This window comes from Chenopodium album, chromosome 9, assembly GCF_948465745.1.
Source record: "Chenopodium album chromosome 9, dcCheAlbu1.1, whole genome shotgun sequence".
NCBI lineage: Eukaryota > Viridiplantae > Streptophyta > Magnoliopsida > Caryophyllales > Amaranthaceae > Chenopodium > Chenopodium album.
Window position 1 is genome coordinate 54665352 of NC_137842.1, and position 72089 is coordinate 54737440.

At 36.1% G+C, this 72089-nt stretch overlaps 3 protein-coding genes across 3 annotated transcripts; 1 reads left to right on the forward strand and 2 right to left on the reverse strand.

The window, feature by feature from the left end:
- The first annotated feature begins 24364 nt into the window (after window positions 1-24364).
- On the forward strand, window positions 24365-24898 carry LOC145557739 (uncharacterized). The gene has a single exon (XM_081618910.1). The coding sequence runs from the start codon at window positions 24365-24367 to the stop codon at window positions 24896-24898; it is 534 nt and encodes a 177-aa protein (XP_081475036.1).
- An 8412-nt stretch (window positions 24899-33310) lies between these two features.
- On the reverse strand, window positions 33311-34382 carry LOC145559889 (uncharacterized protein At1g08160-like). The gene has a single exon (XM_081621164.1). The coding sequence runs from the start codon at window positions 34187-34189 to the stop codon at window positions 33602-33604; it is 588 nt and encodes a 195-aa protein (XP_081477290.1). The 5' UTR covers window positions 34190-34382; the 3' UTR covers window positions 33311-33601.
- A 1310-nt stretch (window positions 34383-35692) lies between these two features.
- Window positions 35693-42920, reverse strand: LOC145558581 (amine oxidase [copper-containing] alpha 2, peroxisomal-like). Its single transcript, XM_081619867.1, has 5 exons — window positions 42014-42920; window positions 38128-38512; window positions 37902-38015; window positions 36890-37431; window positions 35693-36100 (listed from the first exon to the last, which is right to left on the reverse strand). Exons 1-5 carry the CDS (start codon window positions 42820-42822, stop codon window positions 35884-35886), a joined length of 2067 nt encoding a protein of 688 aa, XP_081475993.1. The 5' UTR covers window positions 42823-42920; the 3' UTR covers window positions 35693-35883.
- Between the last annotated feature and the right edge of the window lie 29169 nt (window positions 42921-72089).

Consider the following 72089-nt stretch of genomic DNA (forward strand, 5'->3'; position numbering starts at 1 on the left):
ATAATTTTATTTTATTAATGAAATTTCAGCTTTCAATTAAATTGTTACTTTAAATTTATTTTATTAAAGCAATGAAAAAACCGAAAAAATTAATTTTCCAGAAATTCTTCGAGTACGGAAGTCGAAAATTTTCCGAAAAACACCGAAATTCACCCAGACTTTATTACTGAATTGGCATCAATAATTGCGAATTGGCGCCATTATTGAGGTCTGGCGCCAGGCGCTAATACCGTCGTCTGGCGCTAATGGCTTTTTGCTGGCGCCAGCCTCTGTTCTGTGACGCCAGTTGCCTTTCCAACTGTTGTTGTCTTTTGTTAATTATGGAACGCGGAGATGTCGAAAAGTAAAGTGGCCGCACCCATAATGGGTTGCCTACGTATCCTTTCTTAAGGAATCAGGCCGAACGTAGCTCTCTTGAGTGTCCTACTCAAGGAATTATGGGTAGTATTTTTTAAGTTGGTCAAGATTGGTCATGTTTGAGAATTCATTGCCATCCATATCAGTTAATTTTGCTGCACCACCTGACAGGATTGTTTTGACAATGTAAGGGCCAGACCAATTAGGTCTAAACTTTCCCCTTGGATCTAAAACATTTTTCCTTAGTGCCTTTAATACCAAATCTCCTACTTTGATATTTCTTGTCTTGACCTTCTTATTAAAATGTCTAGCCATACGAGTTTGGTAACACTGAGTGTGATGTAGAGCTTCTAGTCGTTTTTCGTCGAGTAGGATCAATTCTTCATATCGTGCCCTAGCCCATTCGACTTCATCGAGTTTACTCTCTAGTGCAATACGTAGGGATGGTATTTCTAGTCCGACAGGTTGTACGGCATCCATTCCATATACCAAAGAAAATGGTGTATTTCCTGTTGACGTACGGATTGACGTGCGATAACCCCACAATGCAAAGTGAAGCTTGTCAGGCCAATCCTTGTAATTTTCTGTCATTTTCTCGATGATAGTCTTTAAATTTTTATTAGCTGCCTCGACTGCTCCATTTGCTTGAGGTCTATAAGGGGACGAATGATGATGTTGGATACCATATTTATGTAGCAATTCTTCACATTCGGCTTGAAAGTGAGTTCCATTGTCACTTATCATTTCATGTGGGACTCCATATCGACAAATGATATTTCTCTCGATAAAAAGTGCTACATGTTTTGCGGTGAGTTTAGCATATGATTGTGCTTCAACCCACTTCGTAAAGTAATCAATCGCTACTAGAATAAATTCATGGCCTCCTGCCCCTAGAGGAGCGATCTTGCCAATTATGTCAATTCCCCATGTAGAGAATGGCCTTGGTGAGGTGTAGGTGTAGAGCAAAGATGGAGGAACGTGCTGTAAGTTGGCATAAATTTGACACTTAGGGCATCTTTTCACATATTGATGGCAGTCCCTATTCATGGTAGTCCAATAATACCCTTCTCGCATTATTTTCTGGACTAACATTTTGCCATTTATATGAGTTCCACAGATTCCTTCGTGGACCATTCTCATTATTCTTTGTGCATCTACCTTCCCTACACATAGGAGGGCTCGACCTTTAGGTACCCTTTTATGTAGCTCGTTGTCTATGAGTACATATTGAGAAGCCAAAAGTCTCAAGGCTCGCTTAGCTCTTTTGTCAGCATGAGGAGGGTATTCTCCATTGGTGACATAGTTGAGAATGTCTGTGTACCATGGTTTTTCTTCTCGTTCGTCATCTTCTATAGCTTGTATATATGCTGGTTTGTGCCTTTTTTCGATAGTTAGAGGCATTTGCTCGATATCCGTGGGAATCCTAACCATTGAGGCTAATCTTGCCAAGGCATCAGCAAATTGATTTTCTTCTCTAGGTAGATATGTGTATTCTACCTTCTCTAACTGATCGGTAAGAGTTTCCAGATAAGTTTGGTAAGGAGCTAGGCTTTCGCTCCTAACTTTCCACCTTTTAGATATTTGATTGATGATTAGAGAGGAATCTCCGAATATCCTTAACTTCTTTACTCCCAATGCCAGGGCTGTTTCAAGGCCTACCACACATGCTTCGTATTCAGCAGCATTGTTGGTAACGTCAAAATCAAGCTTTATTGAGATTGGGACGTGTTCTTCTTTAGGTGATACTAGTAGCACTCCGACACCACATCCCTTTTGGTTTGAGGCTCCGTCAAAATACAAGGTCCAAGTATCATCTTCGGTGACCATCAAATTTTCATCTGGAAATTCACTGTCCTGTATTGGTGTCGAGTCTTCTATTGGAAAGTCTGCCAGAAAGTCTGACACCACGGATCCTTTAATAGCTTTTTGTGGCATAAACCGTACATCGAACTGGGCTAAGTTGACTATCCATCTTGAAATACGTCCATTTAGCGTTGATTTCTCGAACAAGTATTTGAGTGGATCCAATCGAGATACCACGAAAACGGTATGCACCAACATGTAATGTCTCAACTTAGTTGTGGCCCACACCAAAGCGAGGCACAATTTCTCGAGTGGTGTATAGCGTGTTTCGTATTCGAGCATCTTCTTACTTAAGTAATAGATTGCATTCTCTTTGTTTTCTACCTCTTGTGCTAGCATGGCTACCATTGTCTCTTTGGTAACCGTCAAATATAACCTAAGAGGTATTTCGGGAAGTGCTGGCGCTAATACGGGAGGATTTGCGAGATAGGCTTTGATCCGGTCAAAGGCTTTTTGACACTCGTCATCCCATGTTACTGGTACATTCTTCTTGAGCTTTTTGAAGATTGGTTCACATATCGTTGTTTCTTTTGATATGAACCTACTTATGTATTGTAACCGGCCAATGAATCCTCGAATCTGTTTCTCGGTCTTGGGCGGTGGCATTGACATGATTGCTTTAATCTTGGTTGGATCTATCTCTATTCCTCTAGAGCTTATGACGTATCCCAAGAGCTTACCTGAGGTGACTCCAAAAGCACATTTTGAGGGATTTAACCTCATATTATATTTTCTTAGCCTTTCGAAAAATTTCCTTAAGGCTACTTGATGGCCTGGACGGTCTTTTGATTTCACAATCATGTCGTCTACATATACCTCGACTTCTTTGTGCATCATGTCATGGAGCAAGGCAGTTGCTGCACGTCGGTAAGTAGCACCTGCGTTTTTCAATCCAAATGGCATTACCGTGTAACAGTAAGTGCCCCATGGTGTGATAAAAGTTGTCTTCTCCATGTCTTCTACCGCCACGAGAATCTGATTGTACCCTGCGTATCCGTCCATGAATGAGAGGAGCGCGTGATTTGCTGTATTGTCTACCAGAATATCGATGTGTGGCAAAGGGAAGTCGTCCTTTGGACTTGCCTTATTTAGGTCTCGATATTCGACACACATCCTTACCCTTCCATCTTTCTTTGGAACTGGGACGACGTTAGCGACCCATTCGGGGTATTTGGATACCTTGATGAAACCTGCAGTTATTTGTTTTTGAACTTCTTCTTTTATTTTAAGTGCTACGTCGGGTTTCATTCGACGTAACTTTTGTTTTACAGGTTTCATTCCTGGAATTAATGGTATAGTGTGTTGAGCTATTTCTCTATTAATGCCTGGCATATCTTCATATGACCAAGCAAATACATCGATAAATTCTTTAAGCAAGTTAATTAAATCGGTTCTTTCTTGTTTATTCAATGTTAGTCCGATTTTAACTTCTCTTTTATGAGTTGAATCATTTGAGATGTCAACTGTTTCAGTCTCTTCAATTACTGGTGTTTTCTTTTCAAGTGTTTCCATTGCTTTAATAAATTCTTTATCGTTAGCTAAGCAGTGTTCGTCATCTTGGGTTAGGGAAGAACACGAGAAGTAAGGAGAATGAGCGATATTATTATACTCTGAGATCATTACATCAAAGAGTGATATGTCCTCAAGGACTGGATCACTAACTATCCTAGGAGAAGAAACAGGAAGGGAAGGCGTTATAACTAAAGACTTGGAAGATTCTAAAGGGAAAGACTCTGACTCAGACTCTGACTCTGACCCCGACGATTCTTCAAACATTGGCCCTTGTCCTGTCGTGATTGATATCTTCCTCCCACTCGGAGTAATCACCTTGATAGTCTTACGCCACCCTTGCAGTAATCCTTCAGCTGGAGTAATTAGCTTCGAGGGGTCGAAGTTTTCGCTTTGTAGGACCGTTTCAATGAGTGAGGAGTTGTCTTCCTCATAAACTGGTTCATTCTTTTCTCGCCCAAACAGTAATCCCATGACGTTAAAGTCAAAGCATGGAGGTGCTTTCTCCTTATGGACGGGAGTTGGGATTTCAGCAGTGAAATAGCAATCCAAGAAAATCTCGAATCCTGGTTGTCGTATGCCATTTACAATAAATGGTTCGGGAAATTCATAGCATGGATAGTCCTCTCCTTCTTTTATAAACTGACCATTAAGCGTAAGAGGGTACTGATCCATTGGAATCGCTTTCTTTTGAATGCGAGCGTCCCTACGTGCTTTCAATTTGTTTTGGGCTCGCTTGAGATCTTTCCGAGTCGGTTCGAAACCAAGTCCGAAAGTATCCAGTTTAGGGAGGCCAGGTGACTCTATCGATTTTGCTATCCCTTTCTTCTTTCCTAAGGTCATCCCAGGGAAGTGTCCTTGTTTTTTCAGCATAGTGTTGATAATCATGTTGGAATGGGGGTCGTGGCAAAGAGATGTCCTTTCATCCGCTTGGATTAAGGAGACTTCTTCGTTAAAGCCCCATAGGTCTTCATCATCTTCGTTGTGCTCCACGTTGATGATTGGATTCTCTATTGACTTGATCCTCATTGGCGAAGCATCAATAGTGATGGGGATTCCTCCAACTATAGCTTTCACTTGTTGGTGGAGAGATGAAGGGACGGCTTTTAGGTCATGGAGCCAAGGGCGTCCTAATAACAGATTGAATGAGGCTTTGATGTCTACCACTTGAAAAGTAGTAGCATGTTCTATTGCTCATGCCGTCACATTTAGGGTTATTTTGCCAAGAGCTTGACGTCGAGTATTATCGTAAGCTCTTATTCCTTGTGTGGACGGAGTTAAATCCTCATCCTTTATGCCGAGCATCCTCGCAGTCCTAAGTGGACAGACGTTAATAGCCGATCCATTGTCTACAAGCGTCATGGGAACATTCATTCTTTTGCAGACTACTGTGAGGTTTAACGCTTTGTAGTGCTTGTCACCTTCCGGGGGTAAATCTTTATCAGAGAAGGTGATTAGATTAATTGGACTAGGGAGATCACTCGTGAGGAAGTTAGCTAGTCTCTCAGGAGTGGTGTCAGAATCTATCCCGATTTTATCCAAGGCATTCATCACAGCCAACCTATGTTCTCGGGATGTTGCTAGAAGCTTCCATACATTCATCTCAACTTTTGTCTTCTTGAATTGTTTAACAATGTCATTGTCTTCGATGATAGGTATGGGAACTTGTTGTACAGTAGGCATGGGTTGCGTTGAAACAGGAGGTTGTATTCTCCCAGATCTCGTGAGGATGTCTATTGATGCATCTTCTTCAGCCCAAATGTCGTCCGTGGTGTATGATATGGAAGGTGAAGGTTCTAATATGTCTTTTAAATAGACATCTTCTTCATCACTGTCCCATACTCCATTAACATTTATATCCTCTTCTTGTTGAATTCGGACTAATTCCTTTCTATCAATCATTTTCTGCACCAAATCCTTGAATTTGAAGCAGTTTTCTATGGTGTGTCCTCCTGACTGATGGTATTGACAGTAATATCTATCTGTTCTTTTTAATGATTCAAATGGTCTCGGTTCGAGAGGTTTGACCTTGCCACTCTCGGAGAGCATTTTAAACATTTGTGCATACGGGATCCCAATTGGAGTATAAACTTTATTGCTCTTCTTGGGTCTTTCGGTGACTTGTAAGGGAAAGTGTTTTGCTTCATAAGTCGTTTTTACTGGTGTGAATTCTCTCTTAGGTTCTTGATCATATTCTTTGCGAAGTTCATTCAGAATTTTGAGAGTTTTATGTAACAATTGTGATGTCTCCCTCAGATATAGTGTGAGTATTCGTATCTCTACCTCATTTGCTAGTTCTGGAGGATTATCCTCGACATCGAAAAAGATCTCTTCTTCTTCTTCTTCGGTCACTTTGACAGGCTTAATGAGAGATGAGGGGTCAACTTCGCTTTCTTCATCGGAGATAACTAATGTGTGAGCTAGAGGTGCATTGTCAATACTCGGTTTCTTACTGGCAGGAGGCAACGGCGGCTTATTACTGTCAATCAGGTCTTGGATAGCTTCCTTAAGTTTCCAACAGCTTTCAGTAGAATGGCCCCTACCTTGATGATACTTGCAATGTGCATTGGGGTTCCAATTAGGCGACCTCTTCTCGACTGGTGGATCTCCGAATGGTCCAATGGGAGTTATAAGACCTTTTGCATTTAGCCGATCAAACGCGGTGTCATAACTCATGCTAATAGGAGTGAAGTTTCTCCTAAACAGTTTCTTTTGTCCTTGGTTGTTCATGGCAAGGACTTCTCCTAGATTAAAGGTGCTAACATTATTCGAGTGGGCGGTTTTGGAAGAAGAAGGATTGTCGTTCTTCTTTCCTTTCCAGCCACTGTTGGAGTTATTGTTGGCAGCTTTAGATTTAGCTAAGTCATCTTCAATATTAATCCCAATATCATAAACAGCCTTGAAGGTATGAAGGTTATTTTGATATTTAAGATGTTTTGAATATTTTTCTTGGAGATTTTTAATGAACAATCTCACGGACTCTTTTTCACTTGGTACCTCAATCATTTTAGCTGAGGTTTCTCTCCACTTGTTGAAGAAAGATGTGAAGCCTTCATTCTCCTTCTGCTTGAGAATTTCAAGTTCTCTATGATCAGTTTCGACTTGAACGTTGCACTTGTACCTATCAACGAAAGCGTTTGCTATGGATTCCCAGGTAGAGGTCTTTTCTTTTTCAAGAGAAAAGAACCATTGTTGGCAAATAGTCTCGAGAGATAGCGAGAACAGAGAAGGGAAAATTTTCTTATCGATACCCTTGATACTCATTATTGTTTCAAATGCCCTTAGATGGAAGTAGGGGTTGTCGATTGCCCTAAACTTTGGGATGTCGTTGGCACTGAACTTCTGCGGAAGAAGATCCTTATCCACCGAGACCCCTTGGGATGTGAGTTCTTGAAACTTGTAGTCGTGGGACAACTTGCTTAGGCTTTCTTGCATGAGGTCTATCTGTTGTTGCTTCGCGGGATCTTCGATCTTAAGTGCGAGAAGCTTTAGTGTCTCAGTTACAGTAGCCAGTTGGTTCTTGAGATCGTTAACTTCTTCCTGAGTTGCCATTATAACTCTTGCTTTCCTCTTGCGAGCTATAGGTTTGTCAAAAAGTTGGACTTGTACGAAGAGGTTATCTTTGATTAATCGTCCTTCCTTTCTTGACCACGCGCTGTAGATTAAGCCAGTTTGCGTTTTAATTACTTGACTCGAATCAGTTTTGACTTTATGGCTTTTGTTTAAAAAAGTATGCATATTTTTAGGGAGCAATAATGTACATGTGTTTAGGGAACTTAAGTACTATTTATTGGAGGATTAATATCCGACTTACCCCCCTAAAAAAATGACGAAAAATAACGCGCGCACACAAGACTCCCTTAATCATGGTCAAGACATGTGTAATGGTGTGTGTATTGAGTGTAAGTGACATGCTTGGACTCTTGTGTAAGACCATGGGACTTAGTGCCTAAACTCGAATATTGATTCAATTAAGAAAAATTAACCGAATTAAACAGGAAACTGAATAATTAGACATTAGGTGATGACTCGACAAATAATCCGAACTGTCGGCCAAGCGACAGGACTGGCGTCACAATATGGTGGTTGGCGCCAGACTTTTTAGTAAATGTCTGGCGCTACACACCACACAGTGGCGCTACAGCCCATATTTTGGCACCAATATCGGAGCCTCGGTCTGGGACTGTTTTCGATATTATTAGTCAACTTGGGTATGCTTAAAGTCGTACTAGGTCAATTCCGATTAAAAGAAGAAAAACTTTATTGACTCGAATTAATTAATTAATTAGGAAAATTTCTTTAAGTCATTAATTATAATCTCAACACAAATCAACAAACGGTTAGGAGGAGCATAGAATATATATGCGCAACAAATAATGCACAATTAGTCAAGTAGGCACAATATGATGCAATGAGTTCGCAACCTAACCATGGCTCTAGTTCTCTAAAGTTCGGGATATGGTTTAGTCAATAGAGGGTCCGTGGTTAATTGTCCGGATGCACCGCGCGGAAGCCTAACCGTGAAGGGTTGGCGCGAGTGGATGGGACACCGCGAGTTTTAGAAAAAACTCGCTTCCATGGTTTGGTGAATTCAACATCTCGGATGTACCCTTTGTTGCCAGGAGCGTTCAATCGGGTAGATGGAGCATGAATTCCCAAAGGGTTATGTCCATATGTAGAACACATATGGGTTTCAGAAAAGTGAGAAAAAATTCAATCAGGAAGTAGGATCGAGCAAACAATACGAAAAACCGGTCGAAATTAGAACGCATATTTCTGGCTCGGTATTGGGGGAAATTGGCGCCAGCAAACAGAGACTGGCGCCAACTTTTAACTGTAGCGCCTGGCGCCAATATTGGCGTCTGACGCTACGGCTAAAAGTGTGGCGCCAAGCTCTGGCCCCTGACGCTACTTCCCACATGCCTCAGCAGCTTTCTGTGCTCAATAAAATCATCCTGTTTCGCGCGGTCTTATTTCAGTCCTAGTTGTGAAAGACATTTCTCAAATTTCCTACGTGTAAAATCCTATGTTTTTGACTCATTACGGATGGTCTTTCCAATGAGAACCTTTTTATGCATATGCCACAATGTTAATCAAAATTACGCACATGAAATACTTAGAACTTTTCGAGTCTCATCCACTCATTCTAAATCATTGCCGAAACAAATTCAGGAATTAAAATAGAAATCCTCCCCAGCGGAGTCGCCAAAAACTGTAGGGAATAGTTTCAAGCTTTTAATCCCACTAGCTCGAACCCCACTGTGATCATACACTAAAGTACGGTGGCGTCCAAAAGGGAAGAAGATAGAGCAAAAGAGTCGCCAACAAGTTTTTTAGGAACTTGTAAACCGTTCACGAGGTGAAGGTTACACCCCTTAACGATCCAAGAGATCGTCAACTCCATAAGGTCATGAACCAAATAAGGGTTCGGGGATGATGGTACAAATCCAACCTAAAAGAGATTGAACCTGCCCTAATAATAGGCCTCTACTTTATTCTGCTCGTATTCATGTGCGCTTTCTGACTAACATACAATCAATAAGATTAACCCTAAACATGTTTAATCTATGTTGGTTGAATTTAATGCACAAATAAACTATTATTGGTGATCACTTGAATTATAATCAAAATTAGCCCTAACAAGATTATTAATTATCTTATTAAGCATGATTGCAAATACCAATTCCCTTTAACATGCAATAAAGGTGATCAAGCAATAAATAAATAAAAATAATATGCACATCAAGCAACATAATAAATAATAATCATGATAATAATAATAATCATCATAAAATTATAATCATAATCAAAACAATAATAATAATAATAATAATATTCACAATCATCATAAATTATAACAATTATAATTTTAATCATGTTCATGTTAATATTAAAGCATAATAATAATAGCAAGATCCTAGGCATGATACTAACAAGATTAATAACAAACCCTAGCATGTCACTAAACAATAAAAATCAAATCTTTAACCCTAACATGATACTAACAATCATAAATATTAGGAAGAGAATAAAAGGCATCGTAACAATCATATTTAATATTAAAATTACCCTAGACATTATACTAGGAATATCATAATAACAATATAAACATGATATCTACATCATTAAAATCAATAAAACCATTAAAGTACTTACTTGGATGCCTCGTACCTCTTTCTAATTACAAAATACACACGTTAGTAACTTCAAGGAAAATAAACAAACAATTAAATTAAATAATGGAAAGAGAGATTTGGGACCAAACCCTCAGAAATTAAAACCTTTCACGTCTAGGGCGAAGGCAACTTCGAATATGGCTAGGTGTATCTAGATCTTGTGTATGCGGAATTTTGTATTAAAAAGCAAAATAGAAAAGAATACTGAAGAATCAATGTTATTGATGATTGATGAACGAAAGATGACGAATGAAGAGAATTGATGGGAATTGATGGTGTATTCGTGTTGACAATCCGTGTATGAAAACGGAGTTTTGATACGATATTTATAGAGAAAATCATTAACCCAAAGATAATTTATCAAAACAGAGTCTGAAGACCACAGAACCACCTTGGCGCCAGCCCTGGCTCATTGGCGCCAGGACCAGTGGCTAGCGCCAGGCGCCAATGGCTGGCGTCTGGCGCCAATCCTGGTTCCAGGCGCCAAGGCCTGGGGTTGGACGCCAAACCGGCTTTTAACGCGTTTTCGAAATTCTGACAAAATTCCCGTACTGGAAGATAAAATAATATAATTTCAGTCGAAAATGCTATTTGATCTAATTAAAACTCTAAAGAATCCTAATTGAATTAAGAATGATGAGAACCTTCTAGAATGTTCTAGAAGACCGAAACCATTCCTAATTACATTAGGAATGATAAATCATATTAGGCTCTCCCCTAGATCATTGGGCCGTACTTAAAACTCAAACCGGGCCCAGTTTAGTAAGTTGGCCATAAATTCCTCAATATTCATCGGAATTGGGCTTATAATATATCGTTGGAAAGGTCTTTGCAAGCCCCATCCAACTACACCACTATTGGACCCATATCATGGACCAACCAAACTGGATTGGCTGTTTTCTTAAAATAAAGTTTTCAAAAACAGAGAGAAGAGAAAAGAAAAGAAAAGAAAATAAAACTTTCCGCAACACTAGACCTTTCCACACTTTCGTTTCATTCGATTATGATTCGACGTGAAAGGTACTCATCACTGGGTTTGGTTTTGGGGAGACACAAATGGGTGTCTACATGAGGTCTTGAATGAGATTTTGAAACCTGTAGCATTCATCAGTGGTATGACCGTTTCCTCGATGGTACTTGCAATAGGAATTTGGATTCCATCTCGAAGATCGATTTTCTGGTGTTGGATCCTCGGTAGGGCCAATAGGTTTGATTAATCCTCGATCATAGAGACGATCGAAAGCAGCATTGTAGGTCATTCCAATGGGTGTGAACTCTCGCCTGGTTTTCCTTTTAGATCCTTGATTATCTATGGCTAAGACACCATTATGGTCAAAGGTACTAACATTATTACTAGAGTGGGCGTTTTCTGAAGAAGAAGGATTGTCGTTCTTCTTTCCTTTCCAGCCACCGTGGTTACTATTGTTAGTAGCTTTTTGCTTTGCGAGGTCGTCTTCGATTTCAATTCTGATGTCATAAACGGCCTTGAAAGTATTCAAGTTGTGTTGATATTTTAAGTGCTTTGAATACTTTTCTTGGAGATTCTTGACAAACATCCTTATAGACTCCTTTTTGGTGGGGACCTAAATCATCTTGGCGGAAGTTTCCCTCCATTTATTAAAGAAAGAAGTAAAGCCTTCATTCTCTTTTTGTCTTAGCATCTCAAGTTGTCTATAGTCAGTTTCAACTTGAATATTGCACTTGTACCTATCAACGAAAGCATTTACTATCGATTCCCAGGTAGAGGTTTTCTCCTTGTCAAGGGAGAAGAACCATTGTTGGCAAACGGTTTCAAGAGATAGTGGGAACAGAGAGGGGAAAACCTTCTTATCGATACCCTTAATACTCATTATGGTTTCAAAAGCTCTTAGATGAAAGTAAGGGTTATCTGTTGCCTTGAATTTAGGGATGTCAGTGGCGTTGAAGTTATGCGGAAGAAGTTCCTTGTCCAGCGAGACCCCTTGCGAACTCATGCCCTGAAATTTATAGTCACTAGATAGCTTGCTTAGACTCTCTTGCATGAGATCCATCTGTTGTTGCTTCACGGGATCATCGACCTTGACTGTGAGTATCTTCAGTGTCTCAGTCACGTTAGTCAATTGACTCCTAAGTTCATTAACTTCCTCTTGAGTTGCCATTATCTTCTTAGCCTTCCTCTTTTGACGAATCGGTTTATCAAAAAGTAAGACTTGAACAAAGGTGTTGTCCTTGATTAATCGCCCTTCTCTCCTCGACCAAGTACTGTGGAAAAGGAGTTTGGGGATATTCATTGTTAATCATTTGACTCAAACTTTATTCAACATGCAATGGATGGAGGAAGTGAATAAAGATTGGAATAGAGCGTGAAGGAAAATGATGTAGATGGAGGTGGAGGGATATGAAGAACTAGGAATAGAATGTACCCCCAACTCAAATGACGGAAAAAGACCGACTCATGCATGAACCTAAGACATGGTCATGGTGACATATACTCAAAGTGTGTGCTAAGACTAGTGAGTGTAGATGGTACGTTAAGACTCGTGTCATGACCATGTGGCTAGACTATGTGACTAGACTCAAGCAAAGACTAAGTTAAGACTTCACGTATATGCATTAAACTGGACAGACTGTGGTATTTCAGTCATACCTTTTGATCTGCGACTCTGATTGGGATGAAACCAACGCCAAATTAAAGAAACAACTCGGGGCTACAGATCCATAGGTTTTACGACTCGTAACTCTTCCTAGAACTCCGGCTATGACCAAAAAAAGTTGACGCTTGTGCAGTATACGGGAATAAAAATCCGGGTTGACTTAAAGGAACTATGACTCGATTTTATATTTATTTATTAGCTCAAATTAATTAATTAATTAATTAAACAAAGTCCTTTAGTCATTAATCAGTTTATTTAGTCTTAACACAAGTCAAACAAACGGTTAGGAAAAATCACATAGAGAATGCACAACAAATAATGCACAATTAGTCAAGTAGGCACAATATGATGCAATGAGTTTGCAACCTAACCATGGCTCTAGTTCTCTAAAGTTCGGGATATGGTTTAGTCAATAGAGGGTCCATGGTTAATTGTCCGGATGCACCGCGCGGAAGCCTAATCGTGAAGGGTTGGCGCGAGTGGATGGGACACCGCGAGTTTTAGAAAAAAAACTCGCTTCCATGGTTTGGTGAATTCAACAATCTCGGATGTACCCATTGTTGCACGGAGCGTTCAATCGGGTAAATGGAGCATGAATTCCCAGAGGGTTATGTCCATATGTAGAACACATATGGGTTTCAGAAAAGTGAGAAAAAATTCAATCAGGAAGTAGGATCGAGCAAACAATACGAAAAACCAGTCGAAATTAGAACGCGTATTTCTGGCTCGGTATTGAGGGAAATTGGCGCCAGCAATCAGAGACTGGCGCCAACTTTTAACTGTAGCGCCTGGCGCCAATACTGGCGTCTGGCGCTACGGCTAAAAGTGTGGCGCCAAGCTCTGGCCCCTGACGCTACTTCCCACATGCCTCATCAGCTTTCTGTGCTCGATAAAATCTTCCAGTTTCGAGCGGTGTTATTTCAGTCCTAGTTGTGAAAGACATTCCTCAAATTTCCTACGTGCAAAATCCTATGTTTTTGACTCATTACGGATGGTCTTTCCAATGAGATCCTTTTTATGCATATGACAATAATGTTAATCAAAATTACGCACATGAAATACTTAGAACTTTTTGAGTCTCATCCACTCATTCTAAATCATTGCCGAAACAAATTCAGGAATTAAAATAGAAATCCTCCCCAGTGGAGTCGCCAAAAACTGTGGGGAATAATTTCAAGCCTTTAAATCCCACTAGCTTGAACCCCACTGTGATCATACACTAAAGTACGGTGGCGTCCAAAAGGGAAGAAGATAGAGCAAAAGAGTCGCCAACAAGTTTTTAAGGAACTTGTAAACCATCACGAGGTGAAGGTTACACTCCTTAACGATCCAAGAGATCGTCAACTCCATAAGGTCATGAACCAAATAAGGGTTCGGGGATGATGGTACAAATCCAACCTAAAAGAGATTGAACCTACCCTAATAATAGGCCTCTACTTTATTCTGATCGTATTCATGTGCGCTTTCAGATTAACATACAATCAATAGGATTACCCTAAACCTGTTTATCTATGTTGGTTGAATTTAATGCACAAATAAACTATTATTGGCGATCACTTGAAATTATAATCATAGGTAACCTAACAAGATTATTAATTATCTTATTAAGCGTGATTACAAGTACAAATTCCCTTTAACATGCATAAAAGGTGTGATCAAGCAATAAAGAATAAATAATGTAGCAACACAATAAATAATCAATATTATGAATAATAATTATAATAATAATATCATCATAAATAAAATAATTATCATCAAAATAATAATAATAATAATAATAATAATAATAATAATAATAATAATAATAATAATAATAATAATAATATTCATAATCATAAATTATAACGATTATAATCATAATCATGTTCATGTTAATATTAAAGCATAATAATTACAAGATCCTAGGCATGATACTAACAAGATTAATAACAAACCCTAGCATGTCACTAAACAATAAAAATCAAATCTTTAGCCCTAACATGATACTAACAATCATAAATATTAGGAAGAACATAGGAAGCATCGCAGGAATCATAATAAACATATTTGATATTATAACCTTTTCCCTAAACATGATATTAGGAATCATAATAACAATTTAAACATGATTTCTACATCATAATATCAATAAATCAATAAAGTACTTACTTTGATGCCTCGTACCTCTTTCTAATAACAAAATACACACGTTAGTAACTTCAAGGAAAACAATTAACAAACAATTAAATTAAATAATTGAAATAGAGATTTGGGACCAAACCCTCAGAAATTAAAACCTTTCACGTCTAGGGCGAAGGCAACTTCGAATATGGCTAGGTGTATCTAGATCTTGCGAATGCGGAATTTTGTATTTGAGAAAAGTAAGAAAGAATTGAAAGAATACTAAAGAATTAATGAGAACCCGTGAATGAAAAATGATGAATGATGAGAATTGGTGTATGAAAACGGAGTTTTTGATACGATATTTATAGAGAAAATTAGCCAAAAAAAGATAATTTAACAAAACAGAGTCTGACGCACTCAAAACAAGGTTGGCGCCAACCCTGGCTAACTGGCGTCAGGCACCAGTGGCTAGCACCAGACGCCAATGGCTAGCGTCAGGCGCCAAGGCCTGGGGTTGGACGCCAGTCTTGATTTCAACGCGTTTTCGAAAATCTGATAGATTTACCGTACTGGAAGATAAAATAATATAATTTCTTCGAAAATGTTATTTGATTTTGATTAAAAACTCTGAAAAGTCAACTTATCAATGCTAATTGAATTAGGAATGAAAAGAACTTTCTAGAAGATTCTAGAAGACTAAAACCATTCCTAATCACATTAGGAATGATAAATCACATTAGGCCCTCCCCTAGATCATTGGGCCGCACATAAAGCTCAAATCGGGCCCAGTTTAGTAAATTGACCATAATTTCCTCAATATTCATCGGAATTGGGCTTATAATATATCGTTGGAAAGGTCTTTGCAAGCCCCATCCAACTACACTACTATTGGACCCATAACATGGACCAACCAAACTGGATTGGCTGTTTTCTTAAAATAAAGTTTTCAAAAACAGAGAGAAGAGAAAAGAAATAAAAATTTTCCGCAACACTAGACCTTTCCACACTTTCGTTTCATTCGATTATGATTCGACGTGAAATGTACTCATTACTGGGTTTGGTTTTGGGGAGACACAAATGGGTGTCTACAATATGACAATAATGTTAATCAAAATTACGCACATGAAATACTTAGAACGTTTTGAGTCTCATCCACTCATTCTAAATCATTGCCGAAACAAATTCAGGAATTAAAATAGAAATCCTCCCCAGTGGAGTCGCCAAAAACTGTAGGGAATATATTTCAAGCTTTAATCCCAGTAGCTTGAACCCCACTGTGATCATACACTAAAGTATGGTGACGTCCAAAAGGGAAGAAGATAGAGCAAAAGAGTCGCCAACAAGTTTTTAAGGAACTTGTAAACCGTTCACGAGGTGAAGGTTACACCCCTTAACGATCCAAGAGATCGTCAACTCCATAAGGTCATGAACCAAATAAGGGTTCGGGGATAAAGGTACAAATCCAACCTAAAAGAGATTGAACCTGCCCTAATAATAGGCCTCTACTTTATTCTGATCGTATTCATGTGCGCTTTCTGATTAACATACAATCAATAGGATTACCCTAAACCTGTTTATCTATGTTGGTTGAATTTAATGCACAAATAAACTATTATTGGCGATCACTTGAAATTATAATCATAGGTAACCTAACAAGATTATTAATTATCTTATTAAGCGTGATTACAAGTACAAATTCCCTTTAACATGCATAAAAGGTGTGATCAAGCAATAAAGAATAAATAATGTAGCAACACAATAAATAATCAATATTATGAATAATAATTATAATAATAATATCATCATAAATAAAATAATTATCATCAAAATAATAATAATAATAATAATAATAATAATAATAATAATAATAATAATATTCATAATCATAAATTATAACGATTATAATCATAATCATGTTCATGTTAATATTAAAGCATAATAATTACAAGATCCTAGGCATGATACTAACAAGATTAATAACAAACCCTAGCATGTCACTAAACAATAAAAATCAAATCTTTAGCCCTAACATGATACTAACAATCATAAATATTAGGAAGAACATAGGAAGCATCGCAGGAATCATAATAAACATATTTGATATTATAACCTTTTCCCTAAACATGATATTAGGAATCATAATAACAATTTAAACATGATTTCTACATCATAATATCAATAAATCAATAAAGTACTTACTTTGATGCCTCGTACCTCTTTCTAATAACAAAATACACACGTTAGTAACTTCAAGGAAAACAATTAACAAACAATTAAATTAAATAATTGAAATAGAGATTTGGGACCAAACCCTCAGAAATTAAAACCTTTCACGTCTAGGGCGAAGGCAACTTCGAATATGGCTAGGTGTATCTAGATCTTGCGAATGCGGAATTTTGTATTTGAGAAAAGTAAGAAAGAATTGAAAGAATACTAAAGAATTAATGAGAACCCGTGAATGAAAAATGATGAATGATGAGAATTGGTGTATGAAAACGGAGTTTTTGATACGATATTTATAGAGAAAATTAGCCAAAAAAAGATAATTTAACAAAACAGAGTCTGACGCACTCAAAACAAGGTTGGCGCCAACCCTGGCTAACTGGCGTCAGGCACCAGTGGCTAGCACCAGACGCCAATGGCTAGCGTCAGGCGCCAAGGCCTGGGGTTGGACGCCAGTCTTGATTTCAACGCGTTTTCGAAAATCTGATAGATTTACCGTACTGGAAGATAAAATAATATAATTTCTTCGAAAATGTTATTTGATTTTGATTAAAAACTCTGAAAAGTCAACTTATCAATGCTAATTGAATTAGGAATGAAAAGAACTTTCCAGAAGATTCTAGAAGACTAAAACCATTCCTAATCACATTAGGAATGATAAATCACATTAGGCCCTCCCCTAGATCATTGGGCCGCACATAAAGCTCAAATCGGGCCCAGTTTAGTAAATTGACCATAATTTCCTCAATATTCATCGGAATTGGGCTTATAATATATCGTTGGAAAGGTCTTTGCAAGCCCCATCCAACTACACTACTATTGGACCCATATCATGGACCAACAAAACTGGATTGGCTGTTTTCTTAAAATAAAGTTTTCAAAAACAGAGAGAAGAGAAAAGAAATAAAAAATTTCCGCAACACTAGACCTTTCCACACTTTCGTTTCATTCGATTATGATTCGACGTGAAATGTACTCATCACTGGGTTTGGTTTTGGGAAGACACAAATGGGTGTCTACAATATGACAATAATGTTAATCAAAATTATGCACATGAAATACTTAGAACGTTTCGAGTCTCATCCACTCATTCTAAATCATTGCCGAAACAAATTCAGGAATTAAAATAGAAATCCTCCCCAGTGGAGTCGCCAAAAACTGTAGGGAATATATTTCAAGCTTTAATCCCACTAGCTTGAACCCCACTGTGATCATACACTAAAGTACGGTGGCGTCCAAAAGGGAAGAAGATAGAGCAAAAGAGTCGCCAACAAGTTTTAGGAACTTGTAAACCGTTCACGAGGTGAAGGTTACTCCCCTTAACGATCCAAGAGATCGTCAACTCCATAAGGTCTAGAACCAAATAAGGGTTCGGGGATGAAGGTACAAATCCAACCTAAAAGAGATTGAACCTGCCCTAGTAATAGGCCTCTACTTTATTCTGATCGTATTCATGTGCGCTTTTTAATTAACATGCAATCAATAGGTTTAACCCTAAACCTGTTTATCTATGTTGGTTGAATATAATGCACAAACAAACTATTATTGGCGATCACTTGAAATTATAATCATATTAACCCTAAATAAGATTATTAATTATCTTATTAAGCGTGATTACAAGTACCAATTCCCTTTAAACATGCATAAAGGCGTGATCAAGCAATAAATATAAATATCAAGCAACATAATAAATAATAAATAATGATCATGACAATAAAATTATAATCATAATTAAAATAATAATAATCATAAAAATAATAATCATCATAAATAAAATAATCATCAAAATAATAATATTCATAATCATCATAAATTATCATAATCATAATCATGTTAATATTAAAACATAATAATAGCAAGATCCTAGGCATGATACTAACAAGATTAATAACAAACCCTAGCATGTCACTAAGCAATAAAAATCAAATCTTTAACCCTAACATGATACTAACAATCATAAATATTAGGAAGAAAATAGGAAGCATCGCAGGAATCATATTTAATATTAAAATTACCCTAGACATGATACTAGGAATATCATAATAACAATATAAACATGATTTCTACATCATAAATCAATTAAAACCATTAAAGTACTTACTTTGATGCCTCGTACCTCTTTCTAATTACAAAATACACACGTTAGTAACTTCAAGGAAAATAATAAACAAACAATCAAATTAAATAATTGAAAGAGAGATTTGGGACCAAACCCTTAAACCTTTCACGTCTAGGGCGAAGGCAACTTCGAATATGGCTAGGTTTTTCTAAGTCTTGCGAATGCGGAATTTTGTATGTGAAAACAAAGTTTAGAATTAAGAGAAAAAGAGAGAGAGATGAAAGAATTAGAAAACTGATTGTAGGTGAATGATCGTGAGAATTGGTGAATGTAGATGATTGAAAACGGAGTTTTTAATACGTTATTTATAGAGAAAATCAACCAAAAAGATAAAATAAACAAAACAGAGTCTGACGCACAAAAAACAGAGTTGGCGCAAACCCTGGCTAACTGGCGCCAGGCACCAACACTAGCGCCAGGCGCCAATGGCTAGCGCTAGGCGCCAGGCCTGGTTCCAAGCGCCAAAGCCTGGGGTCAGGCACCAACACTAGCGCCAGGCGCCAATGGCTAGCGCCAGTCCTGGTTCCAGGCGCCAAAGCCTGGGTCAGGCGCCAAGCCTGGGGTCAGACGCCAAGCCTGTTTCCACCGCGTTTTCGAAAATCAGATAAGTTTGCCGTACTGGAGAATAAAATCATATAATTTCCTCGAAAATGCTATTTGATTTTGATTAAAACTTTGAAAAGTCAAAATTCAATTTATCAATGCTAATTGAATTAGGAATGATAAATCATATTAGGCCCTCCCCTAGATCATTGGGCCGTACATAAAGCTCAAACCGGGCCTAGTTTAATTTGGTAAATTGGCCATAACATCCTCAATATTCATCGGAATCGGGCTTATAATATATCGTTGGAAAGGTCTTTGCAAACCCCATCCAACTACACTACTATTGGACCCATATCATGGACCAACCAAACTGGATTGGCTATTTTCTTAAAATAAGTTTTCAAAAACAGAGAGGAGAGAAAAGAAATTAAAACTATCCGCAACACTAGACTTTCCACGCTTTCAGTTCATTCGATTATGATTCTACGTGAAAGGCACTCATCACTAGGTTTGGTTTTGGGGAGACACAAATGGGTGTCTACATCGAGTAACCCCTAACTGAATAATTCGGGTAACTTCTAATAAAATAACTCGGGTAATCTCTGCCACAGGTGTGGCCTGCTGCACCAAAAAGTTATTGTTATATCAATTCAATTAAAGGGGATTTTTTTTAGCATAAGTATATTGTAGTATGATTATATCAATGCAATTAATAATAGGAGATTTGTTAGCATATATGTAGATATGGGCATTAGATAGCCTGCAACTATGTTCTTGATAGGAGTATTGTACAGGTTTTATATTGCACATTTATCTTTATCAAAAAAATATTGTACATTTATCACTTGTGTTAAATGGGCCTGGATCCTACCCGTCACAAATGTCTATTTTACAAGTCCAAGAAGGTTTTAACTCATAACCATATAAAGTGGATACGAGTTGGTTTTTTTTTTTCCTTTAATATGGGATCGGATATACATCTTCATACCACGAGTATTCACTTTTATAACATTTTAATATGGGATGATATTATCACATGTGGGTTTAGAACAATACAACGTTAAATAGAACAAAAATCATGTTCCGAACATAAAATAAAATAATATATATATATAAAGACAAGTAGATGTGACTTTTTGCAATAATGATAAGACTACATAATTGCATATTTGCATTACCATTTCCTGGAACTTGATACAGTTGACAAAGAATTTCTATACGGTATAAATCAGCTTACGTGATCAACCAATATTATTACTCAATTACACACCAAACTATCTTCTAATTTCACAAACTCTAACCAAAAATCTTGTATATAGAATCAAGATTCATTTGATGTCTTGTTATTCTTGCATGAATTACACAGCATCCCCACTCTTTTGCTTCATCTTCTTATTCAGCATAATAGGCATACCCCTTATTGTCTTATCACATAACAAAGTGTCCAAGCCTAGCAACCCAACAATCACCTTTACCCTCGAGCACGCCTCCGTCACCGGCTTCAATTTAACATCGGAGGATCATCTGACCTCATTTTTCGACGTTGTGATCCGAGCAAATAACCAAAGACACAAGCAAAAGCCAAATCAAGCTTACTATATAATGGCCGGGTTTCGATATTTAAAAACAAGCAGAAACTAGCCGTGGACACCTTTGATAGCTTCACTCAAATTACAAGGAATATGACCGTGTTAAGGTCTGAAGTTGTAGCTCTTAACATTTTACTGAAAGAATCAACTGCATTTGATTTTCGGGTTGAGAGTGGTGTTGGATACCTTGATTTCGATGTGTCTATAACGGCGTCTATTGGTACAGATAATTTAGAGGTATATTGTAAAAATGTCATTGTTAATGTAACATCTTCTGCTTATGTTGGTTTTTCTAGTGTTAATAACAATGATATTAAAAGTATTAATAACAACAATAGCTTTCGTAGCGTAGGATGCAGTGTTGATGTCCGAAGCAAAATTCCGGATCATTTCTAACACACTTGTATTTCTTTCTACGAATCCTAGCTTATGAGAGTTGACAGGAAGGTTAACAAAGTCTTAACTTGGTCTACATTATAATTTGTACGCTTTGTTGTCATTTTAAGGGTTTTTTTTTCCTAATATTTGCGAGTAAGACACTTAGGAATAGATGAGAGGCTAAGGGAATTCCTACCCCTCAAGTACCCTCACTTGTTAGGATTTGAATCCAAAACCTTTAGGATATAAGGTATAAACCTTATCAAATGAGAGAACAGTTTGTTGGTATTGGCGCCTTGGCGGGGTGTAATGGCTTCGTTGCATTTATGCACCACCAAACTTATATACGTAGTATATACACTCAATTTATTGACAATAATAAAAAATAAATTATTAATAACAACGAATTGATAATCATCTTATATAATCCAACAAGCCACTCATGTTAGTATATACGAGTAATAAAGATAACTGAATACAATTAACATAGGCTATAGCTAGAACGAAGGAGTTAAGGTGATGATGAAATATTCAGGCAATTGGCTCTATGTTTAGTTTTAATTATTATAAAAGACAACTCAAGTACTAATTTACATTTGACTCCATTACTTAATTGTAGTGCTGTCAAATTTTAAACCGAAACCGTTTAACTGCCCGAAACCGACCGACCCAAATGAGAACCGAATCGATTAAAAACCGATTTTTTTAAACCGAAAATTGACCCGAACCGTATTTTAGTAAACCCGAAACCGAATCGACCCGAATAATGTTAAACCGCATAAGAACCGAACCCGTTTACAAACGGAACCGAATATAAATCGAACTGAAAGAAAACCGAACCGAAAAAGAACCGAACCGTATCTAACCCGAAACCGTTTAAACTGGCAAAAAAACCGCTTACACCGAACCGTTAGCAAACTGATACCCGTTTGCACCGAACCATTTAAAAACCGAACTGATTGTAAACCGAACTGGTTATAAACCGAACCGTTTATGAACCAAACCGCTTCTAAATCGAACCGTTTACAAACTTTTTTATATAATTAAATGGATTTTTTTTTTTTTTTTTTGACGGGGATATAATTAAATGGATTAAATATTAGAAATCTTAGAATATTTTTTTAAAAATAGCAAGGCAAATCATTCATTAAGGTCTTAAGGATAATCAGTGTTCACAAACAAGAGCAAAACAAGCAGGCTCAGGCCCTGCCTCAAAGCAACACTACTGCCTCTAGTCATGTATACATTTGAGGTGATGAAACCAAATGAACAAAAAGCTTGTAATATTAAGTACCAAGGCTTGGCTGAAGGCGTAATAAATAAAATTAATTCATAGAGACTATTAAGCATATGATTACATTGATTCTGTGAGTAATAATGAAATAAAGATGGGAGTGTGCTAGTGACATGAATATACTATTAGGCTATGTTTTAATTCAGATTCAACTATAATTTAGTAAACTTGAAATGGAACCGATATGAATAACGTTAAAGTGGTTAAACAATCGAAGAACCGAACCAGTTATAAACTGAACCAAAAAAGAACCGAACCAGTTAAAACTGAACCGAAAAAGAACCGAACCAGTTATAAACTGAACCAAAAAAGAACCGAACTGTTTCTAACCCGAAACCGTTTCCAACCCGAAACTGTTTGAACCGGGATAAAAACCGTTTACACCGCGCCGTTAACAAACCGCAACCCGTCTGCACCGAACCATTTACTACCCGGACTGTTTACAACCCGAACCGAATTAAAACCGCTTAAGAATAAACCGAAACCGAATCGAACCGATAACTATTTAAACCGAACCAAAACCGACCCGTGAAACAATTAAACCGATTCCAAACCGACCCGATTAAATACCGAACCGATTTCAAACCGAACCGAAACTGAACTGTCAAACCGTTTTGACAGTGATACTTAATTGTGATTTCGTGGTTTTTTATAACTTGTTACATTTTCATTAAAGATTGAGTACACTAGAGCCGATAATACCAAATTTAATTATGAAACTTATTATAATTAAATTGAATGTGTCAGATAACTTGATCGATTAATGAGTGATTTCATAAGTAGTCCATGTGAAAGCAATGAGTATTTTGGCGCGATAAATTAAATCGAATTGGGTTGTATACTTAATTCATTGAACTAAATCCCGTCAAAAAAAAAAAATTAATTAAACTAAACTAAAAGTAACTCGACTCGACAACTATAGTGAAACAAAATAATGAAAAATAAGTCAAAAAGAAAATTGGATTCTAATGGTTATATTATACTCTATTACAAAAAGAATAGAGCATAAATCAGACTAGATAAACTCTACAAAAATAATGAAATTTGAAATTTGAAGGCATTGTGTAATTGTGAACGTTAGATATGAACCAAAAACAAACACAATACTCCTAGAATGAGAATTGCACAAAACTTCTTAATCGTTTTCGATTATTCAATCATAATATAGCAGCTACTCGTCTCCAATCCTCCAATTGGATCCAAATGCACCACCACAAGAAAGCACATAACCTTAAACTGTAGGAAATACATGCTGTATAGGATGCTGTATAGTATGGGGTAGTTATTTTTGTCTGTTTCTTGTATAGCTGCTATGTCAGGACATAATGTTTTAGCTGTCTTTTTCTTTGATGTGCTGTCTCTTTTTGAATGGTGTAATGCTGATATAAATACAAGGAATTGCATCTTTCTAGGGCAGAGCCCTCAAATTATTTTGGCTGCGCCGTTTTTCTTTTACAAAATGAATTAAAGCTTGAATCTTTCTTCATGGTATCAGAGCTCACCAGGTTGTGGGACTCAAAAATCTGAAAAATTTAATCTTTTAAACAAAATCAATCAAAAACCTTTAAAACAAAATGGGTGAAAATCCAATAGTGCCTTATGCTGATCCCTACTACTTAGGTAGTTCTGATCATTCAACAAATTCATTGGGAAGCATCGTTTTCAATGGAAGCAATTATCTGAACTGGAGTAGAAGCGTGAGGATGGATCTAGGAGCAAAGAACAAGCTTGGCTTCATTGATGGTAAGGTAAAAAAACCCACTGTTAACTCTGATGATTTGAGCAAATGGGTTAGAAATGATTATATGATAAGATGTTGGTTGTCTGCCTCTGTTTCACCTAAAATTGCTGAACAAATGCTCATATGTGAATCTGCTAGAGATTTTTGGAATGAACTTCTGGAAAGATATGGTGAAACTAATGCACCTCAACTATACTTGTTAAAAAAGGAAGTAAATGGGTTGCAACAAAATGAAATGAGTGTAGGAGATTACTATGGAAAACTTAGAAGTTATTGGGATGAAATAAGTAGTCTTGAAGGATACCCTGAGTGTAGTTGTGGAGCCATGACAAAATGCACTTGCAATGTCATAAAGAAACTGGTATAGAGAGATGCTAAGAACAAAGTCATTGATTTCTTGATGGGATTAAATGGGATTTATGATAATATGAAAGGGAATATTTTGGGAATGGATCCTTTGCCAACAGTGAACAAGGCATATCACATGATACAACAGGTAGAAAAGCAGAAGGAGGTCTGTAGTACAATGGAGTCAGCAGTTGAATCGAGTGCTATGGCAGTAAGTAAACACAACAATGGAGGGATTCAGCAGAGCAATAGCAACCCTAAAGGAAAGGTTTTTCAGAAGAGAGAAACCAAAGAAGAGAAGCAGAGAAAATACTTCTGTGAGCACTGTAAGATGAGGGGACATGTGAAAGAGGGATGTTTCAAGCTATATGGATACCCAGACTGGTTTAAAAATCCTTCAAAAGGAAAGGGACAGGTGAGTCATGCTGCAAACGTGGGTGCTGGAAAGGAAGATGAGCTGCAGGAAACACCTCTGGATAATAGGGGGACTTCGAAAGAAATGGTGAATGCAGTAGTTCAACAGGTCTTAAGGGCCATGAATGGAAAGCAACAAGATGGAGCAAGTTCTTCAGGAGCTAAGTCACACTTGAGCAACTTTGCAGGTATAATTTCCTCCTACAATGCATGCTCTTATTATGAAACTTTTGGCAATAAATCCTGGATCATAGATTCAGGAGCATCAGACCACATGGCAAGCAGTAGTGATGTCTTTCTCGAGATGAGAACTTTAAAGAAACCTATTTCTGTAGGGCTTCCTGATGGGACTATGAGACTTGTGAAAGAAATGGGAAGTGTCTCACTGAGCCCAGATATAAGACTCAGAAATGTTTTATACATACCTGAGTTTAAACATAATCTACTATCTGTGAGCAGACTAATGGAGCAAGCAAAATTGAAGGTGATTTTCACTGATAGTGAATGTGTGTTTCAGGACCCTTCTAATGGAAGAACAGTGGGAGCAGGAAGGAAGGTAGATGGGATCTACAAGCTAGAAGAGAAGGGAGAGCAGAATAAGAAGTATCAAGGAAGTAATGGAGTAGAATGTAATAGTTCAGTTTTAAAATGTAATAATGAGCAACAGTTGAACTTGATGCACCAAAGATTGGGACATGGGTCCTTATCCAAAATGAAACATTTATCCTTTTGTGAATGTAAGGGTTTGAATGAATTTTTCTGTGATACATGTTGTTTAGCCAAACATCATAAGTTACCCTTCCCTGTCAGTCACTCTATGGCAGAAAATGTATTTGACTTGCTGCACATAAATCTTTGGGGAGCATACAGGACTCCTGCATTAACAGGTGGAAGATATTTTTTAACAATTCTGGATGATCATTCCAGAGTGACTTGGACTCATTTGCTTTACAGTAAGGAGCAAGTGAGAGATATTCTAGTTGCCTTCTTTGCTTATGTTGAGAATCACTTCAAAACAACTGTAAAGGTTGTTAGAAGTGATAATGGAACAGAAATATTTCAGGAAGAATGCACTGCTATTTTTGCAAAAAAGGGAATTATTCACCAGAGAAGTGTAGCAGGGAACCCCCAGCAAAATGGAAGGGTGGAGAGAAAGCACAGGCATCTTGTAGAAACAGCTAGAGCAATTAAAATTCATGCTGGTTTGCCAAGCAAGTTTTGGGCAGAATGTATTCTGGCAGCAACTCATATAATAAATATGCTTCCTAGTGCTATTTTGAACTGGGAAACTCCTTTTGAAAAACTGATGAGAAGAAAACCAGATTACAATCATCTAAGGGTGATTGGATGTCTATGCTATGCAAGCAACACACACAGAAAAGGAGATAAATTTGCCTATAAGGGTACTAGATGTATCCTGTTGGGATACCCTAGTAACCAAAAGGGATACAGAGTCTATGATTTGCAAGCTAACAAAATATTTGTTTGTAGAAATGTTGTGTTCAAGGAAGGAATTTTTCCTTTCAAACAGAGCATTAGTGAGTTTGAAGAAAATCCTATCAATGTGACTGTTCCAATCAGTCATGAAGAAGATGAGCTTGTTAGAACTGAGAGGGATATGAATAATGCAAGTAATACTCTCAATCCTAACAGAATTAATGAATCTGAAGATCAGCAAGAAGACAATGGAGAGAATTCAATTCAACAGCAGCAAGATGGTCCAGATCCTGTTGAGGTTGAGCTACCTGAAGTGATTCAGGTGGAGACACAAGAAGAATTGAAAAGGTCAGAAAGAAATAGAAGAATTCCAGCAAAGTTCAAGGAGTTCATAATGGAAGATAGAAGAGCAAGAAACACTCATGAAAAAGAAAGTACTAATTGTGCTGGAAACTTGGTTATGAGGAGTCTAGAGAATCAAGAATATTATGATGAGGCATATGTAGCATCTCTCAACAATGTGATGAGTGTAAGAGAACCAACAACTTACAATGAAGCCTCTAAAGATCCTAGTTGGATGAAGGCAATGCAAGAAGAGATAAGTGCTCTTGAAAAGAATGATACATGGGAAGTAACTTTTCTTCCAGAAGGAAGGAAAGCAATAGATAGCAAATGGGTTTACAAGATAAAGTTTAATCCAGATGGGAGTATTGAAAGGCTCAAAGCAAGACTGGTAGCCAGAGGAGATAAGCAGATAAAGGGTAAAGACTACAAGGCTACTTTCTCTCCAGTAGCGAAGTTTGCTACTGTTAGAATGCTGATTGCTCTTGCCACTTTGAGAGGGTGGGATTTGCATCAACTGGATATTAATAATGCCTTTCTTCATGGGCACTTAGAAGAAGAAGTATACTTGAGGATACTTGCAGGATATGAAACATCTCAGGAAGGGAATGTTTGCAGGCTCAAGAAAAGCTTATATGGATTGAAGCAAGCCTCGAGGCAATGGAATTTAGAGCTGAAAAAGTTTCTTTTACAGCATAAGTTCAAGCAATGCGTGAGAGACAATTTTGTCTTTTACAGGAAACAAAATGAAAGAATTTGCATAATTTTGGTATATGTAGATGATCTTCTGATCACTGGAGATGATGACTCAATGATTGAGCATATGAAGAAAAGGCTGAATGAAGAATTCACCACAAAGGACCTCGGACATCTCAGGTATTTTCTGGGAATAGAGGTAGCAAGAAGTGCACATGGAACTATGATAAACCAGAGAAAGTATGCTACAGACATTGTGAATGATTGTGGAATGAGTAATTGTAAAACATCAAATTTTCCTTTCCCTAAGGGAGTCAAACTCTCAACAGAAGATGGAGAGTTAATGGAAGATCCAGAAGTATTTCGAAGACTGATTGGAAGGCTGCTTTATTTAAACCTTTCAAGACCTGACTTATCTTATTATGTTCAACAACTTAGTCAATATCTAAGTTGTCCTAGAAAGCCTCACATGGAAGCTGCTTTCATGTGATAAAATATTTGAAAGGAACTCTTGACCTTGGATTGTTCTATCCAAGCACAGGGGGCGAATCCTTAACAACTTTTTCTGATGCGGATTGGGGAAGTTGTGCTCATAGTGGACGATCCTTGACAGGTTATTGTGTTTTCTTAGGAACTTGTCTAGTCTCCTGGAAAACAAAGAAGCAAAAGGTGGTGTCAAAATCCTCATGTGAAGCTGAGCTCAGAAGCATGTCTCAGACCACAAGTGAAGTGGCTTGGGTTACTGGGATCCTTGAGGATCTAGAGCAACAAGGTCAACTTCCTGTCACATTATTCTGTGATAACAAGTCTGCAGAGTACATTGCTCATAACTCTGCCTTTCATGAGCGCACAAAACATTTAAAGGTGGACTGCTACTATATTCGAGAAAACATTGAAAGTGGACTAATTACTACTGCTCATGTCAAATCTTCTCTTCAACTTGCAGATATCATGACAAAATCCTTACCTTGTCATCAACACTGGTTTCTAAGTTCCAAGTTGGGACTTGGTAATCTGTCCCAAGTCCAACTTGAAGGGGGAGTGTAGGAAATACATGCTGTATAGGATGTTGTATAGTATGGGGTAGTTATTTTTGTCTGTTTCTGGTATAGCTGCTATGTCAGGACATAATGTTTTAGCTGTCTTTTTCTTTGATGTGCAGTCTCTTTTTGAATGGTGTAATGCTGATATAAATACAAGGAATTGCATCTTTCTAGGGCAGAGCCCTCAAATTATTTTGGTTGCGCCGTTTTTCTTTTACAAAATGAATTAAAGCTTGAATATTTCTTCATAAACTTATACCGGTACAAAGTCAAAGAACCAACCTTGAACCACAACCTCCCTTTCAACTCCAAGATGAGGTCAACCTCCCCCGGGGACTCAAAAAGGGGCATATCAATGGCAACACCCCGAAAATTCAACAAATTCAAACTCTCATTAGGCTGTTGAAAGGGTTCTACACCATCATACGCCACGAGTTGACCACCATGATATGCCTTAAACTCAAGGTGATCATAGAATAAAGATAGCTTAGTGTTAGGGTTATGGATTCGTAACATGAAATTGAAGGCCGCGTTGAGGTGGTTGTGGCCGGTCAATGAGTACCCGTCGATCAATGCTTCTTTCACGGTGATGATTGGACTCTTTGGTAGGAGGATCACCCAAAAGAGAATGGCTAGACTAGTGATGAGAAGAATGGTGAAAGATAATATTGAAGTGCATGAACAACATTTCTTGTTTTTAACATCATCTACTTTGTTAATTAGTGGGAGTTTGGTAGAATTCATGTTGAGGGTTGTATTAATCTTGGATTTACTATTTGATATATTGCATTATACATAAATGATATTAATACATTGCTAAGATATAGTTAATGGCCTAAAAAATCTTTTGTCCAACTAAGATGGTGTAGTTAGTTGACGACCACGACTATCTTCTTAATTAATTGATCTTGTCTATCTTCAATTCCCTCTTGATAATATAGTATATATTATGAAATCGGCTTCATCAAAATTAGCAATAAGTTAATTACTTTATCAAATCTAGGCCTCATTTAGTTTGATGTAAAATGTTTTCATGAATTTTCCGATTATTTTTCACTTTCCTTTGTTTGGTTGGTGAAAGGCCGACTAGAAAATTGTATCCATAAGGGAGGAAAACATTTTCCTTTAGAAAACAAGGAAAATCACATGTTTACTCCCTTCTCTTTATCTCCTTTTAACTTTCTTCCTTCCATCTCCATATTTTCACTTCTAGATACTAATATACTATGTACTTTGTATCTAATTTCACTTTAACTTTCCTTATAAAAACCAAACAAAGGAAAATTATTTTGTAACTGTGATTTAATTTTTCTTCAATATGTTTTCTATAAATTCTAAACATTGAAAATGTTTTACGTCAAATATAACATAGTAATAATAGGTCGATTTGAATTACCTTAAAATCATGGAATCGGATTAAGCATACTGTTACAAATTTAGAATTTGGGCATGGGAATGAGACTCTCTTGCCCTTGGGCCTTGGGGCATCTTCCAAGCTTAAGGCATTAAGTCGTAACTTGGTTGGGACCACCAAAGTTAAAACCTTGCTAGACTAGAATTGCTCACCATTTCAATAACGTTAAGGATTAAGAATACATTTTAGGATATGAAGTTAAAATAGATTTTGAAATTCCTTTAATACAAAGATCGTCTTGTCTAAATTACTCTTTTTTATAAAAATTAAAACTAAAAAAAAAAATTGGGTGTTTCATTGTCTAAAATAATGTTAGAGCAACTCCAATGGTTATACCTAGGTACTTGCTTGCAATATTAAATAATTCATAGCTAATAGGTTAACCATTGGAATTAGAAAATGCAATAAATTTGGTGCTTGGAAAAAAAAAAAAAAAAAAAATTGTTAAAGTAAAAAAAATTAGAATAAATAAAATAAAATTTATCAATGTAGATTAAGGAGGTGTGGTCCATTTAAATGGTAAACTATTAGCTAACCATTAGAGCTAAAATGACAATTAGCTTAAAAGCTTATATGACATGACAAACTAATTTGACAATAAGCTTGCCATTAGACCTTTAGAAGAAAAACTTTCAAGTTTGAACTTGGTCCCATCTAATTTCTTAAGTTTACTAAGATTTGCCGATCTACATACAGTTTATGTAGGCCAAGGGTGATGACTTTGATGAGATTCGAACTGGAGACCAGGCAAAGAAGAAAAGTACTCTATAAGTGTGTTCCTTACCACTAAATGGACCAACCTGACATAAAAAAGAGGCAATTCTTCTATAATTCAATTAGAGGTAGGTCCTTTGAAATTTCTTGTTAATACAACATATTACACATTTGAGATGTGGCCTAGCAATCCTCCTCCCTAGCATTTTTAGATGCTACAACAAACTTATAACAACACGAAAAGAATATGTCAATTGCTTTTACTGCTTTGCATACCACTTGTTTGCTAAAATGCTTTTACTTGGAAACAGAGGAAAGAAGCTTGTTTGTTAATCATCATTTTCTTAAAACTTTGCATCTTTAAGAGATCTAAGTTTTAACCGTTATTTTAAGCATCCAAGGATGTAGATTACACTTATTGTTATACCTTGTACCATTCATCTTGTCCAATTTCGGCTTTTGGGTTAAATGGTTAGGGTTCATGTTAAGGTGCAGAGTAGTAGTGAACTTGTGTCAACGATGGTAACAAGGAAGTAATAACCTCAAACTATTGGCATTATTACAATTGATTGTAAAATTTGTAGTTGGTTACTTCCTCCGTGTTTTTTTTTTACTTGACCAGTAGTCTCATGACTCGACGATTTAAAGAAAAGTTTAGACAAGGTAAGTACATTTTAATACATAAAACACTTTAACACCAAAAAGATGAACAAATTGGTTTTTTTATTTTTTTAAACATTTTTTTTCCTTTGTGCAGTGTGTGTATAACATCCTTAACAATGCGTGGTTCCTACACCCAGGTGTACTATGCACATGGTACACCTGAATTTTGAATTTCAAATTTTAAATTTCATTTTCAAATGTTATTATCAAAAATACTATATTTAGTTCCCTTTCTTTAAAAAAATATTTTTTTAATATTTTTTCACCAATTTTTTAAAAAAAATTAATTGTAATATTTATTTTAATGATTGTTCTGTGTACTTTTTATGAGGTTCTTTATATGACTATATAATGTTCTTTATAAAAAAAATAATTTTTATTCTCTAAAATTATTTCACCGAAAAATAACTTAAGATTTCGTTTTTAAATTTCAAATTTTAAATTTATAAAATTTTGTTTTCAAAATTTTAGTTTTCAAAATTTTAGTTTTCAAAATTTTTTTTTTATTTCGTTCATATTTTTCACCTTTAATATATATAGTTACAATATTCATTTTAGGGTTGGTATATATAAATTTTTTGTGATGTTCTGTATGTGATTTAATAATGTTCTCTATTAGAAAACATGATGTACTTTATAGTTGTTTGTAATGTCCAATTATTTTGTAAAACTATATCTTTTCCTTATGTCCATAATTATATCATATAATGATTTTTATTAGATTTTTTGATAGTTTATTTTAATTGTCCATTTTTTTTATTGTAATTGCATTGTACTTTTATCGTCACATAATGTTCATTGCTTATTGTTAAATGTTCTTTGAATTTTTTTTTGGATCGTCGTAGTTATATATATATAAGTTATGTTCATTACATAATATTATCATGGTCTTTAATAATATTATGGATGTTCTTTAGATATGAAAAACAATCATCAATAGAGGAATTCTCAAAAGAATATTGTCATCAACCTTCACAATCCCGATTTTTAAAAAATATATACGTAGTTAGTGATTATTAATATTAAAAAAATATATATATAGAATTAATAAATGATATATTATTTAAAAATAGATAATAAATCAAAGAACATCGAAGCAAAGAATATAAAGGATAAAAATAAAGAACATTCATATAATTGTTCAAAAACTATAATGACGAACATAAGTACAATTTATAAAGAACATCATCTTCAACATTTGACAAAATATAAAGAACATCTTCTTCAACCTTTGACAAAATAAAAGAACATCATCTTCAACCTTTGTCATATGAATCTCAAATTCATAAATATCAAAACTGAAAAAAAAAAAAACGACGATATTTTACAATAATCGTGCAAAATAATCACGAAATATAATCAAGCTAATAAGCAAAATCCTGAAATATAAAATCATAACAAATACTCAAATTACCTTCTCCGATCCATCGATTACAATATTGTCATAATTTACTATGTATTTTTCTCTCTACAAAATTCTTTATAAACTTTATTCTCTCTTAATTCAAAATTGAAATATGGTGAAATTTAATTTTAAAATTTATGTAAAAATGGAGAATATCAAGTTGAATCCCACGAATTGTGGAAGAGATTGATTTTTTTTTTTTTTTAAAAAAAAATAACAAACTGACAACTTGCAAATGATATGTTAAAAATGCATCAGTTAACACTAGGTGTACCATGAGCATAGTACACCCTGGTGTACTATACAATTTTCACAGCTTTTAAACATTTGAACAATTTCATTAAACATAAATTTTTACACAAACAGCAAAATGATGTTCATCAGTACAATCCCCAGCTCATTTCTCTTAGAAAACAAGAAGAAATATTCAAATCAGAAAAGAAACAACAAAAACACACAAAACTAATGAGTGCCAATGAATCGAAGAATACAATCAATAAAAAAAAAAAAACAAACGAAAACAAAGAAAAAAAAAAAAACCAATGTATATATGACATCAAACTAATCAGTGCAGAATAAATATATATATATATATCAGTAGTCGACATCGCAGTCTGTCTTCTGAAACCTCTTATCATTCGAGAAGTTAACAACCACAGGGGAGCATAATACCTTCAATTTATAATGTCGAGTTTTGAACACTCCTACCTTGAACCTAATCTTCGCGTTGATCTTTACATCAAGATCAACCTGTCCACCAGTCCTCTCGAGTTTCAGATGCTGAGCAGAATCTGATGACAGTACAACATCCTTAGTATTTTTCTGATACATGAGCCTGGTGACATTCTTCTTAGGTTGTCGAAAAGGGTCCATATCATCGTAGGACACATTCTGGCCTCGATAGTACACTGTGACATCCATTCTGTCATAGTATATCTTGGCCTTATTGTTGGGATTATATGTCCTTATGACAAAATTGAATGTGGATGTTAGACGACTGTTGTTCAAGTTGTAGTCCCTGATCCAGCCTTCATCGATAGAGTACTGAATCTTCTTCGGCTTAATGGCTAGCCAAGTTATGAGGATTGCAAGCCCCACGATCACGATCAATGCTAGACAACATATGGCACATAGTGTAATTGGACTTCTTTTTTTAGTTGTAGTACCTTGTGGAACAGCCATATTTTTCGAGGTTTAAGGGGGTGAGGTACGAATGCAATGTGCTCGAAATCGAGGGGTTTGTTATGATGATTATATCAGTTTGTAGCTGTTTCTTTTTATATAGGATCAGAAAATGGACTTAGATTGCTTCATTTTTGGTGTTAGAATTAACATTTAGTATGTACTACTTTGAAGATTCTGTAAACAATCCAATTTATCCTTCTTTTCTTCTTTCTAATATAAACTTTTGCTTTTTGATTTCTTGTATGTAACTCAAGACATCTAAACTTGGAAATGTTAATATTTAATCTTAATTTTTATTAATCGTGGGTTCCAAATATTTGGGAGAGATGGGATTTTAGAGAGTGATTATTTAAAGAGAAGATGAATATTTGGATTATTTTAGTTGAATTTAAGTTAGTATATAAAATGTTCTTTGCTTCTAATAATGTGTTAAGTTAAGCTGTCATACCAATCTTGGGGTGTAGAAAAGAAAAGGTGGGAAACTGTAGATTCCTACAAATTGTTCATTAAACAAGTTAATTCATACATAAATCATCAGACTAAAAATAATGAATAATGAAAAAGGAATAACAAGTTATCCAAAAGTGATTATTCTATAAAGAAAGCTTCGGAAAAAGATTTGGTTTTCCTCACTGTCAGTAGCTTTGCCTCCAAGATATTCTAGCTAGGAAGAAGCCTCCAGTATGACAGTTTCCTTTTCAGATCCGAGTGTAATATGTTCATAGGATCCATGCCCAAAAAGAAATAAGTGTTGCCTAAGCAGGCTATTTGGCCGGCGATGTTTCTCTATGTATTTCCTCTGTTCTCATTTAATTGCAATGTTTGAAACACACTTATTCCTCTGACCATATTTTATAATTTGTATATCAAAGAAAATATAGTCATATAATATCGTGTTAAATTTATACGTCTTGATTTATTCTTTCAAAAAATCTACTTTTGTATTCAAAACATTAAGCTACCAAATTTACAACTGAAAAGGTCAGAGGATATAGAAGGGGAGGGGAAGGAACAAGTAACAACAAAAAAGAAAATTTGCAAAAAATTGTGACTTTTCTAACTAAAAAATTGAAAACCAATCACTATTACTCCCAGTTTGGAAAAATGAAGCTATAGAAGTACATTAGATGTTAGATGTGGTTGTGGATGTTAGCTGTGTGAATAATTGTTAGCTGTCAACAAGTTGTTAGTTATGAAGACAGATAAATTATATGGCTTTGATCTACATTGAGTAGCCTTATTGGTTCAATAGTAAATGGCTTGAAAAGATGGCATGAACCCCTCTTTGGTATTTGTTTGTGGTAAGATTGTATTTTTATCCCCTCAATGAAATTTTATAGATAGTGGTAGCTATTGCTACTTAGCTCTACTATGATTCAATAACTTGACTTGGCATTCTTTTGTGATGCATGCATGTTTAATGAAAAACATGATTGAGACTTCAATTCGTTCTCTTTCACTTTTAGAACTTCAAATTTCATTCACATGAATTTTATTCGGTTAGTGCAAAAGAATACACTTTATTAGTTTTGTCGAATAGCTAAACTATTACAGTAATAAGTTTCATATTGTACATTCAAAAAAGCATTAATTTATAAATCGAGATAAGTTCATTAAAAGGCTAACCAGACCAATAAATGCCTTACAAATTCGATTGGCCTCATCTTGCTTGAAAATTAGATATATCTGTATTAGTAAGAATAGTTCATCTTCATTGAGCAATTAATCCACCTAATATCTTTAGGTAACTTAACGGAAAGAACAGGATTAGTCTCGAAAAAATTGGCTGGACGAAGCTCAAATCCAATGCTAACTGTTGGCATAAGTGGGAAATCTTCCTGGCTTGTAACATGATGGATACCCATTGTGTACCATAACACAATGTCCTTGTTCTCTATTTCCCTATCTCTGCATGTATATTGCATTAACAAAAAATAATTGTCAATACTATTGTACTATAGTACCTTGAAAATAAAAATATAAAAATTTTACCCATTTTTTTCCCACATTTTAGCGGAGTTGCATGAGAAATTCTTAGAAAATACTTCGTATCACTATTCTACAGTAAAATAGGGCATCTGTGCATATAACGTGACATTTACATAATTTTGTAGAAATTAAAAACGACAATTTCATTTTAATTTTCCCTGAAATTCTTATGACACTTGTAACTTTTGCCCAAACAAAAATGTCAATCATTATATTATGGAGATATGCATTATTATTTATTATAAATTCTTTTCTTCAACCCTTCGGTGTCACAGGTACCACTATTCTGGTAATTCCATTGCATATAACTAAATTTGAATATATTGCTTCTTTCGTGAGGACATAATAGGTGTGGCCTTGCCACGTTTTATTGCTTAAGTTTGTAGTTTGTTTGTTTGGATGTGAGTACGTGACCCTCCTTTGCAACAAAAAAATAAATTAAATTAAATATATATGTTTTCTAGTACTAATAAAAAAATCTTTTGGTATTCGGATATGATACCAATTGGCGTTATTAAAGCCATTAATTGATGACTCAAACATTTCATATAACATTTAAACATTGTAGATATTGGATTTTGATTAGTTGATAATCATCTTCCAACTAATCAACATGTAACTACCATGATTTAGTAGGATTTTCGAGACACGTGTCTTGAGGTTGATACGCATAAATTAAGGTAAAATGCGAAGTATATAAAACAGTACCTGAGGCTCCATGTCTCCAATGTATCATCACCATGACTTTGATCAGTAAACAAACCACCAGCCCACTTTTCAGACTTATTATAAGGTGTAACCATAACATCATACTTAGTAAACCCGGCTCGAATCTGAGGATAATCATCTTCCAACAACAACGGGTGTATTGCTGGTCCAGGGACCAAACGATAACCTATTGTGTTCCCTAATTTTGTACGCTTATTTGGGTTAACAAATAAGATCTCAGCCGTTGATTTTGATCCAAGATGAATTCGCCCGTCGGATTCTCGTTGTGCTGTCTCACTCTTGACCGTCCAATAGCTCCTTCTAGGAGACCGATGTTTTTTAACGGCCATGATTTCAAGATGGGATTTGACCAAGGAATTATCTTGACCGTCCACGTCTAGGTCAAGATGGAATGTTACGAAATGATCGTGGGATGTACCAATTGTGTTAGGTGCCAACAATGTACCATAGATTTCCTCATGGACTTGATCTTTGTGGGTGTATTTGGTCCCCTTGACTTCTAGTAGGCCAGTCAACCCCACCTGGTTATCATGTACCAATAATTATCACATGCCATTTTTTTTATGAGATCTTGTGAAATTTTTTTCCTCCATATGTAGTTCCTATGTATTCTCCATATGTATGTAGGACCTTGCTAATATAAACATATGTATGGGCTAAGTATATTGTAATTATACATATAGATTAACTTAGCACCATTGTAGTCTACTTTCTATGATTGTCATATCCTATAAAATAAAGAATATATTCTATTCACCTGATTTTTATTTATTTAAACTTATTTTATATTCTCTTATATAAACTTACTATTTGAACTTATTAGACCTTATTAACTTATTTTAATTGTAATTTGTATTTGGGTAATCCTTATCAAAACTTGTTTTTCTTAAACTGAACTTCTCTAAACTTAATTATATGAATTTATTACACGAGAAATAAGTGAAAATAGAGTAAACGGAACAAGGCCAACGAGCAAATAAATGTAATTTACCTTAACCTTGATTACACCACTTCGAAAGAATTCCCAATCAACTATGTAGTCGTAGTTTCCAACTGTTGTTACCGTTCTGACCACTAATGTTAACTCTGGTCTAGACTCCGTTATCTGCATTACCATATGTTATATCAATCGTTAACATTGTTATAAATTTGTGACCGATCTTAAAAAAAAAAAAAAAAAAAAAAACCCTCCTCACGAGAAAAATTCTTAAACTTACAATTCGACCAGGAACACTAAACTCGGTGTGTCGCCACATTAAATCCCCAGCGTAACGCTCAAATATGCAAAAGGCGTTGGGCATCTTTACAGGCTTGCCATCGTGACTAGTAATGTAACCATCCATAAAAACAGCATTTTCAGGACAATCAACCTTAGGCTGAAGAGGCGCAGCCGATATACCAATGCCATATTCGCCGGCATCAAAGTATGCTCGATCGTACCACTCTTCAGTAACGTCCATGTAAGGCACGAACAATTCGGATATGAACCCTCGGTACAGTACTGGCCTACGCTCTTGCTTTTGAGGATCAAAGATTGATGCTGTTGAAAGGATTAGTCCAACTCTTGCGTCAAAGGATAGGTGAAATTCCCAATTTGCCCACCTAAATACATAACACAGTTAGTTAGCATTTTAGTTGATTAATTAATTGATCATATGGGGTAAATTTTTGGTTTATGAACTTAAGTCCATAGTTTGAATTCAAGACTTTGGTATTATTATGTTATTGTAGTGCTTTTGCTGGGTAAACTTTCCTTCTTATTCTTTTTTTTTTCTCAAATGAGCCACAAAAATAATACTAGTATAATACTCGTAGTACATTATTTGGTAATTGGTACTATTGAGGGTGAAAATTTTTGAATATGTAATGTAAGCTATTGTACACGGACCTTTTATCATAACCTTTAAGCCAAAATCTCATTAGTGACTTGCAGAGTTGCAGTCTTTATTGGTTGTGGTTTGTTTGTGTAATCAATTATTCGTTACAAATTTTTAATTTCGTTATTACAAATTAATTGTTACACGTCATCATTTTTTATTTTATAGAAATGGTCCACTTTATACAATTTTATTTAAATTGTATGGAGTACTTTTTTCTCATTTACTTACAACATTTTTTTTTTTTTTCTTATAGCATTTCACCCAATCTTGTTATAAATTTTTAATAATTCTTTTTTCAAAACTTTTAGATACACTCGATCAATTATATGATATTGTAACTTTTAACCAATCTAAGATAATAGTTAACCTAATTTGATTTGAGGCAATGACATGTCATTTAGAGGGCGTTTGGTTAAAACAAATGGTATGAGTTTGGAATGAAAAATGAAACCTCGGTGGTATGGGATTAGAACTTGATACTTGATTTCATATGTTTGGTTTTTATCTAGGAATAATAGTTTTTCTTTTAATTTTAAACCTAAAGCTATGGATATGAGGCATACCCACCTCCCACCTTGGGTTTCAAGAGCCCATTACCTTGAGCGTTTAAGATATGGGTTTGAATTTAGGCCTGTCTTTAGACATGTTTTCTCTCACATACGGAACAGGGCCCCTAAAAATCAGGGGCCCATAATTTTACAAAAAAAAAAAAAATCATAACCTTACATGCATATTCACCTTTTTCTAAAGACCACCATTTTTCAAACTAAAACCTAATATTCATCTTTAATCTTTGACTTTGCTTTTTAATTTTCAAAACAAAATTAAATTGATTATGAAAATATAATTGAGCATTTTGCTTCAAAAAATATTAGAAGGATGATACTTTTAAATAAAAAGTTTTGTTTGTTGTTTTATTCAATTACTATTAAACTTAGTAATATATATGAATATTTTAGCTCTATAATAATTTGTAGTATTGTACTTTAAAAAAATGTCATTTTATAACAACAATATTTTTAACCTTTTAAAATAGTCCTCTAAAAATTGAAGGGTCCAATTTTGACAGTTAGAACAAGGCCACTAAATTGTCGGAGACAGCCCTGTTTGAATTTCTAGAAACAAACACAAGGTATGAGTTTTTGTCATTCTAAACCCGGCCCATACCTTATACCTAATATGCTTGAACCAAACATCCCCTAATTAATAAGGGGCATGCATGACCCCTAAAGCAATTGGGAAATATTGTATGTCATAAAACATCCAAATATGATGAACTCTCATGCATGCCAAATAAAAGGTTACTATCCATTATCACCCATGAAAATATTGAAAATTTTTAATTCCCTTTTATATTGAGAATATGGTAAAGACCGGTCTACAATAATTTATTGTAGACCCAACCTTCTAGTATACCATACGAATGTGATTATATCACACGAAATGTGATTATATAACTACAAAAGTGATTTTATCATCTTGAAACTGTTATATAAATGTATCACTCAAAAAGTGAATTATCATTATAAAATGTATCAAATAGTAAATTACATCATTCAAAAGATGATTTTTAAATTTTATCATCCTAAACATAATTATATAATCTCATTAAATGGTTTAATATGAGATTATATAATTCAAAATATGACTCGCAAAAAGATAATTATAATTATCCAGAATGTGATTATATTATTTGAAAGTGTCAAATTTTGGGTCTACAATGATTTATTGTAGACCGGGTCCATACAACACCAATTGAAATTTTCATTTAATTAGTTTGAGGATTCAAACTCAAGTGGACAAAAGTAACCTTGTAAATCATTAATATATAAGTTCCTCTGTTTTACGTTTTTTTTATATAAAAAAAATCATCAATATATTTCATTTTATATGAGTAAAAATTGTACAATATGTATTATAAATTTGATCTATTTTAAAGTTTGTGTTATATACACTACATCACTCTATCACTCTACTTTGAACCTCCAACTTTATCTATTAGAAATACTTTAAGGTAGGGATTATGGTTTCCCTTATTCTTCTCCTCAACTCTCTAGCTTGTAACCTCGATCAAATTGACATCATGTGAGAGGTTTCGGTTCGATAGGGCAATTATTTATACCTATTAGTTAATAAAAAACAAAACTACTCTACTTAAACATTTCTTTCTTTCTTTCTTTCTTTTTTTTTTTTTTTTACACAATGTAAGGATTGGTGCTTACGATTATTACAAAGTGTACATCTACTCTAGTGTATGTTTCAATCCAGTTTTTGAAGATTGTAATATCAATAATTCAATATCAATATCAATATCAATATTGATGCAGGGTATGCAGCGATGCTGCATCACTACCTCTGAACAACCGGGCAATCCAAAAACGAAATATAAAAATAATAAATGTCACAAGAGTCCAAATAGAGTATATAAGGTCGCTATTGTAAACAATCATTTTCTTCACAAATACGAAGTAACATTTTGCACATGTTAAAAAAAATTAACATTAAAAAAACAGTGGGATTTAGCTGTCTAAAGACGAATAAATAAATTTTATAAAATTAAACTTATTATTTAAAATTGAATTATAAAAGTAAAAAGCATATACTCTAAAATTCTAATATAATATGAAGTACTGTGTGTATAAGAGTTAAAAACCCAATACTAAATTAATAAAAATTACCAAACTAAGTTTAATTTAGTGGGAAAGATCTCATCTTTCCACTTGAGATACTTTGAGGGTAGGGAATAGGGATCCTTTACCCTTCCCTCCTCACTCTCAAAGTGTCTGACCCGTAAATACTGAATTTTTAAAATAAAAAAAAAATCTAAAAGAATTAAATCAATCCCATAGTACTTCATATTATTTTAGAATTTTGGAAACGGTTTGCATGCTTCCAATTCGATCAAGTTCTTACTCCCTATTTGGTAATTAGCTGGTATAGTAACTGATTGATATAATCTGATTCCAAAAGAAATAAAAAATAAAAAGATAGACAATTCAACTCACTCCCGTTGGCTACCACTTGAACACCTACCCCTCAACCACAAAAGGATATGTATATGACTATATAGTATATATGACTCTATGCATAAATGAAGCCACAATTGCACTTCAATTGAAGATAAACCTCACAAAATCACTTTATAACAAACATAACAATCACACATTTGAAAATAAGTGCAATAATTATAAAGGTAAGAGCATTATTGCATGGACTACATTACCTCACAATGTGACCATCAATTTTAAAACTTGGCCCATTTGGTTGTATCATTGTCACACCTTTTGTTGGTATACGACCATACGAAGGACTAGGTTGCATGGTATCCCTATAATCTGTCCCTTCCGATTTTGGCAATGGTACAATCTCTCTATCTTTGAAATCTATGACCTTCATATCATCCAAATCAACGATCACGAATAATCCCTCAATCGGTCTCATGTAAAAATTCACGGTACCTTTCATACTATAACACATAATCTTAACTATTCTCCCTTGTTTCTTTTTTTCTCGGAACCACCCTACAGTAAAACTTAAGCATACAAGGTCGTGTACGTTAAGTCCTCTTTTGTTAACGGATGCCACGAATGGAGGGTACGTTTGTGCTACGTTGTTTGCTACTTCTTGCTCTTGGACCGTCAACATTGGATATCCATGACCATGGTAAATGTCATCGGTTAATATTTTTGGAGTGTTTTTTAACGGATTTGTTATGTCCATGGTAATTTCATGGGTGGTCTTGTTAACACGAACCACTATGTAAGCGGTTCGTGTTGGATTTGGGTTTGGGTTTGGATTTTCGGATGTAGTTGTGATCCATGATTCGGTCGTGGACTTGGGTGGATCATCTAAGCCCACGTGGTGGATGGATAAGGTGTGAGTGTGTAGAGGGTATTTTTTCAAAATTGTGGCACGAACTTGGTTGATTTCGGAAGGGGAAAGAGAATTAAGGGGGTGAGTTGAAATGAAATGGAAAAATTGGATGATAAAAATGAAAAGTAGGATGGGGTTGGAATGTGACGACGGTGCCATAGATGATAGGTGTAGAATGTAGATGAAGAATGGCGTGTATAAGGTTTAATTTATAGTGAATGACAAAACTTTTGGATTTTAAAGATATTTTTTTATAGATAAAAAGATGAACACAATTTTTTTGGTCCGACCTTATATATATGCGGGTTGTATATTTTGAAAAGGGGAGGGAGGATAAGCCGATAAGCTATTCACACCCTCAAAGTGTTCTTAATGGTGATTGATTGAACTCTTAATCTCAAGGTTAAAAGGTGTAATCTAGCTTTCTCACTAGATCAATTTTAGCTTGGTTCCGGACTTTATGCTATGGTAATACGGAGTAGTAGATACTTAAGTATTATCGGAACTTATGAGAGTGATGGATAGCTCAAGTGGTTAGAGTTTCCCTCCCAATTCTCAGAGTTTCCCTCCCAATTTTCAGAGATCCTTGGCCTCAATTAAGGTGTGCTGCTAACTTGGACAAGTGTTTTAAGTGGAATTTCGAAGCATGAAACATGTCGTCATGTAATTAGTTTAAATATTTAATTTGGTTTTCAATGTATTATATTTATATATAAACCTCACAGCCCCCTCCCTCACCACCACCACCACCCCCACCCCCACCCCCACCCCCACCCCCACCCCCAATTTACCATCTCGCACACCCCTACCACAACCCACTCTCCCCCAATTCCCACCCTACCCCACCCCAACTCCGTTTGAAGGGGTTTTGAATTCAAAGGCGGAACCATAATCATTTTATAAGGGGGGCCAAGCGTAATATATGTACTAATAGGTCTCGTATAAAATAGTATGAGGTATGTTGAAATATTAAAAAAGAATGAGACTAAAAAAAATGTTAGGGAGAAGGTTTGAGCTTGGTGCTAAAAATTACAAAGATCTCTATATTCTCACCCAAAACCAACTCATCTGTGTTACAACTAACATAAATTAATGCAACATTTGTTAGATAACTAAAACCAAGGGGGGGCCAAGGCCCACCCATGCCCCCCTGGTTCCGCCCCTGGTTTTGATAAATGGAGGATGTTGGGTTAGGTTTTGAGGCTCATGGAGGGTGGGGTGAAGGTTATGGGGCTCATGGAGGGGCGGGTGGGGGTTTCACGGGCTAATGAACAGTGGGGGTGAAATCGGGAACCGATGGACCGGTGAAGGGTGGAGTGGAGAGTTTGAGCTGGTGGCCTGGTGCTAGGGTGTGTGGGAGTTTTGGCCTAGTGGTGGGGGTTGGAAATGGTGGTCGGGAGAGGAGGGGGTGGTTTTGGTGGTGGGAATGGGGAGATGGATTGCCGGAGTGGTGCAACGGTGGTGACGATAGAGAGAGGGGGTGGAGTAGTGGTGTTTGGGGGAAGGACGGAGAAAAATCCAAACGCTTTCCCCCAATAATTACAAAAAAAATTAGGTGTTTAGCTTCCACCCAATTTTTTTTAAAAAAAAAACACTACTTTAACTAAAACGATGACCTTGGGACAGGGTAAAGTCGTATCCCCAAATCAAAAGTAATTCCTAAATCCTCTAACTAATGTAGATAGGGAAGTAGGGTTGAATCCACAGAGAAATGGGTCTTTCTATTCCTAATTAATTAATATAATCTCGATTATAAAGTAACCAAAATATAATAATCAAAGGAAACTAAACTACTAAGAGTAAAAGTGGGAAAGAATAAAAGTAGGAGGATAAACAATAAATAAAAGGCCTAGGGCATAGGTTCGCCAATTAATAATATTCCAGGGTAAAACATAATAATCAATCATCAATGCATACATTAATCAGATCATAAAGGGCTTTCGCTACGTATTACAATCACACAATTAATTTATCGGTATTAAATCTCATCTCTCGAATCTCGACTTAACCATTTATAAATTAACCTACCTATTGAAACTAGACTTAAACATCAATTCTCATCTGTCGAATCTCGAATCAATATTGTTAAACTCATGCATAAAAGATCTGCTCAAATCTAGTCAAAGAGCATTAAATCAATCAATAGGAAATTATTCTAGCATTGATAATCAACAACAATAAATTACCCTTTCATATTATTTATGGATCCCCATAAACCCTAGAAATAGAACTACTCACACATAATTAAAACTAAACTAATCAAAGTAATTAAAGAAAGCATGATAAAGAGCAAGAATTAAGAGAAAGAGAATAGTAGTATTAAAGTAACAAGAAAACAAAATAATAAAATTGATAGAGAGTAGAGATAGAAAGAAAAACTAAAAGAAACTAAATTAATCTAAAAACTAAAACTAAGAAAAACTTGCCTAACTCCAAGCCTACGTACTACTTCCTAATATATAGGAAAGAAACCCACAAATCCCACTCTTAGGGCCTGTTCTGTTCCGTTGAAATTCAGTTCAGTTCAGTTCAGTTTAGTTCAGTTCAGTTCAGCTCAGTTCAGTTCAGTTTAGTTCAGTTCAGTTCAGCTCTTAATTTATGTCTAATGATATTGCTAATGATATAAAGCCAAATTTCATTCTTTTAAGCTCTTATTACAACGACAACAACAACAACAACAACAACAACAACAACAACAACAACAATAATAATAATAATAATAATAATAATAATAATAATAATAATAATAATAATAATAATAATAATAATAATAATAATAATAATATTATTATTATTATTATTATTATTATTAACAATAATAATAATAATAATAATAATAATAACAATAATAATTGAAATAATAATACTAATAATAATAATCAATAAATAATAATAATAATCATCAATAAATAATAATAATAATAATAATAATAAATAGTATATGTGTTTAAAATGTTTAGAGGTTTCAAGTTTTTAATATATTTTCCATACATTTTATAATTATAATTATATAGTATATTTTTCGTAAATATTTTAATATGTACATTTGTATATACATATATGTATAGCAATAAATAATCAATAAATAATCAAAGATCACTAATCCGTAGTTAAAAATCACTAAAGTAATAAATAATCAATAAATAATCAAAGATCACTAATCCGTAGTTAAAAATCACTAACTAATAAGTTTTGTTCAGTTCAGTTCAGTTCAGTTCAGCTCAGTTCAGTTCAGTTCAGTTCAGTTCAGTTCAGCTGATTTCAGTCAATCGGAACAGGCCCTTAGTAGAACTCCAAAAGCAGCTGTTCACCACTTCTTTGAGCCCGATAATTCATGCCCATCAGTTAAGGGATTGGGCTTTAATTAACAAAGCCCAGTCGACTTTCAAATCAGCGTGAGTGTTCAGCGCCCGATCGGGCCAGGCCTCGCCTGATCGAGCACGGTCAGCAAGAGTTGGGCTTCAATGTTCCATTCTCTTTTGTTCTTGGACTTGGTCTTTTAGAGTTCATTAGCCCAAATTCATTCACTTGTTTGGTCCGTCGTGATATAATAACTTGTAAAATCTTGGACCTTCTCTCGTATCAAGCCCTTAATTGCCAGATTAAATTTCTCTAACTCGACCTTGGGCTTTAAATATATGGTCATAAAATACGATTCGGCTCTAATATCTTTGTAGTGGCTCAATCAGCTCGGAAATTGACATAAATCTGTAAATTCCTACAAAATAATACCAACTCTACAGAAACACTAGAAAACATATATTAGTAATAAAAATAGCTCTGTAGAGCTCAAATAAGCACAAATATGACCGTGGGACGGGGAATAAAAATATATATAAAATAGACTTATCACCTTGCCCTCGATCAATGGAGGTCGATGGTGGTTTGTTGAGAGAAGATAATTTTAGATTGCATTAGAGGGAAGAAAAACATGGAATTTATGTGATGGTATGTTCGTACAATCATATATATTAAATGTAGACGTTACGTGGTAAAATGAGGACACCTTTATTAGCTTTTCATTACAAAGTATTCTTTTAGGTTTTAGCTCTATATCTCTATAATATAATTGCAGAGTAAGTGAATGGGGTTTCTCCAAAACCTCAATTCTCATTAACTCCTTTTATTTTTTTATTTATTTTTTTTTTTTTTTTTTTTTGCAATATCCTCCAAATAACTTTCACTTTAAACCGCAATCCTCAATTCTCATCAACTCCTTTTTTTTTTTGTTTTTTTTTTTTTTTTTGCAATATCCTCCACTTTTACTATCTTTAATATTTTACCTAATAACACAAGTACCATCCATTTTACTTAATATTATAAACCCCAAAATTACACGGAATCCATATTCTTATTGCACATTTTTTTCTTAACATTTCCGCACAACACATGAAAATCATTCCTTTTTTTGAAAGCATGAAAACCATTCCTTAAATTATTGTTATTTAGGATGTTATACTACAATAAGGGGGGTGAATTGTAGTAAGTTCATGGTGCCTAATTTTTGCGGAATAAAACAGTTAAAGTTAGGAACTTAAAAAGTGCAAAGAGGATTTTACGAGGAAACCTTCCGGGGCCCAATTTGTAAACCCAAGAAATTCCTTGAGGATTTTTGAGTTAACAGTAACGTATGATTACATAATCATATCAACATGGCTTATTAACTAAAAAGAAGAGAAAAATTCTTAGACCAAAAGTAGTCTGATATTTGCCTAACCCAGCTTCAATATGGCTTATTATCTAATAGCATATTTCTTAGGCCACAAAGCAATAATAAGCATTGTTAACTCCATATTAATCTAAATAGTTTTACATAATCGGAGAATTGAAAATTAAAATAAAATCAAATCAATCATCCTACAATTATTCAACTTGATGGCAGATGTATTAAACGTAACGAGACGCATCTTGCTCAAAAATTAATATGCCCAAAAATCCATTATGATAGATGAGACGCATATTAGTCAAATACAAAGTTTCATATGTGGTTGGCCACATCGTGCGGCCAACCACAATTTTTTTAATTCTTTTTCTCTCTCCTCTTTTCTTCTTCTCCAAGCTCATAAAAAAAAAAGACATCTTGATTTTCTCTCTCCTCAAACACTTTTCACACTCCCATCATCTTCTCTCTCTTAAAACCATCAAATTTTCTCTAAAATCCATTGTAATTGCTCCAAAATTCAAGCAATTTTGTTCTACTTTTTCTCAAATTCAACAAATTTTAGTCAAACTTACATATAAATAAGTTGAAGTGACCAATTTGATTAGAATTTTTGCAACTAGGAACCCTATTATGACAAAAGAACAAATTGAAGAAAATTTGAATGGAATGAGGTAAAGAACAATAAACTCGTACAGAAATTTGTTCTCAAATGCAAAGGTAAGTTATACTCCAAAACTTTCGAAGAATTTGATGATTTTTTGGGCGATTTTTTATTAATATTTTTTTTAACAATTTTAATAGTTGTTAGTGGTACGGGAGTTGGTGGTGGTGTGGTGGAGTTTAAGGTTTTGAGGACGGCGGTTGAGAAAGGTTGGTGTTGGTGTTGGTGTTGGTGGTGGTTACGGTGGGTTTGGGTGTGGATTAATGATTACTAGGTCGGGGGCTACTAGGGGTTACTAGGTTGGTGGGTTACTAGGTCGGGGTTACTAGGTCGGTTAGGGGTTACTAGGTAGGCGGATACTAGGTCGGTTAGGGGTTACTTGGGGTTACTAGGTTAGGGGTTACTAGGTCGGTTAGGACTACTTGGGGTTACTAGCTAGGTTAGGGGTTACTAGGTCGGTCAGGGGTTACTAGAGGTCAGTCAGGGGTTACTTGGTCAGGGGTTACCAAGTCAGTCAGAGGTTACTAGGGGTTACCAGGTCAGTCAGGGGATACTAGGGTTTACCAGGTCAGTTAGGGGTTACTTAGTCAGGGGTTACTTAAGTGGGGTTACTAGAATGGTTACTAATATAGCATCTTGCCGCACCGTGCGGCCAGCCGCACCAGAAACGCGCTGTTAATCAAATAATTTGGCCGTGGTTGATTTCTCATGGGGCGTATTACATGATATTCCTATAATTTATCAATCAAAGAAGCAAAATATATATATGTAATATTCCTATCCTATATAAAGGCATAAAGTATTATTATTATTATTATTATTATTATTATTATTATTATTATTATTATTATTATTATTATTATTATTATCATCATCATCTATACTTTTAATATATTAAAAGCCGTTTCTAAAAAGGTTTCTACGCCACATAAACCCTGTCACTATGCTGCGTCACTCACTCAACTCCTTATTATGCCACCTCAATATGCCACATCATTCGCACTACCAACAATACTTAATGTTGCCTTAACTATATTGGAAAAAAAAATATGGATGAGAAGGTTTGAACCCTTAACCTATTTGAAGAAATGTTATTGTTTAACCATCTAGGCAAATAATTCGATTATGCATGCTTTAATGTCACAAACTTAATAATATTATACTATAAACAATGGAATATACATACACATTATAAAATGTGATACTATAAAAGTATGGAATATACATACTACATACACATTATTAAATGCTCTTAAAAATTATCACTTGCACAATTATAGAAGTGGTATCGGAACTCACTAGTTATTATTATTATTATCATGTTCAATACTCTTATTTATAGATTTTTTTTGGTGTTCCACCAGATTCACCCTTTGGGCTAATCCGGATTCGAAAATTAGTTGTGGGTGGTTAGGTTCCAATCCCCTCCCAATTGTTGTTGCGAGGGATCGAATACGGTTCCTCCCTACCAAGTATAGTCCCAATTACAAGTACATCAAAAACCAATTCATCCCTAAGATAACAATGTAAGTAAACGTTTCCAAAAGAGCTAGTCCTGATAGAATTCAAAGATGGTTTTTTTAGAAGATAGAATTCAAAGATTATCTTCTACAATAACTTAGGAAACTTAACATAATAGCTACCTTAACTAGGAGATTAACATAAACTTTCATATGTGGTTGGCCACACGATGCGGCCAACCACAATTTATTTTTTTAAAAAAGTTTTCTCTCTCTCCTCTCCTCTCATTTTCTCTTCTAATTTTCTCTCTCCAACCGTCAATGGCCGAAGCACCGACTTCCGCCGTCGTCATCTTCATCTCTGCGTTGTCATATTCATCTCTGTCATCGTCGTCTTCGACGTTGAAGCTCCTCGATGCTTTAAACCAACCCAGATCTCCTCGAAACTCCAAACCCTAACATTTCCCCCAAATTTCAATAAATTCAGGTACAAATTCATCAATTTCATTATAATTTCCTACTGATTTCTGTCACCTCCAGTGTCGTCTTCGTCTCTGTTGTCGTCGTCTTCATCTTCGTGCGCAAGAAGATCAGTTTTATCTGTGCATATTCAAGGCATATAATCCCTTGGTTTCTGTAGGGAATAATTTCAAGCCTTTAAATCCCACTAGCTTGAACCCCACTGTGATCATACACTAAAGTACGGTGGCGTCCAAAAGGGAAGAAGATAGAGCAAAAGAGTCGCCAACAAGTTTTTAAGGAACTTGTAAACCATCACGAGGTGAAGGTTACACCCCTTAACGATCCAAGAGATCGTCAACTCCATAAGGTCATGAACCAAATAAGGGTTCGGGGATGAAGGTACAAATCCAACCTAAAAGAGATTGAACCTGCCCTAATAATAGGCCTCTACTTTATTCTGATTGTATTCATGTGCGCTTTCTGATTAACATGCAATCAATAGGATTAACCCTAAACCTGTTTAATCTATGTTGGTTGAATTTAATGCACAAATAAACTATTATTGGCGATCACTTGAATTATAATCAAATTAACCCTAAACAAGATTATTAATTATCTTATTAAGCGTGATTACAAGTACCAAATTCCCTTTAAGCATGCATAAAAGGCGTGATCAAGCAATAAATATAAATAATCAAGCAACACAATAAATAATCAATATCATGAATAATAATAATAATAATAATCATGACAATCATAAATCATAATTAAAATAATAATCATCATAATAACAATAATAATATTCATAATCATGTTAAAGCATAATAAAAATAGCAAGATCCTAGGCATGATACTAACAAGATTAATAACAAACCCTAGCATGTCACTAAGCGATAAAAATCAAATCTTTAACCCTAACATGATACTAACATGAATAAATATTAGGAAGAACATAGGAAGCATCGCAGGAATCATAATAAACATATTTGATATTATAACCTTTTCCCTAAACATGATATTAGGAATCATAATAACAATTTAAACATGATTTCTACATCATAATATCAATAAATCAATAAAGTACTTACTTTGATGCCTCGTACCTCTTTCTAATAACAAAATACACACGTTAGTAACTTCAAGGAAAATAATAAACAAAACAACAATTAAATTAAATAATTGAAAGAGAGATTGGGACCAAACCCTCAGAAATTAAAACCTTTCACGTCTAGGGCGAAGGCAACTTCGAATATGGCTAGGTGTTTCTAGATCTTGCGAATGCGGAATTTTGTATGTGAAAACAAAGTTTAGAAAGAGAGAGAATAATCAAGAAAATCTTGATGAAAGTTGGTGAATTGAAAAAGGGGAGATATGACCTCTATTTATAGGAAAAAAGAGGGTCGAAGAATTAAGAAAAGAATCCAAACTCGAATCGAAATAAAACTCGTAGACAGCAGTTTTTGCGGATTTTGTTTTTATCATATCTTTTGATCCAGGAATCAGAATAAGATGAATAAGATTTCATTGGAAAGATCTTGAAGTATACTTTCTAACACAATTGAAATCAGATTAAAATATGTTGTAGAATAAAAGATATGAACGAAATAGTGAGACGGTGTCAGTTTTGGATAGAGTTTGATATCTTATTCATATCTTTTCCGTTATAGCTCGGAATTATTATTATAATATATCATTGGAAAGATAATTTCAAGATCTATCCAACCACATAAAATTTGGATAAAAATATGAGGCACGAAAATAATATCTGACTGTCTTTGAACATGTTTAAATCCGAATAGAATTAGGACTTTAAAAAAGGAAAGTTTTATAGAAAAAGGAAAGTTTATATTTAAATCAAATTCTTTAATCTTATCTTTTCAAAAAAGGATAATTAAGATATTTTAGAAACTTATAGAAGATTATAATCAATCCTAATTAGTTTAGGAATAGGATTAAACCTTTGGACCCTCCTCATGATCATTGGGTCGTAGGTAAAATCCGGTCTGGGCCAAGTTTAGTATTTTGGCCATAACTTCCTCATTATCCATTGGAATTGGGCTTATAATATATCGTTGGAAAGGTCTTTTCAAGCCCCATCCAACTACACCATTATTGGACCCTTATCATGGACCAAACTAAACTGGAATGGACGTTTTCATAAAATAGAGTGGGTTTTCGAAAACAGAAAGAAAGAATTTTAACAAAAACTAACCGCAACACTAGACTTTTGACACTTTCACCTCATTCGATTATGGTTCGACGTGAAAGGTATTCATCACTGGGTTTGGTTTTGGGGAGACACAAATGGGTATCTACAGTTTCTATATTACAAGAAGGGGATATAATTAGGGGAAGGTGGAGGAGAGAAATTGTCACCGGAATTGAGATCAAAAGGTAGGGAATTCATCTAATTTTTGAAAATGATGATGATTTCGATGACTCCTTGTAGGGAATATTTCAAGCATTACCCCAAACTTGAACCCCACTGTGATCATACACTTAAGCATAGTGGCATCCAAAGGGAAGGAAGCTAGAGCAAAAGAGTCGCCAACAAGTTTTAGGAACTTGTAAACCGTTCACAGGGTGAAGGTTACACCCCTTAACGATCCAAGAGATCGTTAACTCCAATAGGTCTGGAACCAAGGCTGGAAGTTTGGGGATGAAGGTACAAATTCAACCTAAAAGAGATTGAACCTGCCCTAATAATAGGCCTCTACTTTATTCTTCTCAAATTCATGTGCGCTTTCTGACTAACATGTAATCAATAGGTTTACCCTAAACCAGTTTAATCCATGTTGGTTGAATATTAATGCACAAATAAATCTATTATTGGCAATCACTTGAATTATAATTAAATTAACCCTAAACAAGATTATTAATCATCTTATTAAGCGTGATTACAAGTACCAATTCCCTTTAAGCATGCATAAAAGGCGTGATCAAGCAATAACAATAAATATAATCAAGCAACATAATAATCATAATAATTATCATCATAATCATAATCATGTTAAAAATTAAGCATAATAATAGCAAGATCCTAGGCATGATACTAATAAGATTAATAACAAACCCTAGCATGTCACTAAACATCAAAGATCAAAGCTTTAGCCCTAACATGATACTAACATGATATTAGGAAAGAAAATGGGAAGCATCCTTTTAATCATACTTGATATTAGAAATTTTAGTTATTACCCTAAACATCATATTAAGAAAAACATCCTAACACGATACTAGGAAACAAAATAATACCTAAACATGATTTCTATATCATAATATCAATAAAAACAATCAAAGCACTTACTTGGATGCCTCGTATATCTTTCTAATAACAAAACACACACGTTAGTAACTTCAAGGAAAATAATAAAATAAACAATTAAATTAAGTAATTGAAAAAGATATTAGGCACCAAACCCTCAGAAATTAAAACCTTTCACGTCTAGGGCGAAGGCAACTTCGAACTTGGTTAGGTGTGTCTAGATCTTGTGAATGCGAAATTTTGTATGAGAAGTTTAGAAAGGAGTTAAAGAGAAGATATCAAGAATTTCTTGATGAGAGTTGGTGAGAAGAATTGATAATTGTTGATGAAAATTGATGGAAATTGATGATTGATGGTAGTTGTTGATGATTGAAAAACAAAATTTTAGGAGGCTATTTATAAAGAAAATCAGCCGGATATGATAAAAAACAAATCAGAGTTTCAAAAAGAATAAAACACGACTGCAGCGCCAAACACGCGCCTGTCGCCAGGCGACAGACATGTCGCATGGCGCTGCAAATAGTTTTCCACGTGTTTTCTTATTTTGATAAAATTTAAGCGTACGAGAGGTTAAAACTGTAATTTTCTTAACAACACTTCTTTTATTCACTCCAAAAAGGTCAATTAAAGTCAATTCATCAATGCTAATCACATTAGGATTCAAAAGAACCTTCTAGAAGATTCCAGAAAACTATAATCAATCCTAATCGCATTAGGAATGATAAATCATAATAGGCCCTCCTTTAGATCATTGGGCTGCATATAAAGATCAAACCGGACCCAATTTAGTAATTTGGCCATAACTTCCTCATTATTAATCGGAATTGGGCTTATAATATATCGTTGGAAAGCTCTTTTCGAACCCGAACCAATTACACTATTATTGGACCCTTGACATGGACCAAATCAAAGTGTATTGTCTGTTTTCATAAAATAGGTTTTCAAAAACAGAGAGAGGAGAAAAGAATTAAAACTAAACGCAACACTAAACTTTCCACACTTTCACTTCATTCGATTATCATCCGACGTGAAAGGTACTCATCACTGGGTTTGGTTTTGGGGAGACACAAATGGATGTCTACACTCCTCTAGCCGAAATTATATTGCAAGTAAATTTGTGAAATTTGATTTCTATACTTTATATTAATTTTTTTAATCAGATTTTTTATGTGAAAATTATTTCATAACACTGTATAGAAAGTTATGAGTATTATTAGACTAATCCGTATTCTTGTTATGATTTAAAAAAAAAATTATTATGTAATTTTTATGGTAAAGGTCAGGTTACTAGATCTGGTCAGGGGTTACTAGCTAGGTCGGCCATCAAGGGTTACTAGTTTGGTCAAGGATTACTAGGTCCTAGGTCTGGTTAGGGGTTACTAGGTCCGGTTAGGGGTTATTAGGTCGGTCAGGGTTACTAAGTAAAGGGGTTACTTGGACGGAGGGGTTACTTGGTCAGGTCAGGGATTACTAGGTCGGTTAGGGGTTACTAGGTCGGAGGGGTTACTTGGACGAAGGGGTTACTTGGATGAAGAGGTTACTTGGACGGAGGGATTACTTGGTCAGGGGTTACTAAGTTGGCGGGGTTACTTTTGTTCATGTGTTAGCTAGCCACACCCAAAACCTCCTGAGAGATTAATAGCTACCTTAGTTGGGAAACTCGCAATCCAGTAGGAGAATATAATTCAAAGATTATCTTCAACAATAAATTAGAAAACTTAACATGAAAACTAGGAGAATTAATAGCCAAGCTACCTTAGTTAGGCAATTCACTAAGAGAATAGAATTCAGGGATTATCTTCAACAATAAATTAGGAAACTTAACATAATAGCTACCTTAACTAGGAGAATTAATAGCTACCTTAGTTAGGCAACTCGCAATTCACTAGGAGAGTTATTATTATTATTATTATTACTCGATCGTACTGTTTATTTATTTATTTATTTATTATTAGTATTATTATTAATGGTGTGACAAGCTTTCATATAAGGCCCAACGAGTTTTTAAGGCCCAAAATGCTACAGACTCAACATTTGCAACCCCTAGACATTTTGCAATGTCGAATGTTGGGAGTATCGTACATCACATATTTATACTAACATGACTATGGCAAGATCCAACCGCAACATTTCCTATCGCAGTTGATTGAGTGCATGGCCATATCCAAGTCCCAGTACATGCCAGCTTCGATCTAGTGAATAGGTCAGATTGCAGAAAGTGATTAGTCCAGGCAGCAACGGGCCAATCTTCAACAAGTAGCCAATAGATTAGAAATCAAGCAGATAAAGTTCATAGCATAGCTTTAACACAGTTGTGTCCTTTCTATTAATTTAGATACAGACTAGCAAACTTTATTTAAATCGAAGCATAAATTGTTTTTTTTTTTACAGACTAACAAACTTTATTTTAAAAAAAAAACATAAAGAGATGGAAATGACTTACTATTTGTCTATTTCCACAACAAACTATGCTTACTAGTCTATAGCTGAAGAAAATAACACATAACAGAGCATAAAGAGTGAAGACCAAACAAAATAGCTAATGCCACTCTGCTACCGCTAACTTTCTAACACATACACTCAATTCCTCTATATAAATGTACAAATCATCTAATATAGTTATATAAAGCTTACTAAACCTACGAAGACGACTAAGCCCTTCAAAACTCTCCAGCCTCTCCTTGAATGTACTAGGGTATATCAGTAGAGTCTACACAGTAATATACCGCCTTTGGTGTGGGTGCAATCAATCTGCATCATCGCAAACTTCACTTGGGTCAACCCTTCTGATTTCTTGGCCACAAAGTCCCCTCTGTAGTAGAAAAAAGGTGATTTCCACCGGTTCAAAACCCCTCAATGCCACCGATTTTGAATCGTTGAGCATTTGAAAGATGCCAATACTTGTATAAAAAGTCACCGGTTCAAAATCGGTGGCAATAACACACATTGCAACCGGTTAACAAGTGGGAATAATATGCACCCATTTTAAAAAGAAAAAAAAAATCATTACTTTTGGCACTGGTTAACCGGTGCCAAAAGTTCCCAAAAAAATTAAAAAAAATTCTTTTTTCATTAGCAGACAATGATATTAAAAACAAAATACAAGTATATTTAATAATCACATACATATATTCATCATATAAATTATTATAGTATTTTACAATTTAAAAAAAATGCAACATCAAATTAAAACACCAAAATCATATTCCAAAATCAACATCATGAATCCTTTTGCTATGTGAAGTGTAAAACCTGCATCAAATTTGGACACCAAAACTAATAAAAACCCACAATAAATTAACATTCTGAAACCCAAAAACATTATAAAGCAAAAAAAAAATCTAGTAATATAGAAAAAAAAAAAACAAGCAGCAAGTAACAAAAAATTTGTTCAAATTCCTCAAAAAAAAAAAACAAAAAAACAAAAAAAAAAAAAAATATATATACTAGAAAATCTAGTAAAATAGAACAATAAAAACATTATAAACCCAAATACAGAATTAATATTGGTATTTGTTAAAAAAAATAAATAATATTGATATTTAATCTTCAAAACTCAAAACAAAGAAAAAAAAACCCAAATTAGATTTACAACGAACGACCGACGACAAGGAAGGATGACCGACAACGCTTCATTAATGAGGAAATTGTTGTTGATGTTAAACTTGGTGGTGGTGGTGGTGTTGCGGCAATGGTGGTGGTGGTGGTGGGCTTTGAGGGGAAAGAAGAGGAGGGCTTGGTGTTGTTGTTGTTGTTGTTGTTGCGGAGATGAAAGAAGATCGAAGGGGACGAGAGGGAAGGAGAAAGGAGATCGAAGAGAGAGACGAGAGAAGGAGACATAAGGGAGAGGAGAGAGGGGAGAGAGAAGGAGGCTAGGGTTATGGGTTTATAAAGTGGGGCGGTTTTTTTAATTTGGCACCGGTACCGATGGGATTAATATTTTTCCCACCGGTTCGGTTTGAACTGGTGCCAATACCCTTCCCTTAAAATCCCGCCCTTTTTCGCCATCGATTTTTAAAAACCGGTGGCCATTGCTTAGTGTCAATCTCCATTATTCTACTAGTGCCTGCATGGTAGTATAACCACTTCCCTAGACCTTCCAAGATACATTGGGAGACACTCTGCTGTTGTTTAGAAGTTTAGAGTTGGAATCGGACAGGCTTGACATACCACCAATGGATCTGCTTGGTGTCACATAGTCAGTGCCCGAACTTCTTGTAGGGTTGGCCAAGTTGCAACTTGAACAAAACACTGCAGGTTCATTCGTGTAATAGGAACTCCACCTCCCCATTAATCTCAAACCACCAAATTTGTTGTCTCTTGAAGATAAGCCACTGAAGAGAACCTGGTATCATACAAAAGGAAAACTCAAATCAATAAATAAGAAACCAAATTAATTATCTAATTATTCTTTAGTCATGGAAAGGGAAAGGCTGATAAAGCCTAAAATTTGTCACAGAACACCCGCAAGATTTGCCATAATATTTAACTAGTGGTAAGGAGAAACAACTTGATACGTAACCCTAAATTGACTAGTTACACGTACAAAAAAATTATACTCACTTTTTTAGCTAACATTCAATTTTGAACTCTACGCTCATTTAGGATAATCCTAAATAGGACACCAAGGCAACCAATCTTATACAGCAAGAGGGCATTGAGAGTTGCATACATGAGTTGTAAGCATGTTGCAACATCTAGACAACCCAACGAGCACTATAAATAAATAACAAGGAGCTCAAATTAATGAAAGATGGATACGGTCACATATTATATGGTTCCAAATATTTTCATAGGACGGTAAAAATCAAAGAGCATTAAAGATAAATAAGCAACATTATATGGTTCCAAACATCTTCATCGGACAATGAACAAACAAAGAGAATGAAAGATATATAATACAATTTATACTCCGTAGTGAGACTAGTGACTGTTAAAACTTTTGGATTGTAAAGATATTTTTCTACAGATAAAGAGATGAACACAATTTTTTTTTGGTCCAACCTTATATATACAAGTTATATATTTTGAAAGGGAGGAAGAAGGAAGACAAGAAATTCACACCCTCAAAGTGTTCCTAATGGGGATTGATCTCCTAATCTCAAGGTTAAAAGGTGTAATCTAGCTTTCTCACTAGATCAATTTGAGCTTGGTTCCCGACTTTATGCTATGGTAATATTAGATACTTAAGTATTGAAAATTATGAGAGTGAGGGATAGCTCAAATGATTTCCCTCTCATCACCCACTGTAGACACCTGATTGTGTCTCCCAAAAAACCAAACCTAGTGATGAATGCTTTTCACGTCATTGATTATCGAACGAAGTGAATGTGTGAAAAGTCTAGTGATGCGATTGTTTTTTCTTAAAGTAGCCTTCTTTCTGTTTTTGAAAATCTACGCTATTTTTAAAAATAACCAGTCCAATTTAGTTTGGTTCATGACAAGGGTCTAATAATAGTGTAGTTGGATTGGGTTCGAAAAGAGTTTTCCAACGATATATTATTAGCACAATTCCGACAAATAAAGAGGAAGTTAGGGCCAAAATACTAAGTTGGGCTCGAAATAATTTTATGGCCCAATGATCTAGTGGAGGGTCTATTAATTACTATTCTTAAAGTTATTAGGATTGACTTTAGTCTTCTAGAATAATCTAGAAGGTTCTTTTAAATTCTAAAGGGATTAGGATTAATAATTATCTTTTTAGAAAATAATGAATTTTTGATTGGGAATAAAATAAGTATTTTATTATGATAATTTTGATTTTAAAACTGATTAACGCAGAGTCTAATTACTTAATTATATTAGGAAAAGGATTCCGTACAAAAGCGCGTTTTATCTTTTAATCGGAGTCAAACGACAGTCTTGTCGCACTACGACAGACCCTGTTGCCATGCGTGATTCCTGTCGTTTTGCGCTGGGTCTAGTCGTTCGCGATAGGAGTAGTTTTATACCTAATAGGATTCTATCTTTTTCTGATTGTTTCCGGGCTATTTTCTCTATAAATAGGGTCGTATTTCCCCGTTTTTATTCATCCACAATTCACAATCATCATCTAATTCTATTCTCTTCTCTCTCAAGCTAATAGATTTTCTTTCTCCCTTTACTAAGCCTAGCCTTTTCGCATTCACGAGTTCTACACACACCTAGCCAAGCTCGAAGTTGCCTTCGCCCTAGACGTGAAAGGTTGATAATTTGAGAGGATTTGGTCCCAAATCCCTATTTTAATTATTTAAATTGATTATTTGATTTAATATTTTCCTTGAAGTTACTAACGAGTGTATTTTGTTATTAAAAAAAGATACAAGGCAACAAAGTAAGTAGTTTTATTGCTCTATTTATATAGAAAGCCTTTTTATATTCTATTAATTCCTAGTACCATGTTAGGATGCTTATATTTCTTTCTAGTATCATGTTTAGGTTGCTTCATACTTCTTTCTATCATGTTAGTATCATGTTAGGGATAAATATTTGATCTTTATGTTTAGTGACATGCTAGGATTTGTTATTAATCTTGTTAGTATCTGTAGGGAATAATTTCAAGCCTTTAAAATCCCACTAGATTGAACCCCACTATGATCATACACTAAAGTACGGTGGCGTCCAAAAGGGAAGAAGATAGAGCAAAAGAGTCGCCAACAAGTTTTTTAGGAACTTGTAAACCGTTCATGAGGTGAAGGTTACACCCCTTAACGATCCAAGAGATTGTCAACTCCATAAGGTCATGAACCAAATAAGGGTTCGGGGATGATGGTACAAATCCAACCTAAAAGAGATTGAACCTGTCCTAATAATAGGCCTCTACTTTATTCTGCTCGTATTCATGTGCGCTTTCTAACTAACATGCAATCAATAGGATTAACCCTAAACCTGTTTAATCTATGTTGGTTGAATTTAATGCACAAATAAACTATTATTGGCGATCACTTGAAATTATAATCACATTAACCCTAACCTGATTATTAATTATCTTATTAAGCGTGATTACAAGTACCAAAATTCCCTTTAACACGCAATAAAGGTGATCAAGCAATAAATAATAAATAATGTATCAAGCAACATAATAATAATCATGATAATAATAATAATAATCATCATAAAATTATAATAATAATAATCATGACAATCATAAATATAATAATCATAGCAATCAGAAATATTAATAATCATAATTATAACAATATTCATGTTAAAGCATAATAAAAGTAAGATCCTAGGCATGATACTAACAAGATTAATAACAAACCCTAGCATGTCACTAAACGATAAAAATCAAATCTTTAACCCTAACATGATACTAACATGAATAAATATTAGGAAGAGAATAAAAGGCATCATAGCAATCATATTTAATATTAAATATAACCTAGACATGATACTAGGAATATCATAACAACAATATAAACATGATATCTACATCATAAAATCAATAAAAGTACTTACTTGGATGCCTCGTACCTCTTTCTAATTACAAAATACACACGTTAGTAACTTCAAGGAAAATAATAATCAAAGCAATTAAATTAAATAATTGAAAGAGAGATTTGGGACCAAACCCTCAGAAATTAAAACCTTTCACGCCTAGGGCGAAGGCAACTTCGAATATGGCTAGGCGTTTCTAGATCTTGCGAATGCGGAATTTTATATGAAAAAGCAAGAAAGAATGAATGCTAAAGAAAGAATGTTTGTTAAAAGCTAATTAAAACTAATTGTTGATGAGAATTCGTGAATGAAAACTTGCGAATGAAGAGAGTTGATGAAAACTTAAGAATGAGAAGAATTGGTGAATGTTGGTGTATGAAAACGGAGTTTTAATACGATATTTATAGAGAAAATCAGCCAAAAAAGATAATTTAACAAAACAGAGTCTGAAGATCGCAAAACAGCATTGGCGCCAACCCTGGCTAACTGGCGCCAGGCACCAGTGGCTAGCGCCAGGCGCCAATGGCTAGCGTCTGGCGCCAAGCCTGGTTCCAGGCGCCAAGGCCTGGGGTTGGACGCCAAACTGGATTTCAACGCGTTTTCGAAAATCTGATAAATTTACCGTACTGGAAGATAAAATAATATAATTCATTCGAAAATGTTATTTGATCTTGATTAAAACTCTGAAAAGTCCTAATCGAATTAGGAATGAAAAGAACCTTCTAGAAGATTCTAGAAGACTAAAACCATTCCTAATTTCATTAGGAATGATAAATCATATTAGGTCCTCCCCTAGATCATTGGGCCGTACATAAAACTCAAACCGGGCCCAGTTTAGTAAATTGGCCATAACTTCCTCAATATTCATCGGAATTGGGCTTATAATATATCGTTGGAAAGGTCTTTGCAAGCCCCATCCAACTACACCACTATTGGACCCATATCATGGACCAACAAAACTGGATTAGCTGTTTTCTTAAAATAAAGTTTTCAAAATCAGGGAGAAGAGAAAAGAAAATAAAACTTTCCGCAACACTAAACCTTTCCACACTTTCGTTTCATTCGATTATGACTCGACGTGAAAGGCACTCATCACTGGGTTTGGTTTTGGGGAGACACAAATGGGTGTCTACAGAAGCCCCCACTTTGACTGAGTTTGGAGAAACGCAAGTTTCGAAAACAAAAGTCAAAGTATTGATAGGGACGGAGAATGATTCAGAACGTTCTGCGATCCTAAACCAATCTTGTAACGCCGATACCTGCAAAACTAGCGTTAGTTAAACAGATAAAAGAGTTAAGAAACGCGTATCTTGCACCGTCGAGCACACGTCTCTGAAAGTAACCGATTGTTGCTGCTTTACTGTTGTTTTGATGACCTCCTACAAGCTAGAGAATGCCATCCCGCTTGAAAACCGCTACGCCCGTAACTGCTTCCAAATTAGAAGATTGCTTCTCCTGAAACTATCCTCTCCGCTATGATAATATTCCACGTCCAAGGGAACATCATCGAAGATTATTCCTCTTGAAACAATCTACATCCGCATTGATAATATTCCACGTCCAAGGGAATACTATCGAAAATTATTTCTCTCAAAAAATTCTCATCCGCATTGACAATATTCCACGTCCAAGGGAATACTATCGAAAATTATTTCTCTCGAAATAATCTTCAGTTGCATTGACACGATAATTTTCCAAAGGAAATTATCGAAGATCCACGCCTGTCGATCTTTTAAAAGTTCGCCTGAACTTTGCCTCCGCTATGCCTGTACGTCGGCGCTCTTTTGCTTTGAACCTGTATGTCGGTGCCCTTTGCTCTTGAACCTATATGTCGGTGCTATTTGCTCTTGAACCTATATGTCGGTGCCATTAAGCTAAGTGAGACGATCTCTTATCAGGTCGATCACTTTACGTAATCAAGCCGATTACTTAATCATGTCAAATTGCTTGGAGGGGCTAACTGGCGTACCAAGGAACCCAAAACATATTGCAGAAGACTAGCACAACCCCAACAGGTGGCTGGATGTTTTGGCGTCGCTGAAAATCCATCAGCGCCTGCCTAATGGCATTATCGCCAGGCGCTGGCGTTGGCGCCAGGCGCCAAGCCCATTTTGTGACGCCAATGCCTAGGGACTGGCGCCAGCACGGGATTCTCTTTAAATTCCCGTTTTCGTTTCATTTCTTGCTCTGGTTCGTCGCGAACGCTGCTCGAAGAAACCGAAAGCTTCAATTGATCATTGCTCACTCGTTTCTCAACCGAATTCGCTCAAATTTGTTGCAAATCAAAGCTCTTTTCATCTATATTCCCGATCTATGTAAGTTTTCCTCAAACCTACACCGGTTTTTATGAATTCTTGGCATGTTTATTCACGAATTTCATGAAAATTCGAATTCTATGATGCTCAATTTGCTTTGTTTATCAAGTTTTATGCCATGAAATTGCTTGTTTATGTTTGTATATCGCCTTGAGAGTAATTTGAGACTTGTTTGACTCAATTTGGTGAAGAAATGAGCAATCTGCCATTGTTGGACCTCTCAAGGTCGTGAAGAACAATGTGGTTTGTTTTTGACATTTTTGCTAGAAATTCTTGTTCAATTTGTCAAAATAATCACTATAGTGTTTCAAGAAATTGTTTGATTGCTTGAAAAAAATACTGTCATGCTCAATTTGATTTTGTGCTCTGTTTTAGTACTACGTACTCTGTTTTTGCGAACATAGTATCATGCGGCTAGGCGAACCTTAAATACTATAGAACCTTAATTTATGATGATTCTGCACAATGTAGCATGGCTAGACAACGAGACTCAGGTTCACGGTCCCGAAACACTAGATGGGAGCATGAGCCCGTGGAGGACGACACCACACCGTCCACTTCGCTTGGTCGGTTCCCGGAGTGGGATGAGCAGACTTTGTTCTTTGCCCCTGTCCACCACATTTCTGAGAGGGTGAGACGGGGAACCGAGCCTGGGAGGACACGGCATCACGGCTCTGGCTGTGATGGTCTAGGCGATTTGTATAGGATGCACATCGCCAGAGATTGTGAGACGAGACTCCTATGGGAGTCCTGCGGGCTAGTTACTCTGTTCGAGACCTCCGAGGCTATGGTTGCCTCCAGCGGGGGTCACCACGTAGTGCGCGCTTTGGTGGAGTTCTTCTGGGACACCACCAACACTTTTCATTTTCCCTGGGGTGAGATGATGGTCACCCCTACAGACTTCAGTCTCATCACAGGACTGGAGTTTACTTCTGTACCGCTGCCGTTCGACGGTGGGATCGACGTCTTTTCTTCAGAGGTCGAGGAGTTGTTGGGGTCGATTGCTATTCGGGCCCGAGCTGAGGTCGAGACGACTCAGTTCAGCGCTAGAGGGATTCACCGCTCGACGCTGGCAGCGGCTCTTGATGATGATGCGACCACCTGAGAGCAGCGGGTGCGCATCTTTGTGCTGATGTTGTTGTCAGGGACATTCTCCCCTGATAGGGGTAGTAGGGAATTGCTTTACTACCTCCCTGTTGTCCGTGATCTCCAGCGGATCGGGACTTATGACTGGGCCAGCTTGGCTTACGCTGATTTTGTTCGTGCGCTGAGGGACTCGTGTCGTCACCGGTCTTTTAGGACAAACATCGCTTTGTCTGCTTTCTGGAAGGTCGTAGAGGTAAACATTACTCGCGGTAAAGTTTAGCTCTACATATTAGTTAGCATTTACTCATGCTTTTAACCTTTTGTAGATCTGGTTCTACGAGTATTTTCCTTCCGTTGCGCCAGCGAGACCATCGCCGAGGGGATATCCGGTGAGCGCCTCTTGGGGCGGCCACCATGTGGACATGTCTACTGCACGTGTCCGGAGCCGGATCATCTCGGTACGACTTTTAGTGTTTATCTTGCTCTTCTGTGGGTGTTTTAGACATGTTCTTGCCTGACTGGTGCTTTTATAGGGACCTGAGGTAGTATACCGACCGTGGGGCGGTTGGACAGTCCCTGGATTAGCTGCACAGTACTCTGCTGAGCGTCGCTATTTTCTGGGGACCTATGGAGCAGTTGCGTATTTAGGAGAGAGAGTTGCTAGATAGCACTCTTCTGATGTTTTCGTCGTTCCTGTTCCTCCGCCACGTCATATGTTCGACGAGAGACAATTGTCGAGCATGGCCGAGGGATCTGGTTCCCTCTGGCGGTCCCATGTGATCCTTGGGCGGTGTTACGCTGAGCAGTTACTCCCTTTATTAGCTCCAGCCCCTGTACCGGCTGAGGATGTGAGGGTAAGATTCTTAGCTTTTTATTTTTCGCTAAATAACCCCCAAGTAATACCTTACTGATTTCTTTCTGTTTTATCAGGATGGTCCTACTGAGTTTGTGCCGCCCCGTATGTCCATTCACTACTAGGGGGTATACGGGCCGATCGAGGAGATGATTTCTCCGGCTCCCGAGGGCGAGCGCTTCGTGGAGCGGTCGATTCCTCGCCACCAGACCAGGGTAGGCCTAGTTTTAATTCAGAATTTTGTATTCAATTATCATGTATTTTCACTGACTTATTTTTCTGACAGTTCTCACGCGAGGTGGTTTTGTCTATGGCACGATGCATAAATGCCTTCCGGAGCCAGCTCGTCCGGATGAGGAACGCGGCTACCTGTCGTCGGGACGACATTGTCCGAGAGGTAACCTTTCTTCACTTATTATTGCTGCATTATGGCTTCAGTTTTACCTTGTTCCTGAATTAATTCTTTTTGCAGGGTCAGCCGATCGCTTCTCACACCCGTACGAGGCCTGAGGGGCGGAGAGATCCGGCGAGGTCAAGCTCGAGACGTCGTCGTACTTCGTCAGGAGGTAGAGGTGGTCGTTCCGAGGCTGCTCGAGCCGACGTTGCTGAGGGCTCAAGATCTTCTTCTGAGGGTGCTCCTGCTGCACCAGTAGGAGAGGCTATCTCAGCTTTCAGAGGTGGTGAGATGTACGAGGTTAGCTTGTCATCGCAGCAGCCTCTGCGGTCTCAGCCTCAGGTTGATCTTGGCTGGAGCGGTCCTGTCTTGAGTTTTCCTCCTCCTATGGAGACTGGAGCTGGTGCTGAGGCTGGATCTGGTGGAGAGGTGACTCCTCGTACGGCGCAGTTTTATGGCATGATGGGCCTACGTCCTCCGGCGCCGTAGTCTGTTTCTGTATATGTATTTTATTTTGACTTATAGAACTTTTGCCTTTGACTCATTATTTAGACACTTTGTATTTATCTATGTTATTGTAAATTCATTTAATCGTTTATTATTATGTTAGTGTATGTTAGTGTGTGCAAAAGAAGTGTGATAACAATTTTGCGCAAAAAAAAATCCGTCATTTTTATTATTGATGGAGGATATTATCCGACTCTCTCCCCCAAAAAGAAAAAATAAAAAAGGAAAAGAAAACGGAAAAAATGCTGGTTTTTTTAAAATAATATAAAATCCAAAAAAAGAAATAAAATTAAAAAAATAATTTCTATATTTAATTAATTAAGAAAAGATAGAAAAGATATTTAGAAAAAATTAAACGGGGCCATAAAGTCATTAACCGACTCAAGTTTAATATCAAAACGCAAGCTGAGCACGCGCGGCTGCCCTGTTGACTTGGCGCCAGCTGGCGCCAGACTGTGGCGCGTGGCGCCAGGCGCTACACTTAGCGTGTGGCGCCAGGCACTAGATGGTGGCGCCAATGTCGGGACTTTGACGCTAATTGACGCTGACTCCGTATTTCATTCAGATTGAAATTCTTCGTAATTTGTACATAAATAGCCCCCTGCTCAGCCGAATCTTCTCATAATTCCAGCGATTATTCTCCTCTTTAGAAAAAATAATAATCATGTCTTTAGCCACTAAAACCTTCACCCAATACTCTCATGAATGGTGTCGATCTCTTAATGCTAGAGAAAGAAAAGAATTAGATTTATTTCACTTGGGGGGAATTTATGGCATCAAAGGGGTAGATTTAGACATAGACTTCATACATACCGCTTTAGAATTTTGGAACACCGATACACATTGTTTTAGAATAGGGTATGATGAAATTAGCCCTTTGCCAGAGGAATTTGGTGCTATCTTAGGCTTCCCTTCAATAGACCTAGTAATAATCCCTAGAGTAGATGCATATTACTATAAGGATTTTGAGCGCTTCTTTAATTTGAAGGAAAGGGATTTATCAAAAATAGTAGATGGCAATGTAGTTAACTTGAAAGAATTCGCACGCTATTATTTTGATAAACCTCTTTCTGAATCTTTTCATATATATAGAAGAAGGGCGTTCTTATTTTGCATGCTTAATCAATATTGTCTTAGTAGTGGTAAAAATAACGAGGGTCAATCAATTATAACCACTGTACTAGAACAAATTGAATCAGGGAGAAATCCAATGGCATTGATAGTTGGAGAGACTATGATTAGTCTAGATGAATTGAAAAGGGACCCAAAAGCGCCTCTTCGCGGCTCTCCAATTTTATTACAAGTAGAAAAATAACATTTTTAATTACAGAAATCAAAAAATATATTTTTATATTGTAATAATAATTTATTTGCATTGCAATTTTTTTACAGATGTGGCTAATGGAGAGGCTAGGATTAATTAGCCCTCCGGACGACATTGAAAAATATACTCCCACTTGCTTCGTGAGAAGGAAGAAGCGCATCCCTAAAATTGGGCGCCATGGGTGGAGAAAAGTCTTTGAATCACGTGATTTTGCTATCAAGTGGGTCATCCCATGGTGGAAAATAGAAAGGATGGTTGGTGTTAACAAGCAACCTTTCTGCCGTTTCCCAAGCTTGTCTCGCGTAACATATTATTATCCCTGCAGGGTAAAGAGACAATATGGTTTGCTTCAAAATATTCCTTCCGGGGATCTTCGTCCTCCCTATGAGTATCCCGTATCTCAAGAAGTAGATAGATTCGACACTTATTGGAGCGCTAGACCTTTATGGGAAGTGATTACCCAAAAGGTTCCCCCTTCTTTACCTAATGATGTAAAGAAGTGGTTGCTGAAGAAGTCTTCAATTGATCAGGGTAGAACTGATGTGAAGAATCGTCTAGGTGACAGAGTGACACCGGCTAAAGAACGCTTAGGTGCAAGAATTGAATTCAAAACACCTACAATGCCTAGGAAGAAGAATACTACTAAAGACAAAGGGAAAAGGAAAGCTAACACCACGGACAAAAAGGCTTGGGTGGAAAAGAAGCATGGGGTGCTAGCTGAAGGGGAAACAATCTATTCTAAAATTGAATGTAGGTCCTCTAAAGGATGCCTACTAGCTAAAGTAATGGATGAAGAGGAGGAAACAGAAAAGAATTGGAAAAGAGCTAAAAAGGAGAAGAAAGATTAAAACATTGCTTAGCTTTAGATTTATTAGATTGTTAATTTTTATTTAAAGTTAATTTATTTCAGCCTTATTTAAATTCCATTAACAATGTAATTTTAATTTATCAATGAAATTTCAGCTTTCAATTAAATTGTTACTTTAAATTTATTTATTAAAGCAATGAAAATCGAAAAAAGAATTAATTTCAAGAAATTCTCCGAGTACGGAAGTCGAAAATTTTCCGAAAAACATCGAAATTCGCCCAGATTTTTTTGCTGAATTGGCGCCAGTAATTGCAGTTTGGCGCCAGCTATTGAGGTCTGGCGCCAGGCGCCAATACCATCGGCTGGCGCTAATGGCTTATGGCTAGCGTTAGACTCTGTTCTGCGACGCCAATAATTTTCCGACTTTTGTTGACTTTTAGTTGATTCTGGAACGCGGAGATGTCGAAAATAAAGTGGTCGCACCCGTAAAGGGTTGCCTACGTATCCTTTCCTAAGGAATCAGGCCGAACGTAGCTCTCTTGAGTATCCTACTCAAGTAATTATGGGTAGTATTTTTTAAGTTGGTCAAGATTGGTCATGTTTGAGAATTCATTGCCATCCATATCAGTTAATTTTGCTGCACCGCCTGACAGGATTGTTTTGACAATGTAGGGGCCAGACCAATTAGGTCTAAACTTTCCCCTTGGATCTAAAACATTTTTCCTTAGCGCTTTTAATACCAAATCTCCTACTTTGATATTTCTTGTCTTGACCTTCTTATTAAAATGTCTAGCCATACGAGTTTGATAGCACTGAGTGTGATGTAGAGCTTCTAGTCGCTTTTCGTCGAGTAGGATCAATTCTTCATATCGTGCCCTAGTCCATTCAACTTCATCAAGTTCACTCTCTAGCGCAATGCGTAGAGATGGTATTTCTAGTTTGACAGGTTGTACGGCATCCATTCCATATACCAAAGAAAATGGTGTATTTCCTGTTGACGTACGGATTGACGTGCGATAACCCCACAGTGCAAAGTGGAGCTTGTCAAGCCAATCCTTATAATTTTCTGTCATTTTCTCGATGATAGTCTTTAGATTCTTATTAGCTGCCTCAACTGCTCCGTTTGCTTAAGGTCTATAAAGGGACGAATGATGATGTTGGATACCATATTTATGTAGCAATTCTTCACATTCGGCTTGAAAGTGAGTTCCATTGTCACTTATCATTTCATTTGGGACTCCATATCGACAAATGGTGTTTCTCTCGATAAAGAGTGCTACATGTTTCGCAGTGAGTTTAGCGTATGATTGCGCTTCAACCCACTTTGTAAAGTAATCAATTGCTACTAGAATAAATTCGTGGCCTCCTGTCCCTGGAGGAGTGATTTTGCCAATTATGTCAATTCCCCATGTAGAGAATGGCCATGGTGATGTGTAGGTGTAGAGCAAAGATGGAGGAACATGTTGTAAATTGGCGTAAATTTGACACTTAGGGCATCTTTTCACGTATTGATGGCAGTCCTTATTCATGGTAGTCCAATAATACCCTTCTCGCATTGTTTTCTAGACTAACATTTTGCCATTTACATGGGTTCCACAAATTCCTTCGTGAACCATTCTCATTATTCTTTGTGCATCCACCTTTCCTAAGCATAGGAGAGCTCGACCTTTAGGTACCCTTTTATGTAGCTCGTTGTCTATGAGTACATATTGAGAAGCCAAAAGTCTCAATGCTCGTTTTGCTCTTTTGTCAGCATGAGGAGGGTATTCTCCATTGGTGACATAGTTGAGTATTTTTGTGTACCATGGTTCTTCTTCTTGTTCTTCTTCTTCGTCTTGGACCGAGTCGTCATCTTCTATAGCCTGTATATACGCTGGTTTATGCCTTTTTTCGATAGTTAGAGGCATTTGCTCGATTTCCGTGGGAATCCTAACCATTGAGGCTAATCTTGCCAAGGCATCAGCAAATTGGTTTTCTTCTCTAAGTAGATATGTATATTCTACCTTCTCTAACTGATCGGTAAGAGTTTCCAGATAGGTTTGGTAAGGGGCTAGGCTTTTGCTCCTTACTTTCCACCTTTTAGATATTTGATTGATAATCAGAGATGAGTCTCCGAATATCCTTAACTTCTTTACTCCCAATGCCAGGGCTGTTTCAAGGCCTACCACACATGCTTCATATTCAGCAGCGTTGTTGGTAACGTCGAAATCAAGCTTTATTGAGATTGGGACGTGTTCTTCTTTAGGTGATACTAGTAGCACTCCGACGCCACATCCCTTTTGGTTTGAGGCTCCGTCGAAGTATAAGGTCCAAGTATCATCTTCGGTGACCATCAAATCTTCATCTGGAAATTCATTGTCTTGTATTGGTGTCGAGTCTTCTATTGGAAAGTCTGCCAGAAAGTCTGACACCACAGATCCTTTAATAGCTTTTGTGGCATAAACCGCACATCAAACTGGGCTAAGTTGACTATCCATCTTGAAATACGTCCATTGAGTGTCGATTTCTTGAACAAATATTTGAGTGGATCCAATCGGGATACTACGAAAACGGTATGCACCAACATGTAATGTATCAACTTAGTTGTGGCCCACACCAAAGCGAGGCACAATTTCTCGAGTGGTGTATAGCGTGTTTCGTATTCGAGCTTCTTCTTACTTAGGTAATAGATTGCATTCTCTTTGTTTTCTACTTCTTGTGCTAGCATGGCTCCCATTGTCTCTTTGGTAACCGTCAAGTATAACCTAAGAGGTATTCCGGGAAGTGCTGGCGCTAATACGGGAGGGTTTGTGAGGTAGGCTTTGATTCTGTCAAAGGCTTTTTGACACTCATCATCCCATATCACTGGTACATTCATCTTGAGCTTTTTGAAGATTGGTTCGCATATCGTTGTCAGTTTTGATATGAACCTACTTATGTATTGCAACCGGCCAATAAATCCTCGAATCTGTTTCTCGGTCTTGGGCGGTGGCATCGACATGATTGCTTTAATCTTGGTTGGATCTATCTCTATTCCTCTAGAGCTTATGACATATCCCAAGAGTTTTCCTGAGGTGACTCCGAAAGCACATTTTGATGGATTCAACCTCATATTATATTTTCTTAGCCTTTCGAAAAATTTCCTTAAGGCTACTTGATGGCCTGGACGGTCCTTTGATTTCACAATCATGTCATCAACATATACTTCAGCTTCTTTGTGCATCATGTCATGGAGTAAGGCAGTTGCTGCACGTTGGTAAGTAGCACCTGCGTTTTTCAACCCAAATGGCATTACCGTGTAACAGTAAGTGCCCCACGGTGTGATAAAGGTCGTTTTCTCCATGTCTTCTTCTGCCATGAGAATCTGATTGTACCCTGCGTATCCGTCCATGAATGAGAGAAGTGCGTGATTTGCCGTGTTGTCTACCAGAATATCGATGTGTGACAAAGGGAAGTCGTCCTTTGGACTTGCCTTATTTAGATCTCGATAGTCGACACACATCCTTACCCTTCCGTCTTTCTTTGGAACTGGGACGACGTTGGCGACCCATTCGGGGTATTTGGATACCTTGATGAAACCTGCAGTTATTTGTTTTTGAATTTCTTCTTTTATTTTAAGTGCTACGTCGGGTTTCATTCGACGCAACTTTTGTTTTACAGGTTTCATTCCTGGGATTAATGGTATAGTGTGTTGAGCTATTTCTCTGTTAATGCCTGGCATATCCTCATATGACCAAGCAAATACATCGATAAATTCTTTAAGTAAGTTAATTAAATCGGTTCTTTCTTGTTTATTCAACGTTAGTCCGATTTTAACTTTTCTTTTATTAGTCGAATCATTCGAGATGTCGACTGTTTCAGTCTCTTCAATTACTGGTGTTTTCTTTTCAAGTGTTTCCATTGCTTTAATAATTTCTTTATCTTTTTCATCGTTAGCTAAGAAATGTTCGTCATCTTGGGTTAGGGAAGAACACGAGAAATAAGGAGAACGAGAAGTATTATTATACTCTGAGATCATTACATCAAAGAGTGATATGTCCTCAGGGACTGGATCACTAACTATCCTAAGAGAAGAAATAAGAAGGGGAGGCATTATTGCTAAAGACCTAGAAGATTCTAAAGGGAAAGACTCTGACTCGGACTCCGACTCCGACGATTCTTCGAACATTGGCCCTTGCCCTGTCGTGATCGATGATATTAAACTGTTTAACGATGTCGTTGTCTTCGATG

What these genes read in the sequence shown, in the direction of transcription:
- LOC145559889 (XM_081621164.1), bottom strand. Translation starts at nt 34,189, where the DNA reads ATGGCTGTTCCACAAGGTACTACAACTAAAAAAAGAAGTCCAATTACA.
- LOC145558581 (XM_081619867.1), bottom strand. Translation starts at nt 42,822, where the DNA reads ATGGCACCGTCGTCACATTCCAACCCCATCCTACTTTTCATTTTTATC. An exon ending in GTGGTGTAATCAAGGTTAAG is followed by an intron (nt 37,432 to 37,901) that starts GTAAATTACATT and finishes CATGATAACCAG; the next exon opens with GTGGGGTTGACTGGCCTACT. An exon ending in TTGGAGACATGGAGCCTCAG is followed by an intron (nt 36,101 to 36,889) that starts GTACTGTTTTAT and finishes ATATACATGCAG; the next exon opens with AGATAGGGAAATAGAGAACA.
- LOC145557739 (XM_081618910.1), top strand. Translation starts at nt 24,365, where the DNA reads ATGGGTGAAAATCCAATAGTGCCTTATGCTGATCCCTACTACTTAGGT.